This window comes from Jaculus jaculus, chromosome 21 (assembly GCF_020740685.1).
Source record: "Jaculus jaculus isolate mJacJac1 chromosome 21, mJacJac1.mat.Y.cur, whole genome shotgun sequence".
Classification (NCBI taxonomy): domain Eukaryota; kingdom Metazoa; phylum Chordata; class Mammalia; order Rodentia; family Dipodidae; genus Jaculus; species Jaculus jaculus.
Window position 1 is genome coordinate 13,737,154 of NC_059122.1, and position 63,436 is coordinate 13,800,589.

Genomic DNA, 63,436 nt, shown 5'->3' on the forward strand with positions numbered 1-63,436 from the left:
TGTGTGTTTATTTCTGTGATGGTTTGATTCAGGTGTCCCCCATAAACTTAGGTGTTGTGAATGCTAGGTCCCCAGCTGATGGATATTTGGGAATTAATGCCTCCTGGTGGGAGTGTATTGTTGGGGTGGGCTTATGGGTTTTATAGCCAGTTTCCCCATGCCAGTGTTTAGCACACTCTCCTGTTGCTATTGTCCACCTTATGTTGGCCATGGGGTGATGTCCACCCTCTGCTCATGCCATCGTTTTCCCTGACATTGTGGAACTTCCCCTCAAGCCTGTAAGCCAAAATAAATCTTTTCCCAGAAGCTGCTCTTGGTTGGGTGATTTCTACCAGCAATGTGAACAGGACTGCAACAATTTCTATTAATTTATTTGAGAGTGACAGACAGACAGAGACAGAAAGAGGCAGATGGAGAATGGGTGTGCCAGGGCCTCTAGCCACTGAAAATGAGCTCCAGATTCATGTGCCTTGTGCATCTGGCTCACGTGGGTCCTGGGGAATTGAGCCTTGAACTGGGGTCCTTACGCTTCACAGGCAAGTGCTTAACTGCTAAGCCATCTCTCCAGCCCTAGAATGTTCTTTTTCATGATCACTCTATTTTCTCAGTTTCTCCTAAATATACTGAGTTATCACCATTTCATTCTGTCCTTTTTCATGTTTTAAATTTCTTTAATTTTTCTTAAATCATTCATTTGGATTATTTGTCAGTGCAATATAATGCCACTTGTAATTAATATTCCCCTCTGTGAAGAAGGTGATTAAACCTCTAATAATATTTCTAATTCACTACTTAAAATCCAGTTCCTTGGCCGGGTGTGGTGGCACATGCCTTTAATCCCAGCACTTGGGAGGCAAAGGTAGGAGGATTGCCGTGAGTTCGAGGCCACCCTGAGACTCCATAGTGAATCCCAGGTCAGCCTGGGCTAGAGTGAGACCCTACCTCGAAAAACCAAAAAAAAAAAAAAAATCCAGTTCCTAAAATAGAGCTATCATCTTTCCCATTGTAACTCTTTATTCATAACTTCCATAAATATGGACAATATATCATGATCACAATCCCCTCCCAATACTCCCCTTCCTCCATCCAGTACCCCTTCCACTGAATCCCTTCTTTCCAGCTAGTCTCATTTATTTATTTATTTATTTATTTATTTATTTATTTATTTATTTTGTTTTTTCAAGGTCGGGTCTCACTCTAGCTCAGGCTGACCTGGAATTAACTATGTAATCTCAGGGTGACCTCGAACTCACAGCAATCCTTCTACCTTTGCCTCCCTAGTGCATGAATTAAAGGCATGTGCCACCACGCATGGTTTTTATTTTTATTTTTTTAGTCTCTCTTTTATTTTGATGTCACCATTTTTTCCTCCTGTTATGCAAGTCTGTGTAGGTAGCCTCAGCCACTGTCAGGTCTTAAGTATCAAGGCTATTTTGTATCTGTAAGACAACATTGTAAGCAGATCTCCCCTTCCTTTGGCTCTTACATTCTTTCCACCACCTCTTTGGCAGTGGTCCCTGAGCATTGGAGGGTGTGATAGAAATGAAAAGTCTTAGTGCTGAACACTCCACTGTCACTTCTTATGAGCGCTTTGGCCAGTGTTGAGTTACCCCAGTGGTCACCATCATCTGAAAAGAGAAGCTTCTGTAACCAAAAAGTGAGAGTATCATTAATATACAGAAAATATAAACTGGGCATGGTGGCACATGGCTTTAATCCCATGAGTTCGAGACCACCCTGAGAGTACATAGTGAATTCCAGGTCCATCTGTGCTACAGTGAGACCCTACCTCAAAAAATAAACAAAAGGAAAACTATTCATGTATGTATGTATGTATGTATGTATATATGTGTGTGTGTATATATATATACACACACATACATACATACATACACACACACACAAATGTTTAGAGGGCAATTTAGTGGGCATAATAAATACATTTGGAGCTGTCATCTTCTGTTGATAGACCTGACTTTACACTTTGGCATGACTCTTACATTTTTTCCCATTTATAGGATGCTGTGTGACCAAACCTGAATTGATCTTCAAGTTGGAGCAAGGATTTGACCTGTGCCAGTTTGCAGAAGTCACAAACTGCTGGCTATCAGGTCAGTCAATGTATATTGGCAGGAGAGTTAAGCAAGCAGAAAGCTAAGCAGGTTTTGATCATAACAATCTGTTTTTCACCCTTTTTTGGTTTGTTTTTCAAGGCAGGGCTTTGCTCTAGCCCAGGCTGACCTGGAATTCACTATGTAGTCTCAGGGTGGCCTCGAACTCACAGTGATCCTCCTACCTCTGCCTCTTAATGCTGGGATTAATGATGTGCGCCACCATGCCTGCCTTTTCACTCATTGTTATCCAAAACCAGTGCTAAAGACAGCTGGTTTCATGGATCAGAAACTTATTTTATATATTTTCCTTAAAATACATTTTTAGGTGCTGGAGAGATGGCTTAGCCATTAAGGCATTTGCCTGCAAAGCCAAAGGATCCTGGTTCGACTCTCCAAGATCCAAGTAAGCCAGAGCATGAGAAGGAGGCAGAGAGAGAATAAGAGAAAAAGAGAATGAGCGCACTGGGTCCACTAGCCATTGTAAATGAACTGCAGATGCATGGGCCCCCTTGTGCATCTGGCTTACCTACATCTGGGTACCTATTTACAGAGACCAAAGAACTTCGGGTGACCCCTGAATTACTCACCCACCTTGCTTTTCCCCTGGCGACGGAGTGGCTCACTGATTCATGAGCCTGATGCTTTCCTGTGAGCGCCAGTGAACTGGGGCTACAGATGTACAGAGCTGTCCCCCAGGTATTCATTTATGCTCGAGCACTGAACTCGGGTGACTTCAGGCCTTCCTGCCTTTACAGATGCAGATGCAATTGTAGTTGAGCCATCTGTCTATCCATTCTTTTCTCACTTTGTGTGTGTGTGTGTGTGTGTGTATTTTTTTTTTTTTTTTGAGGTAGGGTCTCACTCTAGCCCAGGCTGACCTGGAATTTACTAGGTAATCTCAGGATGGCCTTAAACTCATGGCAATACTCCTACCTTCTACCTCACAAGTGCTGGGATTAAAGGCATGCACCACCATGCCTGGCTGTTTTATAGCTTAATTTTTAAATTAAAACAATTTTTATTGACAACTTCATGATTGTAGACAATATCCACTGGTAATTCCCTTCCTCCCCCACTTTCCTCTTTGAAACTCCACTCTCCATCATATCCCCTCACCCTCTCAATCAGTCTCTTTTATTTTGATGTCATCAACTTTTCCTCCTATTATGAGGGTCTTATGTAGGTAGTGTCAGACACTGTGAGGTCATGTATATCCAGGCCATTTTGTGTCTAGAGGAGCATGTTATAAGGAGTTCCTACCCATCCTTTGGCTCTTACATTCTTTCCACCACCTTTTCTACAATAGACCTGAGCCTTGGAATGTGTAATAGAGATTTTTCAGTGCTGAGCGCTCCTCTGTCACTTCTCAGCACCATGGTGCCTTCTGAGTCGTCCCAAGGTCACTGCCATCTGAAAAGAGAAGGTTCACTACCAAAAGTGAGAGTAGCATTAATATAAGGGTATGAACATTAAGAGAAGTGCTTACTGGGCAGTTTGATAAGCATAGTATATACATTTAGCCAGACAGCAGCAGACATTACATCCCTAGGGCTCATGACTACCCCTGTTGTAGGTTTGCAGTATCAGGGATGTATTCCCTCCCATGGAGCAGGCCTCCAGTCCAATTAGAGGACAGTTGGTTTCCACCATGACTGACATGCCACTGTTGTACCTGTACCTGTTGGCTCATTTGGCCTTGCTGGGGAATCAAACTGGTGTCCTTAGGCTTTGCAGGCAAATGCCTTAACCGCTAAGCCATTTCAACAGCCCCCAACATGTGGCTTTTAATAACCATTTATTGTAATTTTAGTATGTGTATAGTTATTGTAGCAGATGAGATGTGCAAAGCAACAGATACCTTTTAAGAGTTTGGGGAAAGTTTTTTTTTTGGGTTTCTCAATGTAGGGTCCCACTCTAGCCCAGGATGACCTATGTAATCACAGGGTGGCTTTGAACTCACAGTGATCCTCCTACCTTTGCCTCCCAAGGCATGGGATTAAAGGCATGTGCCACCATGCCCGGCGGGAAAGATAGTTTTTAATTTTGAAAATACTTGGAGGAGTCTCTAGTAGAAAACTAACAAATATATTCCTTTCTGTTAATCTATATACCTACTTACTAGAGAAAATATTGACCATATCTGCTTCCTGTAGCTACCTAATCTAGGAAATCCATCCTGTTTCACATGTGGAAGAGTCATGGTTTAGGATATGATTATATCTACATGGTTAATTATATATGTTTTCTTATAAACTTATAAGAAAAAGAACTGGAAATGGGGAGGCATTACAGGTGGCAATTTTTGTGCAGCAACATACGGATTAGAGGTAAGTGGATATGTTTTTTTATCTCCATTCATTCAAAGAAAATTAACAGCAACAAGATTTATAGTATCCCTGTAACATATGTTATTGTAACTTTTTATATTAGTTAGAAGAAGTTTATTCTTACCATAAGGCAATATTTCGAATGTCATGCAATGAGGATAAAAAAACAGTAGTTTTCTTTTATGTCCAAATTATATTAATAATTTTTCAATGCATTCACAGATAGAAAATATGAGCTGTATAAATAGGGAGTATAATTCAGCCAAAAATATTCACATTTTTCTTAAAAGTGAAATAGTTATACAATTGCCTAGAATGATAGCTGGTTTGTTGTTCATGACTGTGAGTATCAAATATAAGCATTTAAGCCAGGTGTGGTAGCACACACCTTTAATCCCAGCATTTGGGAGGCAAAGGTAGGAGGACTGCTGTGAGTTTAAGGCTGCCAAGAGACTACATAATGAGTTTAAGGTCAGCCTGGGCTAGAGAGAGACAAACAAACAAACAAAAATTAATGTTGATTATTTAGCATATTTTTATTAATTGATTTTTATTCTTTTTCATTTTGCTACAATTTTAGATGACCATAAGCTCAGGGCCCCAACTGAGACCAGCCAGGAAAAGCAAGAGAGATGCTCTTGGCAAGTTGAAATCACCAAGAACAATGAAACAAATAAAGAGGTATCTGAAGTAGGCCAAATATTCAATGTGAACTCAAGGTGTTTCTCAAATATGGGCATAAAGAATGGAATCTATTCAGGAATGTTTCCTGAGATTCAAAATCCATGGCAAAATGTACTTTTACTTAGTGATTCTGGTGAGAATCAGACTGCAGAGGTACCTGGTGATTCTAATATAACTGATGAACTCTTCAGATATCGTGACCATTTTCAGTATTCTGGACCTGCAGAAGCCTTCCACACAGAAATGATCTTGTCACCTACAAAGATTCATATGCATGAGTCCTCTGGAAAGTTCAGTGAGTGTGAGAAGTCCTCTAATGAAGTAGCACTTACTGCTCAAGATATGACTCAGGTAAGGAAGCAAACTGTGGAATGGAATGTATATCAGAAAATGTTTCCTAATGAGACCAAACTCTGTAACCATGACAGATTGTACACAGGAGGGAAATATAGTAATTGTGAAAAATCTTTTATTAACAAACCATGCCTTACAAAGCATCTCAAAATACATACAGTAGAAAGGCCCCCAGGGCATAAGGAATGTAACAGCTTCTCTGGTCTGAAAGCAGAACTTCAAAACAGGTATCATAAAATCCATACAGAGAAACAAGCCAATGAATGTAAAGTATCTGGAAAGACTGTTTACCACAAGTCACAGCATATCAGGCATCAGAAATCACACATGTATGAGAAACCCTTTGAATATAGGGAATGTAGGAAACCTGTCTGTCATAGGTCAAGCCACATCCAACAATGGAGACTTCACACAGGTGACAATTCCTATGAGAGAGAAGAATGCAGGGAGGCTTCCTACCATAACTCAGTACTGTCTCACCATCAGAGAACTCATACAGGTGCACAAGATGAATGCAACGAATGCAAAACTTATTTCTATATATCAAACATCTGCCAACAGCATAAGTCTGATACACTTGAGAAATATTATGAATGTAAAGAATGCATGAAAATATTCTCCCACAAATCACAACTCATTCGCCATGAGAGAACCCATACAGGTGAGAAGCCTCATCAATGTAAAGAATGCAGGAAGTCTTTCTGTCATAAGTCACATCTCACTCGACATCAAGGAATTCATGCAGCAGAGAAACCTTATGAATGTAAAGAGTGTAAGAAAGCTTTCTACCTGAAGTCACAACTAATGCAGCATCAGAGAACTCATACAGGTGAAAAGCCCTTTCAGTGTAACACATGCAGGAAAGCTTTTTACCGTAATTCACATCTCACTCAGCATCAGAAAATTCATACGGGTGAGAAGCCCCATGAGTGTAAAGAATGTCAGAAAGCTTTCTCTCGCAAATCACACCTCACACAGCATGAGAAAACTCATACAGGTGAGAAGCCCCATGCATGTAAAGAATGTGGAAAAGCTTTTTCCCGCAAAGCACAGCTCATTCAACATGAGAAAACTCATACAGGTGAAAAACCCTATGAATGTAAAGAGTGCAGGAAGTCTTTTTATAATAAGTCATACCTCAATCGACATCAGGTAGTTCATAAACCTGAAAAACCGTATGAATGTAAAGAATGTAGGAAAGCTTTCTTACGTAAATCTTATCTAACGCGACATCAGAGAACACATACAAACGGGAAATTCTATGAATGCAAATGATGAAAAACTTTCACCCACGTGTCAGGCCTCACAACCTAAGAGAATTCATATAGTTGAGAATTACATGTATGTTAAACATTGTAGACAAACTAGCAAGAGAACTCATAACAGCAAAAAACTTTATTACTATATAGAGTATAAGATTAATGGAGGTTTAGGTTCACTTTATGTTAGAGGACTTATGCAGACGGGAAGCCATATGAATGTGTGGAAACATCTTTGGACTTTTTTGTCTTTATGAGGAACTGTCTCATCTCCTAATTCTACCTCCCGAATGTGGGGATTGAAGGCATGCACTACTGTGCCTGGCCTGCTGTGCCAGCTCTGTGTTGTAGATAGCCAGCCCCACAAGCAAGTGCAAACCTACAGCAGCAGAACTGCCCAGGCTCGCAGTCCTCTGCATACCTTGGGTTGGAAGTCAGATCTCACCCGTGCCTCCATAACGAATCTGGATGCTAGGGGCAGAACCATTACATATTTTATTTATTTTTATTTATTTATTTGAGAGAGATATACAGAAATAGGCAGGTAGAGGGAGAGACTGGGCACACCAGGGCCTCCAGCTACTGCAAACAAACTCCAAATGCATGTGCCCCTTGTGCATCTGGCTTATGTGAGTCCTGGGGAGTTGAACCTGGGTCCTTTGGCTTTGCAGGCAAGCGCCTTAACTGCTAAGCCATCTCTCCAGCCCCCATTACCTTTTTTTAAAAAAAAATTTTTTTTTGAGGCAAGTCCAACACACTGGCCTTTATTTTATTTTTTGTTCATTTTTTATTTATTTATTTGACAGCAACAGACACAGAGAGAAAGAGGGAGAGAGAGAGAATGGGCATGCCAGGGCTTCCAGCCACTGCAAATGAACTCCAGATGCGTGCGCCCCCTTGTGCATCTGGCTAACGTGGGACCTCAGGAACCGAGCCTTGAACCGGGGTCCTTAGGCTTCACAGGCAAGCACTTAACCGCTAAGCCATCTCTCCAGCCCTTATTTAATTTTTTTATTTGAGAGTGACAGACAGGGGGAGGGGGGAGAGAGAGAGAATATGGACATGCCAGGGCCTACAGCCACTGCAAATGAACCCCAGATATTTGTGCCCCCTTGTGCATCTGGCTAATGTGGGTCCTGGGGAATCGAGCCTTGAACCGGGGTCCTTAGGCTTCACAGGCAAGTGCTTGACTGCTAAGCCATCTCTCCAGGCCCCCATTAGCTATTGTAATAACACCTGAGTGTATGGGAGGACATACATTCAAACTACCACATTCCACCCTTGGTCCCCAATAGACTCATGGCCATCTCACATTGTAAATTGCATTCAGTCCATTTTCAAAGGTTTCCAAGTTCCCAAGTCTCATCTTAAACAAGTCATATGATTCCAACACACATAATGATAGAGTAATTATTTCCATTTCTATAAAGCATAATGAGAGACTAGACCAATACACAATAACCATTAGGCAAACATCTGCAGTTCAAGTCTTATACCAGTAACCAGTGAGAATAGTCTGAATTTTCCGATTCCACCACTCCAGCTGGACTGAGTGGATGAGTAAAGCTCCATTCCAAGCCAGTAGTGCTCCATGGTGGCCTCTGACCAGTACTGTTACATCCAAAACACTTTTGGGTCTCCATTGCAAACCACTGCCCATCTTCTAGTAGCCTCACAAACCAATACTCTATCAGCGTCCTGCCTAACTCGCCACATCTCAGTGGTAGCTCCTGGAACCATGTGTATTTTATGATCTGTTTCCACACTTTGCTTGTTTTTCAAGGTAGGGTCTCACTGTAGCTCAGGCTGACCTGGAATTTACAATGTAGTCTCAGGGTGGCCTCGAACAGCGATCCTTCTTCCTCAGCCTCCTGAGTGCTGGGGTAAAAGGCATGTGCCACCATGCCAGGCTTTCACACTTTTAAAAAAAGTTTTTGCTTATTATTTATTTATTTGAGAGTGACACAGAGAGAGAGAAAGGCAGAGAGACAGAGAATGGGTGCACCAGGGCCTGCAGCCACTGCAGATGAACTCCAAACGCGTGCACCACCTTGTGCATCTGGCTAACGTGGGTCCTGGGGAGTCTATCCTTGAACTGGGGTCCTACAGCTTCACAGGCAAGTGCTTAACCACTAAGCCAGCTGTTCAGCCCCACACTTTTTGAGGCAAGCCCAGCAGACTGGCTTTTTTTATGTGACAGAGACAATTGGCATACCATGGCCTCCAGCCACTGTTATCAAACTCCACACGTGTGCACCACCTTGTGTGCATGTGCGATCTTGCACACTTGTATCACTGCATCTGAAGAGTTGAACATGGATCCTTAGGCTTTTCAGGCAAGCATCTTAACTGGTAAGTCATCTTTTTAACCCTGTTTCCACACACTTTTTCATGCTTTGGAAATCAATACCAGGTGTGCTGGGCACAGCCATGGTCTTAATTCAGGGATGAAATAAAGCATGACATTCAAGAGGGGTTTCTTCCTTTCAGTCACCTCATTTCAAATTGTAGGGTGTAATTACCTCAGGCATCCTTTCTGTTGTCCAGTGTCCAGAAAATAGTTCTATTTTCTTAAAATTGCTAATTTATTTGACAGCACCTTCACTAACTTAAGACCAGTGTCTCTGCCTGTAATTTTAAGCTTCCTTAAAAATTTCCAACATTAAATCTTAAATGTCTCAGTTCTGTATCTTCTGCCAAGAAGATCATTACTTTCTTTTTTTTTTTTTAATTTTTTAATTTATTTATTTGAGAGCGACAGACACAGAGAGAAAGACAGATAGAGGGAGAGAGAGAGAATGGGCGCGCCAGGGCTTCCAGCCTCTGCAAAGGAACTCCAGACGCGTGCGCCCCCTTGTGCATCTGGCTAACGTGGGACCTGGGGAACCGAGCCTCGAACCGGAGTCCTTAGGCTTCACAGGCAAGCGCTTAACCGCTAAGCCATCTCTCCAGCCCAAGATCACTACTTTCTAATTCAATCTTATTCAAACTCTGGGCATGGGGAGCAGAGTGCACCAAGTCCTTATGCCATAGCTCATTTCTAACAAAGTGCTCTGCACTCCACTTATGCTTCATACGTAAAGCCTACAAATACAATCCTGTCAGCATTTCTAGACTCTCACAAGAATAATCCATAAAACTTGACTTACGCTCTAGAATTCATCTTCACTTTAAGTACCAGGTTCTGTCCCTCCGCCAGCACAAAAGTTCCAAAATCTATATGGTCAGATTCATTGCTGCAACTCAATCCCACTTGTTATCAGCTTTTATTGTAGACAGCTTCACATTGCTGGGATGAACTTCTAAACTTGACATAGTTCATGGGACAAGTGGGTTTTATTTGAAGCTTACAGACCCAGGGGAAGTCCCATCATATGGCAGAAGAAGCTGGCCCCCTTTCACATATCTAAGCAGAGAAACCATCACCAGGAAACACCACAAACAAGTAAGCAGGAGCCTACAGTAGCAGGCTCCCCAGAACTCACAGTTCTCTGCATATATTAGGCTGGAATTCAGATCTCCCAGTGACACTTCCCCACCCCCCTAACAGGATTCTGCCTGCTAGGGCAGAAGCTGCAAACTCTTAACACCAGAGTCTATGGTAGGATATAGATTCAAATAACCACACTTTGTGTACAGAACATCTCACTGTACAGTATTCGATTCAGATAAATGATAAACCTCTTGAATGTACAGCTCACATGTCTGAGAACTTGTAACTGGAGCACCTTACAAATACAAGCAATGTGTAAACACAAGTCACACTTCATTATTCACAACAGGGCTCATAGACATACTGTGAATTTGTGGAATATATCAACACAGGTGAGAATTTCTGTCAGCATAAAGAATGCAGGAGAATATTCAACTATTTTTCATCTTTCACTTTATATTTGAGACATGAGTGAGAAAACATGTAGAAAAAAAAGTTAGGTACAGCAGTATGCTTTTTTTGTTAGTTTATTTATTTGTTTGAGAGTGACAGAGAGAAAGAGGCAGATAGAGAGAGAATGGGCATGCCAGGGCCTTCAGGCACTGCAATGAACTCCAGACTCATGCGCCCCCTTGTGCATCTGGCTAACGTGGGTATTGGGGAATGGAGCTTTGAACCAGGGTCCTTAGGCTTTACAGGCAAACGCTTAACCGCCAAGCCACCTCTCCAGCCCAGCAGTGTGCTTTTTAATCCAAGGTCATTTGGGTGCTCTTGTTGGATTTCCACTTGTATTCTTGAGTGCAAACCGAGGCAATAGAGGAAGGCATCATTTCTTGAAAATTTACTCAGAACTTTTTTTTTTTTTTCAAGGTAGGGTCTCACTCTAGCCCAGGCTGACCTTGAATTCACTATGTAGTCTCAGGGTGGCCTTGAACTCATGGCGATCCTCCTACCTCTGCCTCCCGAGTACTGGGATTAAAAGTGTGCACCACCACGCCAGGCTCTTACTCAGAACTTTTAACTGGATATTTTGCTACAGTTATGAGAAATCACACCAGTGTCAAGCCATATAGAGTATGGTTCTCAGGGCTTGAGGGATTGCTAAGTGGTTAAGGCACTTGCCTGTGAAGCCTAAGGGCTTATGTTTTACCTTCCAGTTCCCACATAAGCCAGATGCACAGTGACACAAGTGTGTGACACACACACACACAAGGGGAACACATGTCTGGAGCCCAATTTCAGGGGCTGGTGGCCCTTGGCATGCCATTTCTTTCTCACCCATAAAAAAAAACCAGAGTGTTGGCCTTGCCTAAGGGAAAAAAAAAGTACGGTTCTCAACAACATTTTCAAAAATTTAGTAGATTCTTAGCTTTCACTACTGCTATGAGCACTATCAAGAGGAGAAGGTACTAGAATAAATTGCAGGAAAATGTGCCACCATGTTTTGCACACCAAAGATTCACGCTAGAAATCCTACATACGTAAGGATTGTTGAGAAGGTGTTGACCAAAAATTATATCATTAAGCATGTGTGTCACTCATGAAAGTGAGCCTGTTTGGATTTAAAGATTTGCAAAGTATCTCACTGGCAGATCCCTTGCCTCCACTGCTAACTATCCTTTTACATTGGAAAATGTACACAGCTAACCTGTATTGTTTGGTTGTATGCTGAAATAAATTGTTGGAAAATAAAGTAATTGTGGAGAATTTACAGCCAATCGGTAATGCCTTATTACTTTGAATGTGTTCACTGAAATCTCTCTCTCTCTTTTTTTTTTTTTTTTTTTTTTTTTTGGTTTTCTGAAGTAGGGTCTCATCTAGCTCAGGCTGACCTGGAATTCACTATATAGTCTCAGGGTGGCCTCAAACTCTTGGTGATCCTCCTACCTCTGCCTCCCAAGTGCCGGGATGAAAGGTATGTGCCACCATGTCCGGCCTCACTTTTTTTTTTAATTTTTTGTTTATTTTCATTTATTTATTTGAGAGCAATAGAAAGAGGCAGAGAGAGAGAGGGAGGGAGAGAATGGGCGTGCCAGGCCCTCCAGCCACTGCAAACAAACTCCAGATGCATGTGCCCCCTTGTGCATCTGGCTAATATGGGTCCTGGGAAATCAAGCCTTGAACAGGGGCCATCAGGCTTCACAGGCAAACGCTTAACCACTAAGCCATTTCTCCAGCCCCTGGCCTCACTTTTGAAAAATTATTTTATTTACTTATTTGATGGGGAGAGAGAGAGAATGGGTGCTCCAGGGTCTCCAGCCACTGCAAAGGAACTCCAGACGCATGCAACCTCCTTGTGTATCTGTCTAATGTGGGTCCTGGGGAATTGAACCTGGATCCTTCAGATTTGCAGGTAAATGCCTTAACCACTAGGCAATCCCTCCATTTCCCCCTTTTTTTGAGACAGGGTTTTCATTTGTAGCTTAGGCTGTGAACACACGTTAAAAAAAATATTTTTTTAATTTTATTTATTTATTTGAGAAAGTGAGACAGATAGAGGCAGAGAGAGAGAGAGAGAGAGAATGGGCATGCTAAGGCCTCCAGCCACTGCAAACAAACTCCAGACACATGTGTCACCTTGTGCCTCTGGTTTATGTGGGTCCTGGAGAATTGAACCGAGGTCCTTTGGCTTTGCAGGCAAATGCCTTAAGTGCTAAGCCATTTTTCCAGCCTGAGCACACATATTTTAACCCTGGATGATGTCAAACTCTTGCTCTTCCTAACTTACCATCATGGATGCTTGGACTAGAGGCACCATCCATCTTGTCCAGCTGTAAATTTCTTTAGTGCATTATGTTTAGAGCACATTAAAACTTTTTATTTAAAGTTGGGCAGGGAGGCACACACCTTTTTGTATGTGTATGTGGTTTTTTTCAAAAATATTTTATTTTTATTTAACAGAGAAAGAGGGAAAGAGAGAGAGAATGGGCGTGCAAGGGCCCCCAGACACTGCAAATGAACTCCAGTCGCATGAGCCCCCCCTTGTGCATCTGGCTAACATGGGTCCTGGGGAATGGAACCTGGGTCTTTTGGCTCCAGTTATGCAGCCTTTGCCTCAAGAAAAGAATGTTGATTATATTACTGTTTTTCCACTTCCACGGCCCTCAGATTGGTCATCTTCCCCCTTACATCCCACAGACTAATGAGTCAGGTTTTGTGCAATTCTTTCTCTTCCAGTGCATTAGGCTGTGTCTTAGGAGCATTTCTGGTTGTCATAAGATTGGTAGTTGATACTGGATTCTAGTGGATAGATTCCAGGCATGTTGTTAAAAAGTGGACATTGCAGGCTGGAGAGATGTCTTAGTGGTTAAGGTGCATGCCTGTGAAGCTTAAGGACCCAGGTTCAATTCTCCAGGTCCCTTGTAAACCAGATGATGCACATGGTGATGCATGTGTATGTAGTTTGTTTACAGTGGCTAAAGTCTCTGGTGTGCCCATTCCCTATCTCTTTTTCCTTCTCTGTGACTCAAATAAATAAATAAAAATCTCTTTTTAAAAAGTAGACAATGCATACATTATCCCCAAATGCATTTATGTATACAATTGCTGGCACTAAAATTACCATACAGATAATATGTATATTGTGTGTGTGTGTGTGTGTGTGTGTGTGTGTGTGTGTGTGTATGTATATATATAAATTTTTTTTTCCAGGTATGGTCTCACTGTAGCCCAGGCTGACCTGGAATTCACTATGTAGTCTCAGGGTGGCCTCGAACTCACAGCAATCCTCCTACCTCTGCCTCCTGAGTGCTGGTCTTGAACTCACAGCAATCCTCCCACCTTGGCATCCCAAGTGCTGGGATTAAAGGTGGGCACTACAATGCCAGGGTAATCCTTATATGGCTAGCTTGCCACATGTGGTATTGCCTAGTGTGCCTCATGGCCATAGTACCAATTGTGTGCACTCTAGTATGAGTGACAAGACATGAATAAGGATCTAAGAGAGCTGCCTTCTTGTGGGGTCCTCCAGGGAGGCTATCTTTATGTTCTATGGGGTGCCACACCCACTTGATAAATCTCCCTTTGATTACGGTGATGCCTCAAAGTAGATGATGGCCTATAGAATATATTGGATTCCCTGAAATGGGCACACATAACATGTGATCTTATACAAGCTATGGCTGCTGTAGTGGCTTCAGCTGTGGACAATATGTCATGCCACTGAGGCTCAGGTATCTGCCCAGAAAGAACTTGCCTGTGTAAAGTAGGGAGTATAGTGGGGAAAAGGTAGATATGAATCCCCACACTAGCCTCTCATTTGCGATTAAAAATGGAGGGGATAAAAAGATTGAGATGGGATTGTTGGCTTGCTGTTTCTTATTGGGAGGACTTGGTTGGGACAGGGGACAGAATAAATCAGTATAAAATGGAATCCTTCATGGAATGTAAAAACTTGGAATCCATGGGAAAAACCCGACAGAATATAGCGTGAGGTGAAAGTGATAGAATATTCTCCTCAGGGCTGACCTTTAATACAGATTAAAGGAAAATACAAGATTTAGCATGCAGGTCAGGACCTTACAGATGACAGAAACTACTATATTTAGAATGTTCTGCATCTGAACTGTGTGAATTGAGAAAGACCTTAAACAAGAAATGAAAGAATTGCACAAAACCTGACTCTTTAGTCTGTGGGACATAAGGGGCAAGATGGCCGTGGAAGTGGAAAAACAGTAATATAATCATCATTCTCTTCTTGAGGCAAAGGCAGCATAATTGGGGGCAATACAAAGGAAATCAGTAAGGTGAATATAGAAATGGATTAGAAAATTTACATGATACCATTTATGATATGCTAGTATATAGTCAAAACTATAATATAATAATATAATACTTAGACATATAAGGGGATTGCCGAGAGTTTGAGGCCACCCTTAGACCACATAGTTAATTCCAGGTCAGCCTGAGCTAGAGGGAGACCCTACCTTAGAAAACAAACAAATAGGGCTGGAGAGATGGCTTAGCAGTTAAGCGCTTGCCTGTGAAGCCTAAGGACCCTGGTTCAAGGCTCGGTTCCCCAGGTCCCACGTTAGCCAGATGCACAAGGGGGTGCACGCGTCTGGAGTTCGTTTGCAGAGGCTGGAAGCCCTGGCGCACCCATTCTCTCTCTCTCCCTCTATCTGTCTTTCTCCCTGTGTCTGTCGCTCTCAAATAAATAAATAAAAAATGAACAAAAAAAAAGAAAAAAGAAAAACAAATACTTTGACATATAAAACATTTTTTTATTTAGGTAAAACCCATGAAGGAAATAAACACACAGAGTAACTTCAAGATGGTTATGAAGCTTAGGTAGAGTGCTTACCGAGCACATGTGAGGAGCTGACATTCTTCAGCATTACCACAAAAACAAGTTTTCAGTTTTTTTTTTTGTTGTTGTTGTTGTTGTTGTTTTTGTTTTTTGAGGTAGGGTCTCCCTCTAGCTCAGGCTGACCTGGAATTCACTATGGAGTCTCAGGGTGGCCTTGAACTCATGGTGATCCTCCTACCTCTGCCTCCCAAGTGCTGGGATTAAAGACATGGGCTACCATGCCCAGCTCAAGTTTTCAGTTTTATACTACACTTGATCTTAGCCAAAAGGCTGAGAAGCAATCAGTTTTATAATGTATTTGTATCTATGCACAGAAAAGTGAAATATGAGAATGATACTACTTTTATGAGCCTGAGTTTTATGGTTTTATAAAATACAAACTTTATGTGCTAAAACATTTCCTTTCACCTAATATTTTCACCTGTGATTTTAGAGGAAATGTAAGCATTTGCATGGATTCATAAATTATTACTATTAATATTCAACTCAGAAATTACAAAAATTTCCAGAATGAGGATTTCAGGCAAGATTTATGTGTCTGTCAGAATCATTTGCCATTGATTGGTCCCCTAAGTTTTTGAGAGTGGGGATACAAGGACATGAGGAATTATCCTTACATGAAAAACAACAACAAGGGCTGGAGAGATGGCTTAGCGGTTAAGCGCTTGCCTGTGAAGCCTAAGGACCCCAGTTCGAGGCTCAGTTCCCCAGGTCCCACGTTAGCCAGATGCACAAGGGGGCGCACGCGTCTGGAGTTCCTTTGCAGAGGCTGGAAGCCCTGGCGTGCCCATTCTCTCTCTCTCTCCCTATCTGCCTCTTTGTCTGTCGCTCTCAAATAAATAAATAAAAATAAATGCGGGCTGGAGAGATGGCTTAGCGGTTAAGCGCTTGTCTGTGAAGCCTAAGGACCCCGGTTCAAGGCTCGGTTCCCCAGGTCCCACGTTAGCCAGATGCACAAGGGGGCGCACGCGTCTGGAGTTCGTTTGCAGTGGCTGGAAGCCCTGGCGCGCCCATTCTCTCTCTCTCCCTCTATCTGTCTTTCTCCCTGTGTCTGTCGCTCTCAAATAAATAAATAAAAAATGAACAAAAAAAAATTAGAAAAAAAAATAAACGGGAAAAAAACATTTAAAACAAAACAAACAACAACAAAAACAACCTAGCATCCAGGAGACCCGCAGTTTCAAAGACATGAGTCTTCCCATCCTCCCTGAAAAATATTTCCTGAGACTCAAGTCTGGAACTCCACTTCCGCTAGGACTGACTCACATTTTGAAGTCTGGTGCTTTTTCTCTATTCTCCAGACATAGCATCTGCTGTCAAGTGTTCCCTGTATTTGATCACACTCACGATCTGGTAAGTCAGTCAGCCTCCACTGTACCCCAGATGATGCGTGGTCGCGCGCTCTCTCTCTGCCTCTCTCTGAAATGAATCATAAATACTTATGGGGATGCAGGCGTGCTTCTGCGTCCCGCAGCCATGCTGGGCAGATCCTGGTGTACTCTTGAGCCAAGCTCTCCTTCCTTGGAGACTGCCTGGGGTCCCAGTACCTGGGGCTACAAGAAATGCAAATCTGAAGCTGAGGGGCCCCCAGAAGATCACAAGCAAGCACCAGATGAGGGTGTAGAAAATTGAAATTTAGAGACTGCCAAGAGGCCCTTTCTTCTGTTCCGGAGAGCATGCAGCTCCCCAAGGCTATCCTATGCTGCCGGCTGAAGTGCAGCTGGCTAAGGCTAGGCTGGCACTGCCTGCTCCGCCAACCCCGCTCCTTTGGGCCGGTGGCCAGCTGTCCAGACATTGGGACCAAGCAGCTGAGGGTAATTACAAATAACACATGGGCCCCTCTTGTGGCAGAATGCAAGGAATCTTGCCACTTGGCAAACCCCCAGTTTCCCACCGACAACGTACAGCCAACTTCCAGGCACCCGGAGGACCCACAGAAACGCGGGTAAGGGCACCTGAAGGCCCACTTCAGCACCTCAAGCCAACGGCCGCAGCGGACTTCCAGCTCCCAAGTCTGCAGTCCCCAGCATGCCAACCCGGCCCCGGTGTTTCCTGACAAGCCAGGAGCTGCGGCTGAGCTGCCAGAGCAGCCTGGTTCACATCTGCCGTCCCTGTGGGCAGACTCACGAGCGAGCAGCTGTTGCAGGCAGGTCCGCCTAGCTGGCGGAAATCACCTAAGAGCAGCTTGCGGGGAAGAAAAAGAGGCTTATTTTGGCTTACAGGCTCGAGGGGAAACCCCATGATGGCAGGGGACAACAATGATATGAGCCGACGGTGGACATCACCCCCTGGCCAACATCAGGTGGACAATAGCAACAAGAGAGTGTGCCCAGCACTGGCAAAGGGGAGCTGGCTATAACACCCATAAGCCCGCCCCCAACAATACCCTCCATCCAGGAGGCGATACTCCACAAATCTCCATCAGCTGGGAACCTGGCTTTCAGAACCCCTGAGTTTATGGGGGACACCTGACTCAAACCATCACAGCAGCCAAATAGCCAGTAGAAGTGGACGCCATTAGCGGAAAGCCCGGCACGGGATAAATGTTCATTTGGGGCCTAAAGGGAACAGAGATTGGAAACCCTGAGTTGGTCTGTGTTATCAGAAGGCAGCTACCCTCCCCGTTCCTGCCATTTCAGAAGAGCTCAACACCCCTAGATAACAATAAATTCTTGGTCATGACTGGGAAGCTGGCGCAGTGGTTAAAGGCGCTTGCAAAGTGGTTCAGTTCCACAGTACCCACATAAAACCAGATGGACAAAGTGGCACATACATCTGGAATTCTTTGGCAGTAGAAAGAAGCTTTGGTATGTCCATTCTCTATCTCTTTCTCCTTTCAGATAAATAACAAATATTTAAAATTAAAGATTCTCACATGGGCACGGCTTTCTTATTTCTTCAGGCTACAAAAAACCCTGCCTTGGGGTGCGGTGGTCATTGTGTTAAATAGTAAATAGACCTTCATTAAAGGTCATGCAGCCTGTGTGCATGAAATGTATTGCTCTCAGCTCTAAGTAGCAATTCTAGATTTGGAGTCTTAGGAAGTCAGCAGGTGGGTTCTGAGTAGTCTGAACTCGGCTGTCCCATAGGGAATGTTAAGGCTGGGTGGCATTCATGTTGGGGTCAGGAGGCTGGGGCCTTCTGGGCCAACAGTGACCAGTGTGGCAGCTACTTGAAGCCCATTCAGCATGACCTCAAGCAAGCAGCAATCTTCAGCAGAGGGTAATCTCCACGTTGTCTAAAATTTAATGTGTTCTCAGAAGCCAAGGAATGAATCCTGTCTGGAAGACAGTTCTGGATTACGAAGCCAGGCTCCAAAGCAATGACCCCATCTCACGGCGCTCCTCTCCACTTTCAGCAATAGCTTATCAGCTTATATCTCAGGCTCACGATGGAGAAGTAGTACATTCTTCCACAGGTTAAGCTCCTGAGGAAACATGGAATGAGTTTGCATTCTTTATATTCAAATTTGAAATGTAGTTTGAGCTCATATTAAATATTCTCTGTACTTCAACCATCCCTTCATTTGGTGTATTACTGTTGGTGATTCCACCATTGCCAAAAATGTCTGTCTTCATTTTCCTGCTTGATCTTAATCGGGACACTCCTTTTGTGAACATCTAAAATGATATGAAAAAAAAAACCTTTAATCACTTATTTTTTTCTGTAATTCAAACATAAAAGTAGTCCCTTATTTATCTATTTATTTTAAGTATTTTATCTAGTTATTTCTTTGAGAAAGAGAAAATGGGTACACCAGGGCTTCTAGCCACTGCAAATGAACTCTAGACACATGTGCCACTTTGTGTATCTGGCTTTACATGAACACTGTGGAATTGAAGCATGAGGGTGTGAGTTTGAGCACCAGGACCTACATAAAAAGCTGGGCATGGGTGTACATGCGTGTAACCTGAGTGCTGGAGAGGGCACACATGTATATAGGGCACATGCATCTGCACAGCACACATGTGTATGGGAAACATGTATCTGTACAACACACATACATACATACGCATACTACACACACCAGAAAATTAAAAATAAAGTAACTGAGAAGGACTGCTAGGCTAAGGTACATTTCTTTCTTTTCTTTTCTTTTTTTCTTTCTTTTTTTTTTTTTTTTGCTCAGTTTTATTTATTTATTTGAGAGCAACAGAGAGAGAGAAAGAGGGAGAGAGAGGGAGAGAATGGGCATGCCAGGGCCTCCAGCCACTGAAAACGAACTCCAGACGCGTGTGCCTCCTTCTGCATCTGGCTAACGTGGGTCCTGGGGAATGGAGCCTCGAACCAGGGCTCTTAGGCTTCACAGGCAAGTGCTTAACTGCTAAGCTATCTCTCCAGCCCCTAAGGTACATTTCTTTGTTGCTTTGTTCTACTCTGTTCAATAAGGAAGTAAATTAACCTACTTCTCAGCTGTACATTTCTGCACAGCAGTTTTCACCGGTCATGTCCAATGTTTACTTCCATGTGTGTGTTGTTGGAGACCACTGTCATATCTCAGTGTTGCTGACAGTGCAATTGTACAGAAGTACATTGAATCAAGGATTTTCTTTTCTTCTTTTTTTTTTTGGGGGGGGTAGGGTCTTTCTCTAGCCCAGGCTGACCTGGAATTCACTATGTAGTCTCAGGGTGGCCTCGAACTCATGGCTATCCTCCTACCTCTGCTGCCTGTATGCTGGGATTAAAGGCATGTGACACTACACCCAGCTTGAGTCAAGGATGTTTATGATGGTCAAGCCAAATAACATGTGTGATGATGTAAGTTGAGGAATGCAGATGCTCCTACTTCAAATTACACAAGATAAATTAAATCCTAACCAAAGGACCCCATGCTGTTTATAATAGCCAGAAACCTTCCTAGCAAAACCCCTTGTTACCTGAAAACCACAGGTCATAAAATCAATAACTTTTGTCAATTCAGTCTGTATTATGTCAAATTCAATATGTGATTCATATGTAAGCTATTAGTGATGCATGCGTAAGCCAAAGAATAAAACCACAAGGCTAGAGAGATGGCTTGGCAGTTAAAGTGCTTGCCGGCAAAGCCAAAAGACTCAGGTTCGATTATCCAGGACCCACATAAGCCACAAGCATAAGATGGCACAGGCTACTTGAAAACAAATGAATACTACTTAATATTAATACATTTTATGCTATTTCTAAAATAAAACTCCTTTTATTTTCCCTCAACTCTTGATAAACATTCACTGTGGTCCCTGTCTCACCATGATATTTTGTATTCTTTTTTTTCTCAGTTTTTATTAATATTTTCCATGATTATAAAAAATATCCCATGGTAACAAAGATGTGGTATATCTACACAATGGAATTCTATACAGCAGTAAGAAAAAACGACATAAAGAAATTTGAGGAAAAATGGTTGAACCTGGAACAGATCATTCTCAGCGAACTTACCCAATCACAGAAAAAAAATCGACACATAGTCTCACTCATCTGCAACACCTAACCTGAATTTGCCCAAGATGCCTTACATACCCAGCAAGCACCTCATGGACTAGACAATAAGATGGATGGGTGGGCGGGGAGGGAATCAAAGGGTGGAAAATAGTAATCCGGACCCAAACGGCAATGGTACCATAAAATTCTACTTCCTAAAAGACAGACCAAATGACTGAACCTTCACTAGTCCCTTACAGGAAACACCTGAACCACAAGACACTGGAGAGGGTAGGATCAAGACTGACCTAAATCTCCTACATCTTCCTTCCCTCCCTCTCCCCCTCTCTCCTCTCTAACTCTGGTATATTAGTTATCTTTTTCCTCAATTTCTTAGTGGACACTGACCTGTAACCCCCACTTCCAGCTTGGGCCTACAATCCACAATGAGCTTTTGATCAGAGAAACCTACAAGGTTTCCCAAAACAATGACAGACTTCTGTCAGAGTAATTGATGACCCACCAAAGGCCAGTGGTAAGACCCTATTGCTGAAGACTCCATACGCAGCTGGCACGTAAAATGGAATGACATGGCTGGAAGCCAGGAGAGAGTCAGTCCCCAGACAGTCAGCGTGTCTAGTGCCAGAAGGCGCTACATAGGTGACTGGGGGAAGTGACCAAGATCTGTCCAAGCAACACATTGTTTAACCTAAGTAGCAACAATTAACTGGATGTGATACCCACACAAGTGCAATAGTGGTACACAGCCATGGTGAGGAATCAATTGCTCTTGATTTGGCTAACTGATCCACTCAGTGGTACTAGACCCTTAGCTGGAGGTGGGAAACAAGTCAGAACCATACCCAAACACAAGCCCACTCTACAATATCAAGCTACCATCAATCACGGGGTATAAGAGGGCCTACACCTATCAAACTGTCTATCAAAAAAGTAAGTGTTATCTCAACTTTCTGGGTGCTAACTTACTCTCCGTTGGAGAATCTGCTTCTCTTTTCCAGATAGATGCAGATCCTAAGAAGAGAGCTGCCCCAACATACCTCAGAAGGGGCCCAACTGAAACTAAGGACAACTGGCGAAATAAGCAAGGGTGATGTTTTCCTGTGAACTGGATACCAGCACAAAGGGGAAGGAGATCAATGCAGAGAAAAATCAACTCCTACCAAATCAGAGAGCCAGAGCCTCAGAGGCCCCCAACACCTCAGCACTGAAGCAGACCAAAAATGAACCCAACATGGCTCAGGGAAATCTTGCGGAAGAGGGGGCGGAAAGAATGTCAGAGTTACATGTTGGGTCATGATTTTCAGAGACATTTATCATACTAATAACTGGGGGCTAACTCCACAATGCACGACCCATTTTCAATAATAAGGAGGGTCTAATGGGAGGGGGTAGATCACAGATGAGCCTAAATAATGGTACCAAACTGCCTGTATTTACTGAAAAGAAAACTAATAAATTAAATTAAAAAAAAAAAAAATCCCATGGTAATACCCTCCCTCCCCCCCCCTGACTTTTCCCTTTGAAATTCCATTCTCTATCATATTCCCTCCCCATCTCAATCAGTCTCTCTTTTATTTTGATGTCATGATCTTTTCCTCCTCTTAGGATGGTCTTGTAAAGGTACCATCAGGCACTGTGAGGTCATGGATATCCAGGCCATTTTGTGTCTGGAGGAGCATGTTGTAAGGAGTCCTACCCTTCCTTTGGCTCTTACATTCTTTCCGCCACCTCTTCCACAATAGACTCTGAGTCTTGGAAGGTGTGATCAAGATGTTACTCAGTACTCCAGCCACTTCTTTACAGCACTATAATACCTTCTGAGTCATCCCAAGGTCACTGCCCTCTGAAAAGAGAAGATTCTCTACCCAAAGTGATAGTAGCATTAATATAAGGGTATGAATATTAAGAGAGGTGCTTACTGGGCAGTTTGATAAGCATAGTATATACATTTTTCCAGACATCAGCAGATGTTACACCCCCAGGGCTCATAACTACCCTGGTTTTAAGTTTTCAGTATCAGGAATGTGTTTCCCCCCATGGAGCGGGCCTCCAGTCCAATTGGAGGGCAGTTGGTTTCCACCATGACAGATGTGCCACTATTGTACCCGTTGGCTCATTTGGCCTGGCTGGCCAATTATAAGGCTTGCATCATCCACTGTTGAGTATCTTCACTGGTGGTATCTCTTTCTCCCATTGAACTACATATAGAATGGCTTCTTCCAGCTTTCTGTCAGCTGGTCTACATGGAGGAGGTTATCAGCTCAGTTCCAGCAGGATTTCTCAGTGGCCTTGCAACCCAAGTATGTGGAGTCTTCAGCAATAAGGTCTTACCATCTATTCCTGATTGGAAACCAAGGGCCTCAGCAATGGCCTATAATGTTCTGGGGGCATCAGGGACCTCCCTGGCCAACAACTCACTGGAGGTATCCCATCCTTGGCACTGAAAATTTTCTAACAACGATCTATGGCTCCTGAGTGTTCCATTGTTCGAAACCAGAGGATTCCTAATGCTTTATTTATATCCTCTTAGATTTTGATTAGCCCTCCCTTCACCTTTCTTTTACTCAGTCTCTTCCCCTGACCTCACTTTGGGCCTTTTCACCCCCATTAATCTATTCTTCTACCTACATATATACAATACCAACCTATTAAGTACCCTCCTCCCTTCCTTTCTCTTCCCTTTGTATCTCCTTTATAACTTACTGGCCTCTGCTACTGAGTTTTTTCCTTCTCACACAGAAGCCCAACCATCTGTAGCTAGGATCCACATATGAGGGAGAACATGCGGCGCTTGGCTTTCAGGGCCTGGGTTACCTCACTTAGTATAATCCTTTCCAGATCCATCCATTTTCCTGCAAGTTTCATAACTTCATTATTCTTTACCGATATTTGGTATTCTTGCTTCACTTTTTGCTTACTGAATGTAAAAGGAATTCAGCTATACAGCAACTTTGAGGTCAGCCTGGGCTATATGAAACCCTGTGTCAAAAATCCTACAAAGTGGGCTGGAGAGATGGCTTAGCGGTTAAGCGCTTGCCTGCAAAGCCTAAGGACGCCGGTTCGAGGCTCGGTTCCCCAGGTCCCACGTTAGCCAGATGCACAAGGGGGTGCACGCATCTGGAGTTCGTTTGCAGAGGCTGGAAGCCCTGGCGTGCCCATTCTCTCTCTCTTCCTCTATGTGTCTTTCTCTCTGTGTCTGTCACTCTCAAACAAACAAATAAATAAATTAATTAATTAAAAAAAATCCTACAAAGCTGGGCACAGTGGTAAACAGCTTTAATCCCAGCACTCGGGAGGCAGAGGTAGGTACATATGATAGCTTGTCTGTAACACCAGCATTTGGGAGGCAGCGCAGGGGATTCCCAAGACAATTTTACAAGCTAGACTAGCCAAGTCTGTGAGCTCTGGACTCAAGTGAGACACTGTCTCAGTAAAGGAAGAGTGATTTCCACACACTGTCAACCCCTGGCCTTCACATACATGCACACACAATGCACCTCACACACATACACACAAAAATAATGTGAAAGAGCAGTACAGCCATTTTATAAAGTAGTATGCCAGGGCTGGAGAGATGGCTTAGCGGTTAAGCGCTTGCCTGTGAAGCCTAAGGACCCCAGTTCAGGGCTCGATTCTCCAGGACCCATGTTAGCCAGATGCACAAGGGGGTGCACGCATCTGGAATTTGTCTGCAGTGGCTGGAAGCCCTGGTGCGCCCATTCTGTCTCTCTCTCTGCCTCGTTCTCTGTATGTCGCTCTCAAATAAATAAATAAAAATAAACCAAAAAATAAAAATAAAAAAAAGAAAGTAGTATGCCAGTGAGTTTACAAACTGAACAGAACTACTAACATACCTTTCAGCAATCAACATTGTTGGTATGCATCCAAAAGAGTAAATCTGACTGCCAACAGCTGTCCCAATCCAAGTTGGTGGCACATGACTTTAATTACTGCATTTGGGAGGCTGAAGTAGGATCACCATAAGTTCAAGGCCAGCCTGGGCTAGAGAGTGGGGCTCCAGAACAACCTGGACTACAGGGAGTCACTAACTGCAAACAAAATGAAATGCAAGGGCTGGAGAGATGGTTCAGTAGTTAAGGCACTCGCCTGCAACACCTAAGGACCCAGATTTTAAAAAAGTTTTTTGTTATTTATTTGAGAGCGACAGAGAGAGAAAGAGGCAGATAGAGGGAGAGAGCGAGAAAATGGGTGCGCCAGGGCCTCCAGCCACTGCAGATGAACTCCAGATGTATGCACCCCCTTGTGCATCTGGCTAATGTGGGTCCTGGGGAATCGAGCCTCGAACTGGGGTCGTTAGGCTTCATAGGCAAGCACTTAACCGCTAAGCCATCTCTCCAGCCCAGGATCCAGATTTTTAAAAATATTATATTTTTATTGATTTATCTGAAAGACGGAGAGGAGAGAGAGAGAATTAATTGACTTTTTTTTTTTTTCAAGGTAAGGTTTCACTCTAGCTCAGGCTGACCTGGAATTCACTATGTAGTCTCGGTGTGGCCTCGAACTCATGGCGATCCTCCTACCTCTGCCTAACAAGTGCTGGGATTAAAGGCGTGCGCCACCACACCCGGCCTGGCTCTTGTTTTTAGTAAGAGAGAAAGAATAAATGAGAAAGGAGAGAGAGAGAAAGAGAATTGGCATCCCAGGGACTACAGCCACTGTAATTGAACTCCAGCTCCATGCACCACCTTGTCTGCATGAGCCCTTGTGGCACCTTGTGCATCTGGTTTATGTGGAATCTGGAGAGTTGAACATGAATCCTTAGGCTTTTGTTGTTGTTTTTGTCTGTTTTTTGAGTTAAAGTCTTACTCTGGCCCAGGCTGACCTGTAATTCACTATGTAGTCTCAGGGTGGCCTCAAACTCATGGTGATCCCCTTACTCTGCCTCCCGAGTGCTGGGATTAAAGATGTGGGCAACCACTCCTGGGGTCTTTAGGCTTTGCAGGCAAGCACGTTAATGGCTAAATTCTCTCTCCAGCCTGGAATCTTTTTTTCAGTATCTTATTCATTTATTTGAGAGAGAGATAGGCAGATAGAGATAGAGAGCGAGACAGGGAGAATGGACACATCAGGGCCTCTAACCACTGCAAATGAACTTGGACGTATGTGCTACCTTGTTGCATCTGGCTTACACGGATACTGGGGAACTGAACCTTTGTCTTTTTTGTTTGTTTGTTTAGGGTTTTTTGAGGTAGGGTCTCACTTTAGCTCAGGCTGACCTGAAATTCTCTATGTAGTCTCAGGGTGGCCTCAAACTCACCGTGATCCTCCTACCTCTACCTCCTGAGTGCTGGGATTAAAGATTCCACCATGCCTGGATAAACCTGGGTCTTTATCCTTCATAGGCAAATGCCTTAACTGCTATGCCATCTCTCCAGCCCCAGGAATATTATTTTTAAATTTTATACTTATTTTAATATTGTATTTATCATATTTTTAATATTTATTTTATATTATTTTGTACTTATTTTGAGAGAGGGAGAACAAGGAGGCATATAGAATAGCCACTGCAAATGAACTCCAGATGCATGCGCCACCTTGTGCATCTGACTTTACGTGGGTTATTTTGAAATCGAACCTGGGTCCTTTGGGTTTGAAGACAAGCCTTAACTGTTAAGCCATCTCTCCAGCCCTAGGAACCTCAATTCTAGGAAAGTGGAATTCTTTCCTAGGGGAGAGTGAGGTTGAGTTCATGGAAAAACAGATCTAGGGATAAGGAGAGGAGAAGCTGTATGCGTCTCTGTCTTCTAGTGAAGTGGAATCTGCAAGGACAACTCAAGGACATTTTTGGAGGGGAAGTGAGGTTCATTGAAACTATACTCCCTTAGTAGAAAATCTTCTGTATCCTGCCTCTTCTTGGGAGAATCCTGTTACATATACCCACATAGTTCATAAGCTTATATGAGTTTATATAACAGGACAAGTGAAAATGTCCAGTTACAGGGCAACATACCCTCTCACAGGAAGCCTTTGCCTTGGAATAGAGGTAACCCAGAACCTGTCATTCTGAGCTCATTCTGCTGTGCTTTAGGGCCATTTGCTGTCTCTCCAATCGGAGGCCTGGCTTGGGGATTGCCCAATGAGATACAGAACAGAGGGCAGGCGGCGGGGCCTCTGTCTCCCATCGGAGGCACTGGCATGAGGACTGCCCAATCAGAGCCAGGACCGAGGACCGAGGGCGGGGCCTGTGTCTCCCATCGTAGGCACTGGCGTGAGGATTGTCCAATCAGAGCCAGGACCGAGGGCCGGGGCGGGGCCCCTGTCTCCCATCGCAGGCACTGGCGTGAGGACTGTCCAATCAGAGCCAGGACCGAGGACAGAGGGCGGGGCCTGTGTCTCCCATCGTAGGCACTGGCGTGAGGATTGTCCAATCAGAGCCAGGGCCGAGGGCAGGGGGCGGGCTCTCGCAGGCTGCCTGGGGCCTTTGTCTCTGACCCGGTGTCCGGGCGCCATCTTGGGAGTTGTCTCTGCGTTCGGCTCCTGTTGTCCCGACGCCCTGGCGGCTCTGGCGCAGTGTTCGTCGCCCCGCGACGCGCAGGTCGGGGCCGGCAGCGCCGTCGTGAGATCCGGGTCTCCTGGGAAACCGGAAATGGTGAGTTGGCGGGAGTGACGGCGGGAGTGGGCTGTGCGGTCTTTAGGCCGAATCCTCTCCGGGGCAGCCCGTCCCCGTCGCGTCCCTGTGTTCCCGCGGCTGCGGAAGGAGAAGTGTGGCATCCGGGGCCGCCTCCGCGCCCGCGCCGCGGTGCACGTTCTCCTCCCCGAAGCCGTCCCCGGGGCTGGGCCGGCGGCCGGGCGTCCCGTCCACTGTGGGGACTCGAGCCCTGTGCGCGCGGCCGCACGCCGGCTGTCCCCCCTTCGGCCGTGGAGCTTGGACCCCGATGGTCCCCGAACGGGGATTGCAGGCCCCGCTGCAGCTCCTGCGGACATCTCGGTGCTGCCTGCGCCTCCTGGTCTTGGGTGAGCACTCTAGTGTCATTTATTTACAAGAGAGAGCGACAGAATGGGCGCTCCAGGGCCTCCGACCACGGCAAACGAACTCCAGACGCGCGTGCCCCCTTTACATGCATGGCTTTACATGGGCACTGTCATCCAACCTGGTTCCTTAGGCTTTGCAGGCAAGCTCCTTAACTGCTGAGCCATCTCTCCAGCCCCCCTGAATGCTTTCAAGTTGTGCTTCCCACTTGTATGATTTGAAGGGTGATGGCCTCGTCCCCACCTCTGATCTCTCCCTGGTCATGGTTTCAGACCTGCCTGACAGCCGTGCACACAGTAGTTGTGTCTGTGGTCTCTCGAGTGTTCTAGACAGCAGCCTGAGGTATGGTGGGACTTTCTGCAGAGCGGTTAGATGTACTGAAGCTGGGATGAAATGTCCCGGTATACCCTCATTTAAAAGGTACTCAGGTGCTGGAGAGATGGCTCAAGTGTTAAAGGCGTTTGCTTGCAGTGCCTGATGGCCCGGGTTCAATTCCCCAATACCCTCATAAAGCCAGATACGCACAGTGGCACATGCTTCTGGAGTTCGTGTGCAGTGACTAGAGGTCCTGATGTGCCTGTTCTTCCTTTCTCTCAAGTAAATGAATAAAATTTAAAAAGAATAACTTTTTTTTCAAGGTAGGGTCTCGCTGTAGCCCAGGCTGACCTGGAATTTACTCAGTAGTCTCAGGTTGGCCTTGAACTCATGCCAGTCTTCCTACCTCTGCCTTCCAAGTGCTGGGATTAAAGGTGTGTGCCACCACGCCTGGCTTCCAGAATTTTTATTAAAAAGGGTACTCAGCTGTTTTCCCATCTGTGCCCTGTGAATAGTGCTTACAGTGAGCATGGGACCCAAGTTACATTTCCTAGGACCCACGTAAAGCCAAATGCACACAGTGGCACATGTGTCTGGAGTTTGTTGGCAGTGGCTAGAGGCCTTGGTGTGCCCAATCTCTTGTCTTTCTATCTGCCTCTTTCTCTTACACTTTTTTCAAACAAATAAAACATTAAAAATCCTGTATGTGTGGATGTACATGGGCATAAGTGTCTCTTGCCATTGCAAATGAATACCTGTCCAGCTTTATGTAGGTGGTTGAGAGTCAGACCTGGCCCAGCAGTCTGCCAGCAAGCACCTGGTACTGCTGATCCATCTTCTGAGCTCCATTGGTGACTTTCAGTTTGGATGGACTGTCTAGAGGTAAAAGTATGATACTGAACCTACTCATTATTACTGTATCAGGACCTATCTGACTTTTTATGTCTTATTAATGTTTTATGAAATTGGAGGCTCAGTGTTTGATACATGTCTTTAATAGTAAGGTGTGTTTTTTTTTTGACAAAACAGAAGATTGGGTCTAGTAGTTAACGAGACAGTGTCTAGTAGTTAACGAGACAGTGTCTCATGCTGTAGCCCAAGCTAGCCTTGTGCTCAAGAAGATCTTCCTACTTCAACCTCTGGAATGCTAGGATTAAAGGTGCAAGCTACTATAGTGGCCTTGGTTCTAGTTGTTGTTTTTAATCCATTCTGAGCAGCTGTGTGTTTCTATGTGCGTTGGGGTCGTTTTTAAGGTTTTTAATAGAACTTGGGCAAATGTTCTCTTATAACTACTTTGCAGTTTCTAGAAGTAACTGTTTTCCAAAGCTGGAAGAACTGAAGTCTTCTCATGAGAGTATGAATAGAAATAAACAAATAATTATAAAAATTAGGTATTGGGCCTGAGGAGATGGTTCAACAGTTACGGCATTTGCTTGTAAAACCTGCCAGCTTGGGTTCAGTTCCTCAATACTCACATAAAGCAAGATTCACAAAGTGGCATATACATCTGGAATTTGTTTACAATGGCAAGAGGATCTGGCATGTCCATATTCTCTCTCTCAAATAAATAATTAATTTTTTTTCTAGAGAGAAAGAAGGAGGGAGGGAGAGAGAATGGGTGTACCAGGTCCTCCAGCCACTACAAAGAACTCCCGATGCATGCCCTTCCTCCCTCCCACCCTCTCTCCCTCTCTTCCTTCTTAAGTGAGGTCCCATAGGGGAACAGCTGGATAGGAAATTTAAGAAAAGGAATAGTAGTAACGCTTATTCCAGCTATAATGCATTTTATTCTGACTTTAAGGTAGTATCACATAGCATACTTCTGAGTTTGTTCCTGAAATTTTCTGTTGTACATATTTTTTTCTGTTTAGAGGTCTGCAATCTCTGATACTGGGGCGTCACCCAGGTTTGGGATGCATAGCAGGGAACAATTGGATAAAAGAACTTTTGAAATAAAGTGGGAGACCTCTATGACCTCATACTATCAAGACAAATGCTTTATTGCTATGATATCTGGATGACAAATTATTATTGTAAATGCACCAGCCATAGGTGGTTTGAAGAGATGGCCTAGGAGGAAATGAATTGTCACAGAGAACACACCACCTTGATATGGGCAATGTTAGAGCTCCAGCAAAACTGTTCCTGCAAAATATTGTGCTAGAGGATCAAAGACCAAATCACTAAGTTCCTTATTAAGTTCTAGTGAGTGGCAGCATTGTGCTTTTTATCTGGGTCTTCACTATCTCCAGCCCTAGATTCTGACTTTTTTATTGGTTCATTGCAACTTGAAGGAAAGATTCTATTTTTTTCTTTCTGAGGCAGGGTCTCACTCTAGCCTGGGGTGACCTGGAATTCACTATGCAGTCTCAGGATGCTCTCAAACTCACGGAGATCCTCCTACCTCTGCCTCCTGAGTGCTGGGATTAATGGCATGTGCCACCATGCCTGGCTTGAGGGGAAGATTTTTTTTTAAATGATTTAAATTTTTTTTTTTCTTTACAACTTCCATGATTGTAAACAATATCCCATGGTAATGCCCCCCCCCCCCACTTTCCCCTTTGAAACTCCATTCTCTATCCTTCCCCCTCTCAATCAGTCTCCTTTATTTTGATGTCATGATTTTTTCCTCCTATTATGATGGTCTTGTGTAGGTGGTTTCAGGCACTGTGAGGTCATGGATATACAGGCCATTTCGTGTCTGGAGAACATTGTAGGAGCCCTACCCTTCCTTTGGCTCTTATATTCTTTCCGCCACCTCTTCCGCAATGGACCCCGAGCCTTGGAAGGTGTGATAGAGATATTACAGGCAGAGCAATACTTTGTCACTACTTCTCAGCACCATGGTGCCTTCTGAGTCATCCCAAGGTTATTGCCATCTGAAAAGAGAAGACTTTTTACCAAAAGTAATAGTAGCATTAATATATGGGTATGAACATTAAGAGAAGTGCTTACTGGGCAGTTTGGTGAGCATAGTATATACATGTAGCCAGACAACAACATATGTTACACCCCCAGGGCTCATGGCTACCCCTGTTTTAAGTTTTCAGTATCAGGGATGTATTTCCTCCCATGGAGCAGGCCTCCAGTCCAATTAGAGGGCAGTTGGTTTCCACCATGACAGACGTGCCACTATTGCACCCGTTGGCTCATTTGGCCTGGCTGGTCAAATATAAGGCTTGCAGTGTCCACTGTGTAATATCTTCACTGGTAATTTCTCCCATTGAACTGCATGCAGAATGGCTTCTTCCAGCTTTCTGTCAGCTGGTCTACATGGAGGAGGTTGTCAGCTCAGTTCCAGCAGGATTTCTCAGTGGCCTTGCAGCCCAAGTATGTGGAGTCTTCAGCAGTAGGGTCCTGGTGGGAAACCAAGTGCTTCGGCAATGGTCTGTAATGTTTTGGGGTCGTCAGGGACCTCCCTGGCCAACAACCCGCTGGAAGGTATCCCATCCCTGGCACTGAAAATTTTCTAGCAACAATCTGCAGCTCCTGAGTGTTCCATTGTCCAAAAAAGTAGGCTTCCATATGATTTATTTATATCCTCTTAGATTTTGATAAGCCGTCCCTCCACCTTTCCTTTACTCAATCTCATTCCCTGACCTCACTTAGGCCTTTTCACCCCATTAATCTAGTCTTCTACTTACATATATACAATACCATCCTATTAAGTACTCCCCTCCCTTCCTTTTTCTTCCCTTTCTGTCTCTTTTCTAGCTCTTGGGTGGAAGATTTTTAAAGTTCTAGGATTCTGATATGCAGCCACATGGTTAGAGCCATGAGTTCAGGGTTTTAGAAGCATTGTCTGTGAATGATTTCTTGTTCTGTGGGTAATTGCCTCACTGCTGCATCTCAGTTTCAAGTATTAGAAAACAACTTTGCTAAAATTACAGACAAACAAAATCAGTTTCTTTTTAAAAATATTTATTTATTTGAAATAAAGAGGGAAAGAGAGAGGAAGAGACAGAGAGAATGGGTGTACTAGGGCCTCCAGATGTATGTGCCACCTTGTGCATCTGGCTTACGGGGTACTGAGAATTCAGACCTGAGTCCTTGGGCTTCACAGGCAAGTGCCTTAAATGTTAAGCCATCTCTCCAGCCCAAAAAGAAATTCTTTTTTTTGTTTGGTTTTTCTAGGTAGGGTCTCACTCTAGCCCAGGCTGACCAGGAATGTACTCTGTATTCTCAGGTTGGCCTTGAATTCACAATGATCCTCCTATCTCTACCTCCTGAGTGCTGGGATTAAAGACGTGTGTCACCATGCCCAGCTCTCCAAAAATAAATTCTTGACATAGCTAGCTGTTTAGCTAAATTGCAGCAAGAGAAGATGTGTTCTGAGCAGCACTATCTATTTATTGTCTTTAGGTCACTTCTACATCAAGGTGCTTTTCAGGCACAGTAATTTGATTTTGCCTCTGCTGGAAATCATAAGAAGCCTGAAAGTGATAGAAGTAATAGAAAAAAGTTGTCATTGGAGTGTGCTATGCATTTTTCAAGTTTTTCCTATGAGAAGAAATGCAAAATTTGCTGTTGGTCTTTGATCTATTTCCTCCTCTCCCTCCCTCTCTTTGTTTTTTTGAGGTAGGATCTCTAGCCCAGGCTGACCTAAAATTCACTATGTAGTCTCAGGGTGGCCTCGAACTCACAGTGATCCTCCTACCTCAGCCTCCTGAGTGCTTAGACTAAAGGCATGTGCCACCACGCCTGGTTCTGGTCCTTGATTTTCTAAGTTAAGTATTCAATCATTTCCCAAAATTGTACCAGACTTCCCAGATACTTGAAAAGCATTTTTTGAATTGCATGTGGTGGTTTAATCCCAGCACTGGAGAGTCAGAGGTAGGAGGATTGCCATGAGTTCAAGGCTATCCTGAGACTACAGAGTGAATTCCACCAGGTCAGCCTGAGCTACAGTGAGACCCTACCTCAAAAAAGGAAAAAAAAAAAAAAAAAAAAAGAAAAAAGAAAGGAAGGAAGAAAGAAAAGCATTTTTTCCCTGTGGAGATCATTCCCAGTAGTAAACAATACAAGATGGACATGAATCCAGTTTATTAGAATTAACGTTGTTATCAGCTGGGCGTGATGGCGCACACTCATAATCCCACCACTCCAGAGGCTGACCTATCAGGATCACTGTGCATTCAAGACCAGCCTGTGCCATGTAGTGAATTCCAGCTCAGCCTGTGCTAGAGTGAGACCCTAACCCCCCCCCCCCCATACACATCCAAACCTGTAGAGGAAAAGAGAAGTGACGTGAAACATACCGGCTAGAGGGTAATGTTTGATGTTGGGCTTTGGTGTCAGGCTGAATTGGTCTTCAGCTCAGCTGCATAGTAGTTAGACTTTGGAGAAATTCCTTCATGGAACAGATACAGAAATTTTATATTCAAGAAGTGGCAAAATGGGACTGGAGAGATGGCTTTGTGATTAAGTGGCCTTCCTGAACAAGCATGAGGGCCTGAGACAGCCAGACCACAAGTAAAACAGCTGAGCATGGCTAAATGCACCTGTAGCCCCAGTCCCCAAGGGAGCGGAGACCCAAGAATTGTTGGGGTCCTGCCCAACTCTGGAATCAGTAAAGTTCCATTCCAGCCACCACAGGCGAGCTTATGAGGCCCTGCAGGGACCCGTACATGTGCACACACCCCATGCCATACTACGTTACACACACGCCTGCTTGCTCACGCACACCTACGAGCAACAGAACAGGAAAGAAGAGGCAGAAATGATACGAAATGCCACTTTTCCCAGTATCCGTGCCCTGGGCATGTTCTGTACTGCCGCTCCATTGAAAGGGAGGATCTGTCTACCAGACAGTGGATCACCTTAGTAGCTGTGGTTCATATAGAGCTGTAAATAGGAAAGTGTATTAGCTTGGTACTTACCCTGGAAAGGTCTTGAAAACTTTCACATTTTCTTTCAGATCCCTGTCATCTTCTTGAGAACAGAGCCACAGTAGGCTACTAGAGGATGAGATAAGGTGGAAATCAGGTTGTCCAGTTGACAGCTAGCTCACTTTCTAAAGCTGAGCCACCTTTTCAACCACCAGGTAAGCACACGCCAAAAGGAGCCTGGCTGATTCCAGCCTAAATTACTGGACAGCCTGATCATGCAGTATTTATACATTTTAAAGGGGCTTATTAACTAGCCTTAGCTAACTGCTACCCCTGTGATAGGCAGGATGTCAAGACTGTGACGTTGTTACAGTCAAGTACCATAAAGGTATTGGTTTCCTCTAGTTGAAAGTTGGGTCTCTCGTTAGATATTGTTGGGGCATACAGAAACACACGTAGACATGTCTACTACATATGATTGGTGTTTCAACTTTCATAGTGTCTAGCCAAACCACACTAGGAAGCAGATACCTCAGATCCTGACTATTATGTCCAAGGCCAACTAGAAAGAAAAAAAAAAGAAGCTTGGCTTAAACCTAGGTCACAGGTGGATGTGAAGACATGGCATTTTCATCCAGGGGCCCCAGTGTCCTTTGTTACTGAGAGGAAAGGCACCTTGCTCACTAGCAGGTGGGACGCAGTTGCTTACCTTTGCAGCTCCTTTGCTCTATCTTAGGGCATGGCTTCCTGCTCTTTTGGTCATAGAAATACCCACTTGAACTTGTGTTCCCGCACATCTGTTATATCAGGCCTCTGATATCAGGAGAGACATAGCTCTCAAAAGGGAAATGTAGCCATTCTGAACAGAGGTGAATTAGAAGCTAAAAACATGATAAATTTTGAAGATTAAATTCTAAAAGTACACCTACTTATAGTTTATGTTGAATCATTTATTAACATTTGGATATATTAGGTTATTACAATTTTATTTTATTTTTTAAATGTGTATACAGAAAAATGAAAAAATCCCCCTTGTGCCTCATATTTTATTCTTATTGATGTCTTAGAGGATTCCTTCCCAATTCTTAGTTCAGGCTGCTTCCATACACTCATATTCAGATACTTTATAGAAATTTAAAAGTAATAATCATGCCAGGTGTGGTGGTACACTTCTTTAATCCCAGCACTCGGAAGGCAGAATTTGAGGCCAGCCTGAGACTACTTAGTGAATTCCAGGTTAGCCTGGGCTACAGTGAAACCCCACCTTGAAAAACCAAACAAAAAATCATTGTTGTTTCTATGTCAATTATATATGTGTGTGTGCACACACACATATATCTCAAAGGTTATAGAACAGTATTTAATCATTGTGCTAGATACTTCCATAGGAAGCTGTCTTTAGTAGCTGCTGCAGCTAAAAACTTACTGTTTTAATTTTTCATGGCTTGATACCTTCTACTGTTCTTCGGGCCTGAGGAAAGAAGGCTCTGGGCTGAGGAGTGTCTGATCAGGCACACAGGTGGTGGGGACGGGCTTTCACCTTCTGTCTTTTTCTCTGAGGCTTGCTGTCGTGGGATCCATCCTTAGGCTCAGTCTCCTCTACTCTGGGGGTCTAGGTGACTGTGCTGTACACTCTTGCCCTGTGACGTGCTGGTGTGGGGAGTCCCATAGGGAGAGGACACTTGATGCCCTGGAACCCAGAAATGGTGAGTGTGTGCAGCAGCCTCCTGAGCCAGGGAGAGAGAGAGAGAGAGAGAGAGAGAGAGAGAAGAAGGGAGAGAGAGAGAGAGAGAGAGAGGGAGGGAGGGAGAATATGAATGAATGAATGGGTGTACCAGGGCCTCCAGCCTCTGCAAACAAACACTGCTTTGTGCATCTGGCTTTATGTGGGTACTGGGGAATCAAACTGTGTTGTTAGGCATTGCAGGCAAGGGCCTTAACTGCTGAACCATCTCTCCAGGTCCCGAGTGACTTTATAACCCAGTACAGGTTCCTTTGGAAATTGTCATCCCTGGTTTCCTCAGTCCCTCCTGACTAATGGGCCTCCTGTTGTCCCCTGAGCTCCCCAAGCACATGGACCCTTTTTGATATGGTCATTCTTTTTTTTTTTTTTTTTTTTTTTTTGGTTTTTCGAGGTAGGGTCTCCCTCTAGCCCAGGCTGACCTGGAATTCACTGTGTAGCCTCAGGGTGGCTTCGAACTCATGGTGATCCTCCTTCCTCTGCCTTCCGAGTACTGTGATTAAAGGAGTGCACCACCATGCCTGGCTGGCTTTTCTGTTTGAAAAATCATCATACTACCTTAAATAATGACTACTAAATTCTTAGTAGTAACTGTTTACCAGGTACCATTTTTATTTATTTGAGAGCAACACAGAGAAAGAGGCAGATAGAGAGAATGGGCACACCAGGCCTCTAGCCACTGTAAATGGACTCCAGATACATATGCCACCCTGTGCATCTGGCTTACATGGGTCCTAGGTAATCAAATCTGGATCCTTTTGCTTCAATAAACACCTTAAGACCACTAAGCTATCTCTCCATCCCTTGTTTTTTTTTTTTTTTTTTTTTTTTTTTGAGGTAGGGTTTTACTCTAGCCCAAGCTGACCTGGAATTCACTGTGTAGGCCCAAGGTGGCCTTGAACTCATGATGATCTTCATATTTCTGCCTCCTACGTGCTGGGATCAAAAGTATGTGCCACCACATCTAGTCCAGGTACCCTTTTTGCCATGTCCATTTATTTTGAAACACTTATTATATGACAACATTTAAACAGTCATTCTGACAGCTATCCTCAGGCATACTTGGGTTAAATGAGTATAATGGTATTTAGTGCATTAAATCCCTGATACAAGCTGGAGAGATGGTTCAATGATAAAGGCACTTGCTTGCAAAGCCTGCCAGCTCAGGTTCAATTCCCCAGGACCCACATAAAACCAGATACAAAGTGGTGCATGTGTTTGGAGTTAATTTGCAGCAGCAAGCAACCCTCGCACATCCTTATCTAATCTCCCGTGTCTCTCTAAAATTGCAGATAAAAATATATCCTGGATGCAAATTTGCTACACTTTATAATATCAGGTAGCTACTAGGAGTGTTCTGTAACTGGCTTCTTGGAATAAATAGGGAAGGATCTGTGCTTTTCTTATTTATATATATATATTTTTGAGGATCTGTGCTTTATTTGTTTGTTTGTTTATTTATTTATTTATTTATTTGAGTGTGACACAGACAGAGAAAGAGGCAGATAGAGAATAGGTGCACCAGGGCCATTGCAAATAAACTCCAGGTGTGTGTGCCCTCTTGTGCATCTGGCTTATGTGGGTCCTGGGGAATCGAGCCTCGAACCTGGGTCCTTAGGCTTCACAGGCAAGTGCTTAACCACTAAGCCATCTGCCCAGCCCCTTATTTATTTATTTGAGAGCGGGAAAGAGGCAGAGAGTGAGAGAGAGAGAATGGGCGTTCCAGGGCTTCCAGCCACTGCAAACCAACTCCATATGTGTGAGCCCCCTTGTGCATCTGACTTACGTGGGTCCTGGGGAATCGAGCCTCGAACTGGGGTCCTTAGGCTTCACAGGCAAGCACTTAACCGCTAAGCCATCTCTCCAGCCCCCCCTTAAATTTTTGATTGTCTTAAAATGCTTTTATCTTTACATCTTTATACATTTAGTAGTTCAGAAAATGATTTTTATGTGGTTTTAGGAAGGGTTATAGTAGTATTCATTTGAAAGGGAGTTTTCTTCTTTTTATTGCAGTCTTATTATTCATGTGTCTGAAGGGGTAAGATTGTTATTTTGCTTGTTTAGATTCTTGGTTATATCTGTGTACTTACTCATCACATTGCCATGTCTATGCAGATTGCTGGAACTTTGTCGCAGTCATATGACATAAAATATTATGAACCAACTTCATATATGATGATGGGTTTTTCATGTTCCCAGGTATTTATCTAAGTAAGTGTATACTCTTGGGGGGGGGGGTGGCTGGAGAGATGGCTCAGTGGTTAAGGCATTTGCCTATAAAACATAAGGATCTGAGTTCATTTCCCTGGTACCCATGTAAAGCCAGTTGCACAAAGTGGTGCATGCATCTGGAGTTCCTTTGTCACTTTCTCTCCTCTCTCTGCTTGCAAATAAGTAATTCAAAAACCCTCTATGTATAGATACACAGTTGCAAGCAGAGAGATGGGATGGGCTCACCAGTGCCTCTTGCCGCTGTACATGAACTTCAGATACATGTGCTACTCTGCACCTGGCTTCATGTGGGTAGGGGTGAATCAAATGTGGGATGTTAGGCTTTGCAAACAAGTGCCTTTAACCACTGTGCAGTGTCTGCAGCCCAAGAAATACTCCCAAGATGTTTGCACAAGTGTTGGAATCACTGTAGAATGCCTCTGTAGGATATTACTGTTTGAAGTGAAACATGATTTATGTATACATACATCTGTTCCATTTATACCCTACCAACTTAAAATGTAACTTCCGGGCTGGAGAGATGGCTTAGCGGTTAAGCGCTTGCCTGTGAAGCCTAAGGACCCTGGTTCAAGGCTCGGTTCCCCAGGACCCACGTTAGCCAGATGCACAAGTGGGCGCACGCGTCTGGAGTTCGTTTGCAGAGGCTGGAAGCCCTGGCGCGCCCATTCTCTCTCTCTCCCTCTATCTGTCTTTCTGTGTCTGCCGCTCTCAAATAAATAAATAAAAAATTTTTTAAAAAAATGTAACTTCCCCTACCTTATGAGGCCTTTCTATTTTATAATTCTTTTGTAAACTTTTTACTGACAACTTCCATACATATAGACAATATGCTGTGCTTATAAAGCTCTCATCAGCCTTCCTTTCCCTTCCTGAACCCCTCTTCCACTGAATCCCTTCTCTCTTACTCTCTGTTAGTGTGTGTGTGTGTGTGTGTGTGTGTGTGTGTGCATGCGTGTATAATTTATTTGAGAGAGAAAGAGAGAGAGAGGAGGAGGTAGAGAGGGAGAGTGGGCATGCCAAGGCTTCTGGCCACTGCAAACGAATTCCAGACACATGTGCCACCTTGTGCGTCTGACTTTACGTGGGTACTGGAGAATGGATCTTGGGTCCTTTGGTTTTGCAGGCTAGTGCCTTAACTGCTAAGACATTTATCCAGCTCTGAGTCCCTACTTTTTTACTTCATAATTGTTTTTATTATTTTTTAAAATATCTTTTATTTGAGAGAGTGAAAGATGCAGATAGAGAGGGCATGGGTATTCCAGGGCATCTAGCCACTGGATATTTGTGCCACCTTGTGCATCTGGCTCTGTGTGGACACTGAGGAATTGAACTCTCTGGTCCTTAGGCTTTGCAAGTAAGCGCTTTGACCACTGAGCCATCTCTCTAGCCCTGATGTCATAATTCTTTTTTATTTGTTTGTTTTGTTTTTCGAGGTAGGGTCTCACTGTAGCCTAGGCTGACCTGAAGTTTATTATGTTGTCTCAGGATGGCCTCGAACTCACAATGATTAATGATTCTCCTACCTCTGCCTCCCAAGTGCTGGAATTAAAGGCGTGTGCCACAACACCTGGCTAACATTTTCATAATTCTTTAGGAGTCAACATTTGGTGTTGCTGGTGCTATATATGGAATGCTCATTTTCAATGTTAATTGTTTAAGGTTGGATCTTCTGTACTCCGTTTTTATAAAAGTAACTTTTTCAAGATTTTTGAACCTAATGATCAGCTTATGGATTATTGCTTTCTTTTTGTTTTGGCTGTTGAAGACTGTGCTTCCTGTACAGACCTGATGTTTCTGTGTCTAAGTGGAGTTGGCCAGTGCTGCAGTTGTTCTGAGAAGTTGTACATGCAGAGCCCAAGCGTATTACTGAGGCGATATGGAGAACCAGTGTGGAAAACCTACCAACACATTCATGTGTTTTATTATTTGTTTTTTTTTTTTTTATTTTTTTTTATTTTTTTATTTATTTATTATTAGATAGAGAGAGGGATAGGCAGATAGGATGGGCACACCAGGGCCTTCAGACACATGTGTCACCTTGCGCATGTGGCTTTCGTGGGTACTGGGGACTTGAACCTGGATCCTTTGGCTTTGCAGGCAGGCGTCTTAACTGCTAAGCCATCTCGCCAGACCCCAGCTTTTCACTACTTTTTTTTGGTTCATTTTTTTTTTTTTAAATTTATTTATTTGAGAGCGACAGACACAGAGAGAAAGACAGATAGAGGGAGAGAGAGAGAATGGGCGCGCCAGGGCTTCCAGCCTCTGCAAACGAACTCCAGACGCGTGCGCCCCCTTGTGCATCTGGCTAACGTGGGACCTGGGGAACCGAGCCTCGAACCGGGGTCCTTAGGCTTCACAGGCAAGCGCTTAACCGCTAAGCCATCTCTCCAGCCCTATTATTTGTTTTAAAAGAATGAAGAAGCTGGGTGTGGTGGCGCATGCCTTTAATCCCAGGCAGAGGTAGGATCACCAGATCACCATGAGTTCAAGGTCACCCTGAGACTATATAGTGAATTCCAGATCAGCCTGAGGTAGAGTGAGACCCTACCTCGAGAAACCAAAACAGCCTGGTGTGGTGGTACACACCTTTAATCCCAGCACTAGGGAGGCAGAGGTAGGAGGATCACCATGAGTTTAAGGCCACCCTGAGACTACATAGTGAATTCCAGGTTAGTCTGGACTAGAGTGAGACCCTACCTCGAAACCCACCCCCCCAAAAAAAAGGATGAAGAAAGAAAAGAAAAGATGGTGGAATAAAAATATAAGAGGGCTGGAGAGATGGATCAGGAGTTAAGTAAGGTACTTGCCTGCAAAGCCTGATGACCCAAATTTGATTCCCAATACCAATATAAAGCCAGATGCCCAAAGTGATGCATGCATCTGTAGTGTGTTTGCAGTGGCTGGAGTCTCTCTGTCTCTCTTTTCTCTCCCTCTCTCTCTGCTTGCAAATAAAAATTGTGTGTGTGTGTGTGTGTGTGTGTTCCTTAGGATTTGCAGGTAAATGCCTTAACTGCTAAGCCACCTCTCCATCGCTCATGAAACTTTTTTTTAATATTTTTTGTTCATTTTTATTTATTTATTTGAGAGTGACAGAGAGAGGGAGAGAAAGAGACAGAAAGGGAATGGGCGCGCCAGGGCTTCTAGCCACTGCAAACGAACTCCAGACGCGTGCGCCCCCTTGTGCATCTGGCTAACATGGGTCCTGGGGAATCGAGCCTCAAACCGGGGTCCTTAGGCTTCACAGGCAAGTGCTTAACTGCTAAGCCATTTCTCCAGCCCTCATGAAACTTTTTTAGAAAATATTTTTATTTATTTATTTGTAAGCAGAGTGAGAGAGAGAGAGAGAGAGAGAGAGATAATGGACACAGCAGAGCCTATTGCTGCTACAGATGAACTCCAAATAAATGTGCCACTTTGTGCATCTGGGTTTACCTGGATACTGGAGAATCCAACCTGGGCCAGCAAGCTTTGCTATCAAGTACCTTTAACCACTGAACAGTCTCTCTAGCCCTTTAAATTATTTTTTTAATTTTAAAAAATAGTTTGGCCTCCCCCCCACACACCAAAAAAAGTCCACGCATTGTGGTGCATGCCTTTAATCCCAGCACTTAGGAGGCAGAGGTGGGAGGATCGCTGTGAGTTCAAGGCCACCCTGAGACTAGATAGTGAATTCCAGGTCAGCCTGGGCTACAATGAGATCCTACTTTTTTTTTAAATTTAATTTTATTTATTTATTTGAGAGCAACAGACAGAGGGGGGGGGCAGAGAAAGAGAGGAGAGTGGGCGCATCAGGGCTTCTAGCCACTGCAAACGAACTCCAGACGCGAGCGCCCCCTTGTGCATCTGGCTAACATGGGTCCTGGAGAATCGAGCCTCGAACCGGGGTCCTTAGACTTCACAGGCAAGCGCTTAACTGCTAAGCCATCTCTCCAGCCCGAAATCCTACTTTTTAACAACAACAACAACAAAAAACTTTGGGCCAGGCATGGTGGCTTATGCCTTTATTCCCAGCACCTGGGAGGTAGGGGTATCATTATGAGTTCAAGGCCACCCTGACAGTACATTAGTGAATTCCAGGTCAGCCTGGGCTAAAGTGAAACCCTACCTCAGGGAAAAAAAAAAAAAAAAAAACCGCTTTGGCTGGGGAGATGGCTTAGCAGTTAATGCTGTTGCCTGCAAAGCCTAAGGATCAGGTTTGGTTTCCCAGTACCCATGCCATGTAAGCCAGATGCACAAAGTAGCACATCCATCTGGAGTTCATTTGTAGTGGCTAGAGGCCCTGGTGTACCCATTCTATCTCTCTCTCTCTCAAATAAGTAAATAAATTATTTTTTAAGTGCTGTATTTAAGTCAGCATGGTGGCGCACACCTTTAATCCCAGCACCCAGGAGGCAGAGGTAGGAGGATCGCCATTACTTTGAGACTCTGAGACTCCATAGTGAATTTCAGGTTAGCCTGGGCTAGAGTGAGAGAGACCCTACCTCAAAAAAGCCAAAAAAGAAAAAAAGTTGCATTTAATTTTCGCATGCGTATATGTGGACACGCACACACTTGGGTGTTTAGTTTAATTTTTGCATGTGTAAATGTGGACACACACTCAGGTGTTATCCTCAGGAACACCATCTCCAGTTACCATGTTTGGCTTGTCTGTGTGTGTGGGGGGGGGTTATTGAGAATTGAACTCAGGTTTGTTTGTCGGGCACCTGACCCCTTGAGCTGTCTCCCCAAGCCTGAGGTTCTGAATGTGTTGCTGTGACAAGACATCCAACTACAAGCAGCAGATGGGAGGACAATTTTTGTTTGCTTGTAGTCATGGGGTTCGCTTCAAGGCGGCAGGGAAGGACAGTTTTTGTTTTGCTTGGAGTCGTGGGGTTCGCTTCAAGGCGGCAGGGAAGGACAGTTTTTGTTTTGCTTGCAGTCGTGGGGTTCGCTTCAAGGCGGCAGGGAAGGACAGTTTTTGTTTTGCTTGTAGTCATGGGGTTCGCTTCAAGGTGGCAGGGAAACATGGCATAAGCAGAGGCCAGACACTCTGAGACTACATCATGAGCTCCAGGTCAGCCCAGGCTGGAGTGAGATCCTGCCTCAAAAATTGCCCCCCCCAAAAACAAACAAACAAACACTCAGAGCTGGGAAGATGGCTCAGTGGTTAAAGGTGCTTGCCTGCAAAGCCTGCTGGCCTGAGTTCAGTTCCCCAGTACCTACATAATGCCATATGCACAAAGTGGCGTATGCATCTGGAGCTTGCTAACATTGGCCCTGGTGTACCAATTCATATTCTCTTTCTCTCCTCGCAAATAAAATTGTGAGAGAGAGAGGGAGAGAAAGGAAGGGAAGGGGAAGGAGGGAAGAAAGGAGGGGGAGAGAGTGAGTTGGTATGTCAGGGCCTCTAGCCACTGAATTTGAACTCCAGACACACGTGTGTGGTGCACATGTGTCCCCCTGTGCATCTGGCTTACCTGTCTTCTAAGGGGCTGAATCTGGGTCCTTAGGCTTGGCAGGCAGGTGCCATAACTGCTGAGCCATCCCTCCAGTCTGAAAATACAGGTTTTAAAATACACAATACTTTAAGTAGAAACTTTGTATGGACATATCATGTGTTGGTACCATCATTTCCCTCCTCCCTGCCCCCATTCCACCGAGGGTCCTCCTCAGTGGGATTGCTGGTGCTCACCATGGGGCTGTGAAAGCAGCAGTCATTGTGTGGGGGGCAGTGCCTGTGGATATTCCCTCCCCTCTGTGGCTCTTACAGTCTCCACTTCCTCTTATGCAAACTCCCCTGAGCCGGGGCGAGTGTGCTTTCAGTCTGCTTTTGTGTTGACTCTCAGCATCTTCTGGATTTCTGCTTTGGTGCATGTTGAGTGTCCTCAGTGTGTGTCCATCACCCTGGCGCAGGCTGTCAGGCTCGCCATGGAGGCAGCACTGGGCCCTGATGTGCGAGGGGTGGTTCATCGCCGGACAAGGACTCGGCTATCTTTCCTTGTCTTGTTGATAGATTTTGGTTGTTCTCGGTTCTTGCTGCCTTCTGAAAAAGAAAAATACATTCTCCAATGGAGAGTGAAGTCTACATAGGCTAACGGGGATAAGGATTGTCAATTTAAAGAAACTCTGATGGTGAAGCTTCGCTTTTTTCCAAAGACCAGTGGGTGCTTCTCAGTGGAGTCCATATTCTTGGTCTCCATAGGATTCTGACTTGGTTCCCAATTCCAGCTGTGGGTCCTTTTCACTGCGTGGCTCTCTTAGCCAATCACAGAGCCATTGGTTACCCACTCTTGCACAGGAGTGTACTCTTGTCAGGCTGGTGAGGACCAACATATCAAAGTTTGTCCTCTGACCTCAACACACTTAACCGTGGCAAGCACAAGCCCACACACCTACACATGAAAACACAAAGATGAAATCCTACTACACAAGAATTATATAAAAGTTTGAAAAATGTGAATAAAATTAGACAAGCCTACCAAAGAACAAGAAATAAAAGAATAAAAACTGAAAACAGAGCTGAGATGACTCAGCAATTAAGGCCACTTGCTTGCGAAGCCTGCCCTGGTTCAATTCCCTAGAGCCCATGGAAAGCCAGATGCACAAAATGGTACATGCCTTTGGAGTATGTTTTCACCAGCAAGAGGCCATGGTGCACATATCCATTCTCTCTGTGTATGTGGGTCTCTTACAAATAAGTAAAAAAAAATTTAAAAAAACTTAAAATAGCAAAATCATTTGAAAACAAACTAAGATAATCAAAAGAAAATGTTAAAATTTGCAATTGGGAAAAGCATTTGAGTATGCCTCTCTCTGAACATTCTAACATTGGAGTCTACCATCAGCTCTTGTTCCTACTGTTCATGCACGTAAACACAGGGACATTTGCCTGTCAGGGTTGCACTCACACCCGAATCTTCCTTTCTCTGTAAAGCTGGAGCTGCCACAGTTAGTTCTGTGGCTTATGGGCTGCAAGGTGTGTTCATTCCATGTTTCCTCCCAGTTTGTATACCCTGGAGTGGGTTTCTTCTGGTGTATTGGAGAAGCAGCCTTTGTACCGAGAATTGAATACAGGCTGGCAGGCTTTGAAAGCAAGTGCCTTGAACCACTGAGTCATCTTGCCAGCCTTGGTGTTAAGTAGACTCTAGCAATTCTTTTTGATTTACTAAGGATTTTTTTTTCCCCTCCAAGGTGGGGTCTCACTCCAGCTGAGGCTGACCTGGAATTCACTCTGTAGCTCCAGGCTGGCCCTGAATTCATGGTGATCCTCTAACCTCACTCAGTCTGCTGAGTCTGGGACTAAATCATGCACCATCATGCCCAGCTGCTCAGGAAGTTTAAGGAACGCTATGATACTCAGTAATCGTAACTTACTACTAACAACAATGCCACAAAATTTAAGTTGTTAGAATTAATTGTTTAACTGAATGCAAAATCACTGGATGACACGTCATTTTATCACTCGTCTCAGTGTAGGAGCACTCACTCAAGACAGTGTTCGTTGTGATTCCGATAGCCTACTTCTGTCCTTTGTGCTTTCATAATCTGATCTTTGTTGTTTCATGCTCATGAAAGCCCTGACTTTTATCTCTCTTAACCTGATAACTTTTCTAATTCATTACCCTGCCGTATATGGTGCACTTATTTTACTCTTCCTGACACATGTCACAAATGTTTCCACTTGTGTCTTCAGGCCACATTGTCAGTAACAGCCTGTGTGCGTTCCCGGGAGGACACAAAATGACGGTGCAACACACGAGGCAGAATTTGAAGGAGGGCCAGGGGATTGCACTTTTCTCACGGTTGTTTTTTTTTTTTTTGTTTTTTGAGGTAGGGTCTCACTCTGGCCCAGGCTGACCTGGAATTCACTATGTAGTCTCAGGGTGGCCTCGAATTCAAGGCAATCCTACCACTGCCTCCCAAGTGCTGGGATTAAAGGCGTGTGCCATCATGCCCGGCTCTCTCAGTTTTTATTAAGAGCTTAAGGCAGTAAAAGTTATGGTGAGTTTAGTCTGAGCTGAAAAGTATTGTTCTCAGATCGTGAGCTGTTGACCTTGTGTCCTGGGCACTCACACTGAGGCTCACGGCATTGCGAGTCCTCAGCCTGTGCACTGTTGTTGGCAAGCATGAAACCCACAGCTGCAGGCTCTTTTGGGAGGACTAGTCCCCATTTGTAAGGGAAAGGATTCTGTAATCATGTTTTGAATCACATTCATACTGGGATAAAAGATTTATAATGCTATTTGTTTCTCCCGTGAAACAGTACGAATAAAGCCTCACATTATTTGCTTCACACACATGTTGACAAGACTAGATGTCCATGTTTCTGTTCACAAGGCCGAGAACTTGGATTGAGGAGGCATGTGTCATTTCAGGGCTTGCTGTCCTTTGAGGATGTGGCCGTGGACTTCACCTGGCAGGAGTGGCAGGAGCTGGACGCTGCTCAGAGGACCCTCTACAGGGATGTGATGCTGGAGAACTACAGCAACTTGCTGTTTTTGGGTGAGTGAAACTCAGTAGTAACTCTTTTTATTTTATTTTATTTATTGACTTATTTGAGAGACCAAGTAAGAGAGAAGGAGGGGCAGGTAAAGAGAATGGGCACAGCAGGGTATCCAGCCACTGCAAGTGAATTCCATACGCATGTGGCACTTCATGCATCTGGCTTATGTGGGTCCTGGGGAGTCAAACTTGGGTCCTGATGAACCCATATTCCTCCTTCCTTAGTACCCCTCCTGTTCCTACTGTGTGTGTGTGTGTGTGTGTGTGTGTGTCTGAGTTCAGTTAAGTTTGCTTGCATGAGATAAGATGGGGATTACTTACTAGCATTTGGGTAACTTACCTACCTTTGGCTGTTATTGTGGAAACTGATTTCTTCTCTTTAGGCTGCCATTAACTGTCTATAGCCCCTTAGGTCCTCAGGGTGTGGTGGGGTCTTACTGATGGGCCCAGTCATGCACATCTTGATAACCACAGCTACTGTGAGTTCGTCATAGCAAAAGCCATGTCATTTATAAGACCATTTTAGCACGCATCTCCACCCTCCAGCCCCACGATCTTTCAGTCCTCTCTTGTGCAGTGCTTCCTAGGCCTTGGAGGGGGTGATACAGATGTCCACTTTAAGGCTGAGCACTCAGCAGTGCCGCATTCAGAGCACTTTGACCAGTTATGAGAATCTGCAGTAAACACCACCAATTGCAAAAGGAACCTGTGACTAAGGCTAAGAGCGGGCTTGGCTGATGAGCAGGCAAGCACTCCATGCAGTGCATATTATACCCATTTTAAGGGACCCGTGGATGCATACGTTTATGGAGAGAATAGAGTGGCATTTGAGTTCACATAGTGTCTAGTGATTAGATCATGTCCTTAGGCAAGTCTGTAGGCTCAGACATATGCAACTTAATTGTACTTGGAAATATTTGTCACCCCCGCCCCCATTTTTGTTTTTGGGGTAAAGAGTCTCACTCTAACCCAAAGTGACCTGGAATTCACTGTGTAGTCTCAAGGTATCCTTGAACTCATGGTGATCCTCCGACCTTGGCCTCCCAAGTGCTGGGATTAAAGGCATACACCATCATGGCTGCCCCCCCCCCTTTGTTTCCAAGATAAGAGAGAGATTGTGAATTTGGGTTCACCAGGGCTTCTAGCCACCGCCAGTGTATGCACCACCTTGTGCATTTGGCTTTACGTGGGTACTGGAGAATTAAACCCAGATCATTGGCTTTGAGACAAGAACCTTAACCACTGAACCATCTCTGCAGCCTGTCTCCCCCACTTTTTTTTTGCCTTGTGTGTAGTAGGTGTGATGTGTGCCCATGAATTCTAGAGGAGAATGTCAGGTGTCCCTCCATTGTTCATCTGCTTGTTTCCTTGAGACAGAATCTCTTTACTGATTACAGCGGTTGCAATGTTTGCAAACCCCAGTGCTTTATATTCTTAGCTTGCTGTGTGTGTGTGTTTGTACACATGTGTGCATATACATGTGGGTATATGGACATGCCAGTAAAACCAACACCAGACATTTGAGCCACTTTTTGCATCCAGTTTACATGGTGGCTTGATAATTGAACCCAGGCTGGCATTCTGAATTTCTCAGCACTTGTACTGTGGTAGGTATACAGGTTAGAATATTTTGTGTGTACACATGTATATATGTGTGATGTTGGTGCGCATGTGTGTGCAGATGCATGTGTCTGATACGCACATCTTCAGGGGCCCTAGGAGAACACTGGGTGTTCCTTGTATTTCCTTCCACAGAGTCTCTGAACCTGGAGATACCCTTTTTGCAAGTCCCAGATATTCTCCTTCACTTCCCACAGGACTTGGATTAGAAGCATACAGCTGTTTACATAGGTGCTGGGCAGTGAAACACAGGTCCTCTCAGGTCTTTATGTATACATGGCAAGCACTCTCCCCAATCCTGAGCCATCTCCCCAGCCCCAAGGATTGGGGCTCCTGATTCTCCTGTCCCATGTGAACCTAGGTTACAGACATGGGCAAGTATCCCTACCTTCTTCTTCTTCTTCTTTTAAAGATTTTATATTTATTTATTTATTAGAGACAGAGGAGAGAGAGAGTGAGAGAGAATGGGCACACCAGGACCTCTAGCCACTGCACATGAACTCCAGATGTATCTGGCTTGCGTGGGATCTGGAGAATCAAACCTGGGTCCTTAGGCTTTGCAGGCATAAGCCTTAACTGCTAAGCCATCTCTCCAGCCCCTAGCTTCTTATATGGGTTCTGTGGAGGAGAACTCTGGGGGTGTTGGGTACTCCTGGCTCTTGTCACTGAGCCATCTCCCCAGTCTCCCTGGTGCTGTTCTGTGGCTAAGACTTCCAGTGCTATATTGAAGAATGATTATGAAAGAGAACATCCTTTCATCCCAATTTTTACTTATTTATTTATCTATTTAAAGATACAGTTTTAAACATTTTTATTCATTTATTTGAGACAAGAGAGAGAGGGAGAGAGAGAGTGAGAATGGGCGTGCCAGGGCCTCTAGCCACTGCAAACGAACTCCAGACACTTGCGTCACCATGTGCGGCTAGGCCACGTGGGACCTGCTAAGCCACCTCTCCAGCCCTCATCCCAAGTTTTAAAGGAAATGGGCTCAGGTTTTCCCATTAATAACTACGTTGTAGGTTGTACATTTACATAAGCTTTATTGTGTAAAGGTGTAGTTCTTTGTCTAATATGCTGAGGAGGATTTTAATATTTTTGGTCATTTATTTGAGAGAGAGAAAGAGGCAGCTAGAATGGGTGTGCTTGGGCCTCTAACCACTGCAAACAAAATCCAGACACATGTGCCACCTTGTGTGTCCGGCTTACATGGGTACTGGGGAATCAAACCTGGGTCCTTCGGCTTTTCAGGCAAGCACCTTAACTGATAAACCATCTCTGTAGCCAATTTGAAGGTTATTATGAATTTTATCAACTACTCTCTCTTTTTTTTAAAATGTGTGTATATGTGTGGTTGAGAGAACTCAGGTGTTGTTGTTGTTGTTGTTGTTGTTGTTGTTTTTCGAGGTAGGGTCTCACTCCAGCCCAAGCTGACCTGGAATTCACTATGTAGTCTCAGGGTGGCCTTGAACTCACAGCAATCCTCCTACCTCTGCCTCCCGAGTGCTGGAATTAAAAGGCATGCGCCACCATGCCCAGCTCCAGATACTTGTTTAGTACATGTTCTTTTGTAGTAACTTTTAGGCCTGCAAAACCTAAGGACCCTGGTTTGATTCACCAGTACCCAAGTAATGCCAGATGCACAAAGTGGTGCGAGTCTGGAGTTCACTTGCAGTGGCTACAGGCCCTGGAGTATGCTTTCTTCTCTGTCTTTCTTATCTCTGTCTATTCTCTCCCTCTCCTCCCTCTCCCTTCTTACAAATAAGTAAATAAAATATATATTTTTTTAAATCCTGGAGAGATTGCTCAGTGGTTAAGGCACTTGCCTGCAATGCCTAATCACCCAGGTTCAATTCCCCACATAAAGACAGATGCACAAGCTAGTGCTTGTATCTGGAAGTTATTTGCAGTGGCTAGAGGCTCTGGCATGCCCATTCTCATTCATCCCCATCCCCACCTCTTGCAAGTAAATAAAATAAAACTTGAAAGTCCTGTCCTTGTCTTGGACTTTAGTCAGTTTTCCTCAGAATAATTATTTGTCAGATCACAAGCATGCCTTTGAATTTTCTGGGCCTGATTTTCCTCATTTCTGTGATTAAATTTTATCAGTTAACACATACTTTCATGTCCTTTCTCTTTTCCTTCAGAATATACATAAGTCAATTATTCACTTGTTTATTGGTTGCACATGTCATTCCCTTTATTTTAAACATTATTTTTACTTAATTTTGTTTTGTTAAAATGTTTTTATTGCCTGGGCACGGTGGCACACACCTTTAATCCCAGCACTTGGGAGGCAGAGGTAGGTGGGTTGCCATGAATTCGAGGCCACCCTGAGACTACATAATGAATTCCAGGTCAGCCTGAGCTAGAATGAGACCCTACCTTGAAAGACCAAAAGAGACAAAAAGTTTTTATTTATTTATTTGCAAGAGAGCAAATATGGACATGTTGGGGCCTTTTGCTACTGCAAATGAACTCCAAGCGCATGTACCACTTTGTGTGTCTGGCTTTATGTGGGTACTGGGGAATGGAACATGGGACAACGGGCTTTGCAAGCAAGTGCCTTTAGCTACTGAACCATCTCCTCAGCTCTTTAAAATTTTTAAATTGGTCTGGAGAGATGGCTCAGCAGTTAAGGTACTTGCCTATAAAACCTATTGACCTGGGTTTGATTCTCCATACCCACGTAAGCCGAATGTACAAAGTGGCCAATGTGCCTGAATTTCACCTGTGGTGGTGGGAGGCCCTGGTGCACCCATTCTCTCTCCCTCTCTCTCTCTCTCTCTCTCTCTCTCTCTCTCTCTCTCTCTCTCTGTGCTTGGCATTAAATAGAATACTTTAAAAATATTAACTCAGAATTCATGATAATAAAGACTACCAACCACAAAATGTGGCCAAACTGAAGCAAGCTTTTAATTGTGCACATCAGAGGTGGTCCGGCTGCCTCCCTAACGTGGGGGTGAAGAGAGCAGCCCCATGTCAGCCTCTCAGGCTCTTTTATAGGGTGAAACCCTAAACTCACAGGGGTTTGCAGAGGCAAGTGAGCATGGTGACAGAAGTAGACCAGCAGTTGTAGTTAAACAGGACGGCATGAATCCACAACCTTGGGAACGGTAATCAGGGAACAGCTTGTGGCCCCAGCGTCAACATAGAAACTTAGAGAAACAGAAATGTAACTTAGTCCTTATGTCAAAATGGCTCTTGCTGGTAAAATGGAGTCAGGTTGGTCCTTCAAAAAGGAAAAACTTTAAATCTACCTCATTTATTTTGTGACACTGACATGCTGTCTACTACTGCACTAAGAAGGCAGATTACCATGGTTATTCTAAAGGAACCTCTTTTCGGGCTCAAAAATTAATTTTCCTTAATCAAACTTTAAAAAATTATTTTTTGCACCAATGTGTGTGTGCGCGTGCATGCAGTGCATGCCAGGATTGCCACTGCAAATGAATTCCCATCTTGCTTCGGGTGGCTAAGGAATTGAACCCAGACCAGCAGGCTTTATCTTTATCTGCTGAGCCATCTCCCCTCAAGTTTTTTTTGTTGTTGTTTTTTCCAAGGTAAGGTCTCACTCTAGCCCAGGCTGACCTGGAATTCACTCTCTATTCTCGGGTGGCCTGAACTCATGGCAATCCTCCTACCTTTGCCTCCCAAGTGCTGGGATTAAAGGTATGTGCCACCACGCCCAGCTCAATTTTTTTGTTTTTATTTTAATTTATGTTTTCAAGATAGGGTCTCTCTGTAGCTCAGGTTGACCTGGAATTCATAAGTCCCAGGCTGGCGTCGAACTGACAGCAATCCCCCTACCTCTGTCTCCCTAGTGCTGGGATTAAAAGCGTGGCCCACCCACCGTGCCCAGGGAGTTTTCTTAAGATCACTATTCTGGGATATTTATTTCAGAGTTTAATATTATTTAAGTATAGTAGTTCAGTTTATGAAGAATGGGAGTCTTAAGTCCTATCAAAACTATCATCACACATCTGCTCAAATGGAGATGCTGCCTATCTCTGTTGTACCTGACTTACTGGTTTTGCACAAGACTTAACAATCTTTTCAACTTACAGGGCACTGCATGACTAAACCTGAATTGATCTTCAATTTGGAACAAGGACTTGGGTCATGGATTTTAGGAGAAGCCTCAGACCAGAGCCTCCCAGGTCAGTCACTGTGTACTGGGTCTAGAGTTAGGATAAACAAAGCCCATCAGGTGTGGTCATGTTGAGATGTTTTCACCAAATTTATCTTCAAACCAGGCCTGAAGGTGGCCAAGTTCATGCACAAAACCTTCCAAATAAGATCCTCTAGATAGCTTTATGTTTATTTTTATTTTTTTCTTCATTATTTATTTATTTATTTATTTGAGAGTGACAGAGAGAAAGAGAGAGAGAGACAGAGAGAGAGAGATTGAGAATGGGCACGCCAGGGCTTCTAGCCACTGCAAACGAACTCCAGATGCATGCGCCCCCTTGTGCATCTGGCTAACGTGGGTCCTGGGGAACCGAGCTGTGAACCGGGGTCCTTAGGCTTCACAGGCAAGCGCTTAACTGCTAAGCCATCTCTCTAGCCCCAGATAGCTTTATTATCAAGTATGTTTTCTTAAATTTGACATAAATCTCATTTCAAGATGAATCTTCTTAAACATTTTTTGTTATATTCTTTCCCTAAATTCACAGTTGTCGATCTTACCTTGATTATGTTATTCTACCTGTTTTCAAAGTATTTTTTGACTCTTTAAATATGTATAAAATGTCTTTTTTTTTTTTGAACTCACAGCAGTCCTCCTACCTCTGCCTCCTGAGTGCTGGGATTAAAGGCATGTGCCACCACGCCCATCTTACAATGTCTTTTGATCAAATTTATCACCATTACCTTCTGCTCTCCCCCTTTCCCCACCTGCTGAATCCCTTCTTCCCAGCTAGTCCCGTTTCTCCTTTCATGTCTGCTTTATTTGGTGGCTCACTGAGCTTAATTAGAGCTGCTCCCATGAGTGTGAGTTTTGGGAGTGGCTTAGCAGAGCATGGGCAGCTTAATGCCAGCCATGCCTGAGGAAAGCGTCTCCTCTGTCACATGCACTGGCGCACACCTTTAATTCGAGCACTTGGGAGACAGAGATAGGAGGATTGCTGTGAATTCAAGGCCAGCCTTCGACTATATATAGAATATGCCAGCTCAGCCTGGGCTAGAATGAGACCCTACCCTGATAAAACAAAACAGAAAAATAATAAGCCTCTGGGTATGGTAGAGGTAGATGATCGCCATGAGTTCTAGGCCACCCTGAGACCACATAGTGAATTCCAGGTTAGCCTGGGCTAGAGTGACACTCTACCTTGAAAGAGATAAAATAAAATAAATAATAGTTAAAAAATGGGCTGGAGAGATGGCTTAGCGGTTAAGCGCTTGCCTGTGAAGCCTAAGGACCCCGGTTCAAGGCTCGGTTCCCCAGGTCCCACGTTAGCCAGATGCACAAGGGGGCGCACGCGTCTGGAGTTCGTTTGCAGAGGCTGGAAGCCCTGGTGCGCCCATTCTCCCACCCTCCCTCTATCTGTCTTTCTCTCTGTGTCTGTCGCTCTCAAATAAATAAATTTAAAAAAATAGTTAAAAAATAACAACAAGGGCAGGAGAGATGGCTCAGCAGTTAAGCACTGTCCTATGAAGCCTAAGGACCCCGGTTCGAGGCTTGATACCCCTGGACCCACGTTAGCCAGACGCACAAACGCACGTATCTGGAGTTTGTTTGCAGTGTCTGGAAGCCCTGGTGCGCCCATTCTCCCTCCCTCCCCCCCTTCTCCTCTTTTTCTCTCTGTCTGTAGCTGTCAAATAAATAAAACAAACAAACAAACAAAATTGTCTCTCCTTTAGCAACCATCTACTGCCAATAACTTGTCAGGGAGGGTTGGGTCCTCCTTAGCACTCCCATCTTTCATGATGGTGGGTGACCTCAGTCTTGTGCGATTAATAATGGCAGCTGCTGGAAGTTCGTGAATGCAATGCTCATGCCAGTCCTGGAAGATAGAGTTCCACAGCACTTCTATGTGTCCTGTGGCTCTGACATCCTTTCACCCCTGCTTTTACATATGTAGGTGTGGCAACTATACGTGTGTGTGTGTGTGTGAACAGCATAGTGATATTCTTTAGTTTGTACCATAATATATGGTAAAATTAGGTATAAGAAAGGCTTCCCCCACCCCGAGGCAGGGTCTCACTGTAGCTTTGGCTGACCTGGGATTCAGTTGGTTATCTCAAGGTAGCCTTGAACTCACAGTGATCCTCCTATCTCTGCCTCCCAGGTGCTGCAATTAAAGGTGTGTGCTACCTTGCCTGGCTCAGTTCTTTCATTCTGAGCAATTACACAGTACAATTTTTTCTTATTTATTCTTATTTTTTTCTCAATTTTTATTAACATTTTCCATGATTATAAAAAATATACCATGGTAATACTCCCCCCCCCCGCTTTCCCCTTTGAAATTCCATTCTCCATCATATCCCCTCCCCATCTCAATCATTTGACTTATGTATATACAATACCAACCTCCTCCCTTACTTTCTCTTCCCTTATATCTCCTTTTTAACTTACTGGCCTCTGCTACTGAGTTTTTTCCTTCTCATGCAAAAGCCCAATCATCTGTAGCTAGGATCCACATATGAGGGAGAACATATGGCGCTTGGCTTTCTGGGCCTGGGTTACCTCACTTTAGTATAATCCTTTCCAGATCTATCCATTTTTCTGCAAATTTCATAACTTCATTTTTCTTTATTGCTGAGTAGAACTCCATTGTATAAATGTGCCATATCTTCATTTCTTATTTATTTTTTAAAAAATATTTATTTGAGCCGGGCGTGGTAGCGCACGCCTTTAATCCCAGCACTCGGGAGGCAGAGGTAGGAGGATCGCCGTGAGTTTGAGGCCACCCTGAGACTACATAGTTAATTCCAGGTCAGCCTGAGCTAGAGTGAGACTCTACCTTGAAAAAAAAAAATTTATTTGAGCTGGGCATTATGGTGCACGCCTTTGGTCTCAGTACTTGGGAGGCAGAGGTAGCAGGATCGCCATGGGTTCAAGACTACCCTGAGACTACACAGTGAATTTCAGGTCAGCCTGAGCTAGACCGAAATCCTACCTTGAAACCCTCCCCATTCCCTCAAAAAAGGAAGGGGAGAGAGAGCGAGCGATTGTGTGTGTGTGTAGGTGCACTACTGCAAATGAACTCCAGATACATGGGCCACTTTGTGCATCTGGGTTTATTTGAGTACTGGGGAATCAACTTTAGTCCTTTGGCTTTGTAGGCAAGCACTCTAAGCCATCTCTCCAGCCCCTAAAAAAATATTTTAGGGGCTGTAAAGATGGCTTAGCAGTTAAGTGCTTGCCTGTGAAGCCTAAGGACCCTGGTTCGAGGCTCAATTCCCCAGGACCCACGTTAGCCAGATGCACAAGGGAGTGCACACACCTGGAGTTTGTTTGCAGTGGCTGGAGACCCTGGCGCGCCCATTCTCTCTCTCTCTGTCTCTCTCTCTCTCTGTGTCCGTTGCTTTCAAATAAATAAAAAATTAAATATATTTTTAGGGGGCTGGAGAGATGCTTAGTGGTTAAGCACTTGCCTTTGAAGCCTAAGGACCCGGGTTCGAGGCTTGGTTCCCCAGGACCCATGTTAGCCAGATGCATAAGGGGATGCACATGTCTGGAGTTCGTTTGCAGTGGCTGGAGGCCCTGGTGCACCCATTCTCTCTTTCTATCTATTTGCTTCTTTCTCTTTCTGTCTGTCACTTTCAAATAAATTAAAAATAAACAAAAAAATTGCTTCATTCCTAAGAGGAGCATTAAATAAAAAGATCTTAAAAAAAATTTTTTTAGGGCTGAAGAGATGGCTTAGTGGTTAAGTGCTTGCCTTTGAAGTATAAGGACCCAGATTCAAGGCTCGATTCCCCAGGACCCACGTTAGCCAGATGCACAAGGGGGCTCATGTGTCTGGCACTTGTTTGCAGTGGCTGGAAGCCCTGGTGTGCCCTCTCTCTCTGTTTCTCTCTCTCTCTGTCGCTCTCAAATAAATAAAAATAAAAACAAAAAAATATTTTTAAAGCCACTAGCTTTAACTTCAGTTACATAATACTTTCAGCTTGTGCACATTAATATGCTTTAATGTCATTTCAGATGTTCAAAAATTGAGTCCCCTGAATAGCCCCAGCTTTGAAAACCAAGAGAAACATACGTGGCAAGTTGTAGTCACCAACAGCAATACAGCAAATGAAGAGATGGTTGATGTACAAGAAACACCTCATGTCAGCACAGATAATGTGAGCTCAAGCCAGATTTCAAGTTTGAATGTTAAGAATGAAAACTCTTCAGGAACGAACCCTAAGAAGCTTGTTCTGTGGAAGAATGTGCTGCTCCATAGCGGCCGTGATGAGGTGCCAGCCAGAGAGGAAGCTGGGGGCACCAGCCGAGCGGAGAAACCCCTCAGGCGGCCTCGGCGCCTGAGTCCATGTAAAATGACGCAGAAATCTCAGTGCTTGAGACCAGGGAAAGCCGGCAACACCAGGACAGTATTCACACATAAGTTTAGTATGCAAGAGTCCTCTGCTAAGCTCAGTGACTGCGGAGAACCCTTGGATGATGCAGCATTTATTGCCAAAGAGGCGGCTCAGGTAAAGGAGGAGTCTTTTGAATATGATGTCTGGGGGATTAAGTGTAACAAATCTAATCTCAGTGAGCACGAGGATATGTACACAGGAGAGAAACAGGAATATAGTGAATATGAGAAATCTTTCATTGGGGAATCATACTTCCCAGAACATGAGGAACAGTATGCAGGAGAAAAGCCGTATGTCCATACAGAATATAAGAAGCTATTCTGTCCGAGAGAAGGGAACATTCATCATCAAATCCACAGAGGAGGGAAGTCCTACGAGTGCGAAGTATGCGGGAAGTGCTTCTACTGGAAGACAAGTTTCAACAGGCATCAGCGAACGCACACCGGTGAGAAGCCCTACGAGTGTAAGGAATGTAGGAAAGCCTTCTGCCAGAAGTCCCATCTTACTGTACATCAGAGAGTTCACACTGGTGAGAGACCATACGGATGCACAGAATGCAGCAAGGCTTTCTACCGCAAGTCAGAGCTCACTGATCACCAGAGGATTCACACAGGGGAGAAACCCTATGAATGTAAGCTGTGTGGAAAAGCTTTTTGCCAAAAGGCCCAACTTACTCTGCATCATAGAACTCACACGGGCGAGAAGCCTTACAAATGCACAGAGTGCGAGAAAGCTTTCTACTGCAAGTCCTACCTCACCATCCATCACCGGACACACACAGGCGAGAAGCCCTATGAGTGTGCAGAGTGCAAGAAAACGTTTGCCTGTAAGTCAACTTTCAGGCACCATCAGAAAACTCACACAGGTGAGAGACCCTACGAATGTAAGCAGTGCACAAAAACGTTCTACCGCAAGTCAGGACTCATCCAGCACCAGAGGACTCACACGGGCGAGAGGCCCTACGAGTGCGGGCTGTGTGAGAAGGCCTTCTACTGCATCTCACACCTCACCTCACACCAGCGAACTCACACGGGCGAGAAGCCCTTTGAGTGTAAGGAATGCAAGAAATCTTTTTATGACAAGTCAAACCTCAGGCGACATCAGAAAATTCACACTGGTGAGAACCTTTGTCAGTGCCCACGGTGCACAAAATCTGTTTTGAGCAAACAGCATCTTTCAACATCAGACAACTTATACCATTGAGAGTCTGGATGTAGAGAATGCAGGAAAGCTTTCTACGTAGAACATACTGACTTACGCTTATCTGAGCACTGCTGTTGGTGATGGAAGCCCTTTGGATGTAAGGACATAAGAAAAGATCAGGTCACAAGCAAAATCTCACTATTCCAGAGCACAGGGGAGAAACCTATTGAATATCGGAAACTTTATAGAATGTGAACAGGTGAAAATGTAAATAATACAGAAAATATAACTACATTAGAACTCACACAATTGACTATGGGAAATAATTTAGCCAGGCACCTAATCCAGATGCTCCTGAGAAAGGATGACTTCCTGACAGTCAGAAACCATGTTATGCAAGAAAATGCAGTGATGTTGTACTGGAACTTCTTGCTTCATGTTACAACACAGAATGCTGGGAAACCTAATAAGATGGAAGAATAGCTCCCTATGTTCAGTAGAATTCGAGACTCCTTATCAGGTGCAGGTGCAGATGGTTCACCTGTGACCTGTGCTTGGGAGGAGGAAGGAGGTGGTGCGTCAGAAAGGCACTACAGCCTGGGATACAGGAGTCACTCTCAAAAGCTTGACGCTCAAACAACTTGAGAAACTTATCAATTGATAAAGCATATGAATACAATTTAGGGGAAAATGATGCCATACTTCAGCTTGTATCAGAACATAAGTGGCCCTGTAAGGGTATGGATTGTATTTTATACATGTACTGATTGCTAAAAATCATAATATACATTACATACACATGAAAGAGCTTATTGGAAAGAGTTACACAGGCTGCAGATAGTTAGTGTGGCAGAAGCTTGCTTACCTTTGATGTTGCCTGCTCTTTGATACTAGAAAATTTGTGCAAGTAACTTGTATCATCATTCTCCTACTCAGATCATTCATTGTAAAATAAAAGTAATTGTGGAGAAATTGTAGCCAGTTGAGAATGCTTTGTTTGGCAAGAACATTAATTCTTTTAGTGCAATCTTCATAGTTTCTCTTTCTGGAAAAAAGAGTCTTGATAGGGAGGCTGTTTTTGAAATCATAGTTTAGTCCAGACTGATCTCAAAATGATGATTCTACTGTAGCATCTTGAGTGCCTGGGTTACAGGTATGTGTGTGCCACCATGCCTGATGCTAAATTTTATTAATGTGCGAGAAATGTTAAACTTATTTTTATACATAAAGTTTTAATGAAAATACCCTTTCATGTAACTTAGATGTTTACTTTCAAATTATATCACTAAATATAATGAAAGTTATTTAAAGTATCCAATTGTGTGCCAATAAATAAATAAGTGATAAATATGAATGATGATGTTCCCAGTTAATTTAATTGGGTGTGTCATTTGTGGCTATATAGAAATTTAACCTGGGGACACTCGGCATAACTACAGAAAATATGTATAATAAAGAGTGACTAAAAATGAGAGTGTACTTCAGTTGTGAGGTACATGCCCTTTTTGGGATACACTCATTATTCCAATAGTAGACTTACTAATTAGTAAAGCTTTTTTTTTTTTTTTTTTTTTTTTGAGGTAGGGTGTCACTCTAGCCCAGGCTGACCTAGAATTCACTATGTAGTCTCAGCGTGGCCTCGAGCTCATGGCGATCCTCCTACCTCTGCCACTACGCCCGGCTAACAGTGAGACTTTCTGTCACTGTGTGTTGACAGAAGCTACTCAAGGGTGTGGCAGGAGAATGTGACCCAAAAGCTCTATTTATGAAAGATAGGAAGCCAAGAATAAATAGTGGCTGCAGACCAGGTTTAATCTCCTAAGGCATACCCCCAGTTACCAACTAAGACCCCCTCCTGCAGTTTACACTTCCTCCTAAAATAATGCCTCAGGCTGAGGATCAGCACATAAATGCACTGTGTTAAAAATTTAATTTCAGGGAGCTGGGCCTGGTGGCGCACACAGTTAATCCCAGCAGTCAAGAGGCAGTGGTAGGAGGATACCATGAGTTTGAGGCCACTCTGAGACTACATAGTTAATTCCAGGTCAGCCTGGACCAGAGTGAGACCCTACCTCATAAAAAAAAAAAATAATAAATAAAAATCCAGGGCTAGAGAGATGGCTTAGCGGTTAAGGCACTTGCTTACAAAGTCAAAGAACCCTGGTTCGGTTCCCCAGGACCCACATTAGCCAGATGCACAAGGTGGCTCATGTCATCTGGAGTTTGTTTGTAGTGGCTGGAAACCCTGGCACACCCATTCTCTCATTCTATCTCTATCTCTCTCTCTCTCTCTCTCTCAAATAAATAAGTAAATAAATAGTTTCACTCCATTTATATCTAAGTAAGTCTCACCCATGTTCATAGTTACAGGGACGCTGTCACAAAACTGTCTCAATGTGATTCATGTGTTTCTGATGTGATCGAAATGCAGGCATTGGGAACATAATAGCTCATAGTTGGCATCTGTGTTAAAGAACTTGTGCCCAGTACTCATTTCTGGCTATTAAATGTGGTCTGCAATCATTTTGTTCATTCCTTTTACAATCTTTAAATAGAGCAGATAAAGATAAAATCATGTGAGTTAAATGGTAGGTGGCTGAACCATACGTATTGTGTTTTTATTATTTAATATTTTAAGGGTAGTTTCTTATTCTGGCCCAGGCTGACCCAGAACTTACTCTGTATCCCCAAGAAGACCTCGTACTCAGTGATCTTACCTCAGCCTCCCAAGTGCTAGGACTAAAGACATGGTATTTTTTTTTTTTTTTTTTTTGTCTTTTGTTTTTCGAGGTAGGGTCTCACTCTGGTCCAGGCTGACCTGGAATTAACTCTGTAGTCTCAGGGTGGCCTTGAACTCATGGCAATCCTCCTACCTCTGCCTCCCGAGTGCTGGGATTAAAGGCGTGCGCCACCACGCCCAGCAAGACATGGTATTTTAAAATGAGTGGTGCACAATTGAGTGCTTACTAAATTATGAAATAGTCACAGAAAATTGGAAAATAGTAAATTCCTTTGCAGGGAATTAGGTGCCTCTTAGCATTGCAGGGACTGTATAAACCCCAATGTTAGGTACCCTCCAAGGAAGGCTGGCACAAGCCTTATGAGGATCACCACAGAAGCACAGGGTAGAGCCCAATCAGACTCCATGGCCTTCCAGCCCTGGACCTATAATCAGTCACCCTCATCCACAACAGACTTCCCACAGGTACCTCCCATGAGGTCATAACTGAGCAGTCACAATGGCAGAGAGGTGATCAGCTTGGTGGGGCTGAGAACCTCGGGGTGTCTTCTGGATTTCTGGAGTCTCGGGTAATTTGTCCACTCCCCACATTAGGTCCTCCGAGTGGAGAACGGTCTGACAGCACAGGCCAAAGCCCATGGAGTCGGGATCCTGAGCCAAGAGGCTGGGCGCTGCCTTCCAGTTGTACCCAGGGCACTCCTGGCTGCCACCAGGCTCTGCAGTGGTGGTGGCATGAGGGGCCAGCCTGATCTGCAGGCACAGGGCACCCAGGAGTATCCTGGGCCAAGTGCACCAAGCTGTTGCAAGAAACTAAGGCACACGGATCGTGCATCAGAGGCTGAGTACAGGGTCTAGTTATTTCACGCCAGTGTGGGTGCAGCCTGGTGGTTCAGAGCTTATACTTTATTTTGGACTACTTTCATTATTGTTAATTCTCAGAGCCCCAACCTAATGCCAGAGACATTGTATAAAGTAGGCAAGTTTTACAGAAACGGGTGATGTGCCAAGACCTCTGACCAGGAGCCAAGACCCCAGAAATCGCCCAGGGAACCACCACCGAAGCCGAGACACTTGAATGTAAAAGGAGCAGGTTTCTTTATTGCAAGCCTAGGCCTGGGCTCCATCCACACAGTCCGGCACAGCAGTAGTGAGGGAGAGAGCCCTGACCCTCAGAGGGAAGGGGTTTATAAAGGAAAAAGGCCGCCAAGGTTACAACATATTGTGACTAGATTTGTCTCCTCCCACCTAGAAGCTAGAAAGTTTCAGATGCTTCTCCAGGGATACCACAGGGTTAATATCAATAATACAGAGATGAGTGGTATTTCTTAAAAGTCATTTATAAAAAACATCAAGGTGGGGATTGAGATGGAAATTGAGTAAGGAAATTTAGAACCCTTGCCCCAAAGTTATGTCCTGAACTGCATAGACTTTTTTGTTTTGTTTTCTCAAGGTAGGATTTCACTGTGGTCCGGGCTGAGCTGGAATACACTATGTAGTCTCAGGGTGGCCTCAAATTCACAGCTTGCACAGACTTTTGTGCTGACACTGAAGTTGTGCTGTATTAAGGCCGTGATCAGTATCAGCCGCACTGTAAATTATCTTCTGCTGCGTACATCTGCCCACTAGGTAACTTTTTCCCCCCCGTTTCTGTAAAACTTGCCTATTGCATACTCAAGGTCTCTGGCATGAGGCTGAGGCTGAAAAAAAAATGTTTTAAGAAGGCTACCAAAGGCATACCATAATTCACATGTCTCTACTACAGCAATACCTATTTAAAATTCAAGGACAATAGATTACAAATTATTCCCCCCCCCCAAACTTCCACACAATACTAAAAAAAAAAAAAAAATCATTTTCTTTTTTGGTTTTTTTGAGGTAAGGCCTCACTCTAGGCCAGGCTGATCTGTAATTTACTAATGTAGTCTCAGGGTGGCCTCGAACTCATGGTGATCCTCCTACCTCTGCCTCCCAAGTGCTGGGGTTAAAGGCGGTGCCACCACACCTGGCTAAGAAAAGTATTTTCTACTCTCAACATTTTAGCTTCAGAGAACTTGAATATCATCACCATAGTGAGCCATTTATCCCCTATTTAAAAAGTTGATAGTATGTATGCAATGGAAATTGGGGTAAGGAAAGTTAGCAGCCCCTACCCCAAAGTTATGTCCTGTACACTAGACTTGTATTAGATATGTTCTGTACTGTGTAGTCGTTGGTGCTGGTTTAGCCTAAGACTTTTATTATTATTATGTTGTTGTTGTGCCAAGACCCCCGGTCACCCAGGAGTCACCCAGAGGACCGCCACAGAAGCCGAGACACTCGAATGTAAAAACAACAGGTTTCTTTTAATGTCAAGATTATGCAGGGACTCTATCCATACAGATCGACGCAGCAGGAGGGGGAGAGAGCCCCTACCTTCTAAAAGCAGGGGTTTATAAAGGAAAAAAAGTGGGAAGGGGACAAAAGGGTTACATCACACTGCATCTTTTAAAATGATAGGTTCGGGCTGGAGAGATGGCTTAGCAGTTAAGCGTTTACCTGTGAAGCCTAAGGACCCAGGTTCGAGGCTTGATTCCCCAGGACCCACGTTACCCAGATGCACAGGGGGCACATGCGTCTGGAGTTCATTTGCAGTGGCTGGAAGCCCTGGCATGCCCATTCTCTCTCTCTCTCTCTTTCTCTCTCCTCCTCCTCCTCCTCTCTGTCTGTCACTCTCAAATAAATAAAAATAATAAAAAAATAAAATGATTGGTTCGGAGAAGGTGCGCGCAGGAACATTTATAGTTGCTTATCTCTGATCAGCAGACTGCTTGCAGATCCTATCTTTTGCAAGGGGCCGGAGGCCCCCACAGCTAAGTATTTCTGGAATGTCCTGTTGAGCAAGCGAGCATGAGTTAGAGAAGCAAAGGTCAGCGCCTTAGTCCA

General features: G+C 44.2%; 2 protein-coding genes across 3 annotated transcripts in view; both read left to right on the forward strand.

Moving 5' to 3' along the window:
* LOC105943608 (zinc finger protein 883-like) overlaps positions 1 to 7,329 on the forward strand; it is a 12,596-nt gene extending 5,267 nt beyond the window's left edge. Inside the window, exons 3-4 of the mRNA XM_045139186.1 lie at positions 2,019 to 2,111; positions 5,022 to 7,329. Of these exons, the coding sequence (XP_044995121.1) occupies positions 2,019 to 2,111; positions 5,022 to 6,754 (1,826 nt within the window). The 3' untranslated portion in view covers positions 6,755 to 7,329. The remainder of the gene's footprint in view (positions 1 to 2,018; positions 2,112 to 5,021) is intronic.
* A 20,034-nt stretch (positions 7,330 to 27,363) lies between these two features.
* Positions 27,364 to 59,128, forward strand: LOC101595035 (zinc finger protein 39-like). 2 transcript variants are annotated; one of them, XM_045139187.1, is made up of 5 exons: positions 27,364 to 27,507; positions 34,121 to 34,246; positions 46,359 to 46,485; positions 52,170 to 52,262; positions 56,252 to 59,128. In XM_045139187.1, the coding sequence occupies exons 3-5, from the start codon at positions 46,452 to 46,454 to the stop codon at positions 57,832 to 57,834; spliced, it is 1,710 nt and encodes a 569-aa protein (XP_044995122.1). In that variant the 5' UTR covers positions 27,364 to 27,507; positions 34,121 to 34,246; positions 46,359 to 46,451; the 3' UTR covers positions 57,835 to 59,128. The 2 variants fall into 2 exon arrangements, with proteins under 2 accessions (XP_044995122.1, XP_012807760.2); XM_012952306.2 differs by lacking the exon at positions 34,121 to 34,246 and having other exon boundaries at positions 27,365 to 27,507.
* Positions 59,129 to 63,436: the final 4,308 nt, after the last annotated feature.

Bases quoted from the DNA above. Each gene is read 5' to 3' on its own strand.
- LOC101595035 (XM_012952306.2), top strand. The intron at 46,486-52,169 runs GTGAGTGAAACT...TTCAACTTACAG, and splicing joins CAGCAACTTGCTGTTTTTGG to GGCACTGCATGACTAAACCT. The intron at 52,263-56,251 runs GTCAGTCACTGT...ATGTCATTTCAG, and splicing joins CTCAGACCAGAGCCTCCCAG to ATGTTCAAAAATTGAGTCCC.